The 72,089-nt window shown below is 44.1% G+C and overlaps 2 protein-coding genes across 2 annotated transcripts; both read right to left on the reverse strand.

Annotated features, from left to right (window-relative positions):
- Positions 1-14,470: 14,470 nt before the first annotated feature.
- Positions 14,471-25,376, reverse strand: LOC132221057 (hornerin-like). Its single transcript, XM_059674981.1, has 3 exons — positions 25,239-25,376; positions 19,057-24,433; positions 14,471-14,526 (listed from the first exon to the last, which is right to left on the reverse strand). Exons 1-3 carry the CDS (start codon positions 25,374-25,376, stop codon positions 14,471-14,473), a joined length of 5,571 nt encoding a protein of 1,856 aa, XP_059530964.1.
- A 22,291-nt stretch (positions 25,377-47,667) lies between these two features.
- On the reverse strand, positions 47,668-53,214 carry CRNN (cornulin). Its single transcript, XM_059673681.1, has 3 exons — positions 53,093-53,214; positions 50,781-50,931; positions 47,668-49,519 (listed from the first exon to the last, which is right to left on the reverse strand). Exons 2-3 carry the CDS (start codon positions 50,916-50,918, stop codon positions 48,023-48,025), a joined length of 1,635 nt encoding a protein of 544 aa, XP_059529664.1. The 5' UTR covers positions 50,919-50,931; positions 53,093-53,214; the 3' UTR covers positions 47,668-48,022.
- Positions 53,215-72,089: the final 18,875 nt, after the last annotated feature.

Raw genomic sequence — 72,089 nt, forward strand, 5'->3', positions numbered from 1 at the left:
CTAACATGAGACACCAAGGCACAAGGAACCAGGTAGAGACCCTGCTATCCCAACTGAGAGGGGTCAAAGCTAGATTAGCAGCACAGGCGACCTGAACCTGATTCCTGAGCTTTGGGGAACTTCCATCCTTAAATTCCTCCTGCTGGCCCTGACCGGTTTGGCTCAGTGGATAGAGCGTCGGACTGCGGACTGAAGGGTCCCAGGTTCGATTCCGGTCAAGGGCATGTACGTTGGTTGCGGGCATATCCCCAGTGGGGGGGTGTGCAGGAGGCAGCTGATCGATGTTTCTCTCTCATCGATGTTTCTAGCTCTCTATCCCTCTTCCTTCCTCTCTGTAAAAAATCAATAAAATATATTAAAAAAAATTCCTCCTGCTGAAGGTCAGTGTTTGTTCTGCCTGATGGAAATCTTGCAGAGAAGTACAAACTTCCAGAACCTGAGGACCCCTCTATCTGTTCTGAACCCACTTTTTATCAACTTTGACTTTAGTCTCCTTCTGCAAACCTCCTGGTTATTTGTCCATCATAACTCATCACCTCCACCCTGTAGATTAGGCAGATGTTTGATTGATAATCTCCATGATTATTGGTGTAGCCTCGGTTTAGACTTTGAGTACACCACACCCCAGTATAATCAGGGGAGGGCCCAAAGTAGCGCACCTGGCTTAGTTGTGTGGCCAGAAGGGTTGCACAGTCTAATGTCTGGGAACTGATGGGTTCATAAGGTGACTATCAGAACCAGGTTTTAAAAAGATATTTACTATTAATTATTTAATGTATTATTGTCAGAGACTGTAGGCTATATGATGTTGATTTTCCAGAATTTATTCCTTGATAGCCCGAATGATCTATTTTTCTGACTGCATAATGTATTCTAGAAGAATGCAATGTTTGTAATAGCTTGAGCTGGATAATCTGTTTTTTAGTTTTTAAAAACAGCTTTATTGAGGTATAATTGATATACTAAGAATGGTACATATTTAATGTGTATACTGTAATTTGATGAGTTTGGACATGTGAAAACACCTGTAATATCATCACCACAATCAAAATAATAGACATATACAAAATCTCCCAGTTTCCTCTGTCCTTTGGTGTGATGGTGGTGGTGGTGGTGGTGGTGGTGGTGGTGGTGGTGGTGTGTGTGTGTGTGGTATGAAACTCACTTTCTCTTTTTTCTTTTTTTCACACCTACCCTCTTAACAAATATTGAAGTGCACAATATACTGTATGGTTAACTAAAGGTGCTTTGTCGTACAGCAGATCTCTAGAACTTAAGCATCTAGCATAATAAACTTTATATAATTTATTAAGCAACTCCCCCTTTCCTGCTTCCACTGCCCCTGGCAACTGTGATTCTGTTCTCTGCTTATGTAAATTTGGCCAATGACCATTTTATTTATTTATTATTTTTTAAGTTCTTACCCGAGGATATGCGAACATGCTTAGAGAGAGAGGAAGGGAGAGAGAGAGAAACATTAGTGTGAGAAAGAAACATCAATCACTTGCCTTCTATTTGTATCCCGACCAGGGATCAAACCTGAACGTACGTGCTCTGACTGGGAATCAAACCGGTAACCTTTTGGTGCACGGGATGACACTAACCCCACTGAGCCACTCCCACTGGGCTAAGTTTAACTATTTTAGGTACCTCATATAAGTGAAATAATATGGTATTTGTCCTTCTGTGACTTGGTTATTTCATTTAGCATAATGTCCTCTGGTTTCATCTATGTTGTTGCAAATGACAGACTTCATTCTTTGTTTAAAAAAATATATTTTTATTGATCTCAGAGAGGAAGGGAGAGGGGGAGAGAGAGAGATAAAAACATCAAAGATGAGAGAGAATAATTGATTGGCTGCCTACTGCATGCCCCACACTGGGGATCAAGCCAGCAACCCGGGTATGTGTCCTGACTGGGAATTGAACTGTGACCTCCTGGTTCCTAAGTTGATGCTCAGCCACTGAGCCACACCGGCTGGACCCTTTGCTGTAGGTTTTTATTTCCATGATAAAATGAATGATTAACCTTTTCTATTAATAGATAGAAACTCAGATTGGACAAATAAATAACCCATATTTAATTATATATTATTTATTAGAGTCATAACTAAAGCAAAATTACAAAGAAAAGATGGAAAGAGAGAGATGGAAAATATATGTCAGTAAACACTAATAAAATTAACATCAGATAAAACAGAGTTGCTTAAATGGTCTGGAACAAGAATAACAACAAAAAAAAGGTTTGATCTAGATGACCTTCAGTGTCCTTCTCAGCTGTGAAATTCTGTTAAAAGTATGCCGAAACCGGTTTGGCTCAGTGGATAGAGCGCCGGCCTGCGGACTGAAGGGTCCTGGGTTCGATTCCGGTCAGGGGCATGTACCTGGGTTGCGGGCATATCCCCAGTGGGAGATGTGCAGGAGGCAGCTGATCGATGTTTCTCTCTCATCGATGTTTCTAACTCTCTATCTCTCTCCCTTCCTCTCTGTAAAAAATCAATAAAATATATTTAAAAAAAAAAAAGTAATCATTGAGACGCTTTTATACTGTTCTTTCTTCTCTGTCCACTCATCAAACTCCCAAAACAAACACAAAGACAAAATAATTAAAAAGTTTCATCAACAATTAAATGAAGACCATAATATCTAATTTTCAAAGTTAATACGATTATTAAATGGAATAATCCATGTAAAGCCCTTTACCACAGTCTACACATAGTAAGCCAAAAACAGATATTTAAAGAAGAGAGATGTAATGGAATTTATTAGTGTTACTACAACAACTTTGAATCCCTAAGCCAATAAATAAGTCTGATTTGTGTTTTTTTGTTTTTTTGTTTGTTTGTTTGTTTTTTTAGCTCCTTGGGAAACTGTGACTAGCTTTGAAATAGTTAATGATGAGGGCTGAAAAGGCTCTAAAAGTTGACCTCTGAGATTAGGAAAACCAGTTGAAACCCAGTGAAATGAGAGTTTAGTTCTGTTCAGAACCTGGAAAATGACAGGCACTCAATCAATGTTAGTTTTCCCCAAAATTTGGCCCCATATTCCACATATTTCCTCCTTTGTCTCATCTAGAACATCCAAGGCCTAAAGAAAAGGAAAAAAGATCCAAGGCCTAGAAGCTTATTAAATCTAACAACAAAGAATCAAGTTACACGTTTAAAAGTGATCACTAAAATGTTCTATGGCAGTGCATCCCAAAATGTGGTCTTAGGGTACATGTGAAGTAAAAATATATTATTATTTTCAGAATAATACTAAGACATTATTGGGTTGTGTTTTTTTTTTTCAGTCTCATTCTCTCTCAAGTGTATAGTAGAGGTTTTCAGATGCATGATATTACAACAGATTGAATGCAGATACAAGAATCCAGGTATTGTCTACATTAGTGAGATTTGCAAAAATGAAATAGTGATACTCTTTATATTAAGTTTTTTTTTTATAGAAAAATAGTTATTTTATTATCATTTTTAAATCCTCACCCGAGGATATGTTTTTATTGATTTTAGAGAGAGAGGAAGGGAGAGAGAAACATGGATTGGTTGCCTCCCATACCCACCCCAACTGAGGATCGAACCTGCAACCTAGGGATGTGCCCTGACTGGGAATCAAACCGCAACCTTTTGGTGTCTGGATGATGCTCCAACCAACTGAACCACCCAGCCAGGGCAGATAAACTGTTATTTTAAAAAATGTGTTAACATGTATTGGATTTATTATTAAACTAGAGGTCTGGTGCAAGAATTCGTGCATGGGTGGGGTCCCTCAGCCTGGCTGGTGATTGGGGCCAATCAGGGCTGTCTCACCCAGTCCCAATCAGGGCTGATATGAGCCAGCCAGCCAGGAAGGGACCACTGGAGGGCTCCAGGGTGTGTCCAGCCCGTCTCACCCAGTCCTGATTGGCCACAAACTAACCTACTGGTCAGAGCATCTGCCCCCTAGTGGTCAGTGTGCATCATAGCGACTGGTTGAGCCGGTTGATGATGGGTCAGACACTTAGCATATTGGGCTTATATATATATAGATAAGTAAATATTTTTTAACTTTTCTCTTTTAATTTCTTACATGGAAAATAGTGATAGATATAATCCATATAAACAAAAGCTCTTTGGGGTCCTCAGTAATTTTTAAGAGCAAAAAAATACCTGAGACAGAAAAGTCTGAGAATCACTTCTTTATGGAAATAATTTTTCATTAAAGAATTAAAAATCATATATAAAGTAGATATGGAGAAAGCTATGGTTCACTTTCATCCTGACCACAGTCATTGTGCTCAATTTCTAGGTTCTAAGTACTGTAAAGAATTAAAAAAATGTTTTTTCACTCAGTAAGTGAAGTAGATTTTCTTGCAATCATATTCTCTAAATAGAAGGCTGACAAGAGCCAAATCTGTACTAGAGACAAGAAATGTTGACTAAAGCTTGGAGACCTGTTGTACAAAATAGGTCCATTTTAGGATCATTCATAAATGCTTGGATCTCCTCTCAAGTTAGATCTTTTCCTGTATTCCCTGATTGGGTAGGGCTAGAACATTGCCCTTTTCACCTGTAGGTATTCTATTCAAACCATTGTTCTCAAAATTATCTTGACTTAACCATAATTTGTCCCATGGTTCCTGATTCCCAATCCTCAAGACGACCCGAGAATTTTCTTTCCTATATTCTCTGAAAACTCATAGCCAGATAATGCTTTTCACCTCTAAATCCTCAAGGGGATTAAGGAGTTAACACTTTGCCTCCCTCCAGCAAAATTACCTAAGCTTGAGTTAAGTCTCTCTCTCTTTGTCTGGTGTATAAGCTTGACTCCACAGAGCCTTCTTGATGTGACCTTTCTTTGTTCTCTAGAAAGATCTTGATTTCTCAGGCCCTTGAAGCAGGACTTATTCTGTTCTGTTTCTTTGTCCAGGTAGATTATTATTTTCTGTACTGCCTCTCAAATGAATGTGATCTTCTACCTGTTTCTTTTACTTCACTTTTTTGGGGGCATCATTTAAGATGACTAATTTGTTTTGATCATGAATCTTGGCAGTATTCTTTTTAATCAATTTGTTAAAGTTTGTGTTATCTCTTTAAAATTGACCAAGATCATGGTTCTGAATCTCTCAAGGTCATCCATTGCCATGTCTCACTTGGTCTATTTTCTGTATGGAGTCATTTAAAGAAGCAGAGTATAACAAAAATTATTTAAAAGTATTTCTTATCTCTGTGTGGGTCTCTCAAAGTTCTTAAAAAGGGTTAAATTATGACTCTACCATAATACCTCTTAAAAATTCCTTTTCTTCTGCTTTCTAATGATCTCATATTCTGTAGCTGTCCCAAAGTCTCTTTCTGTCTATACTTTGTTTTTTGTGAGTGTAAACATGAGTTATTTTATTTCTTTGCCATACTAATAATGTCTATAAGATTCTTTAAGGATAAGAGGAAAAGAGGAAATTTGGATTATAATAAATGAGTTATTTTATTTTATTTTATTGATTTTTTTACAAAGAGGAAGGGAAAGGGATAGAGAGTTAGAAACATTGATGAGAGAGAAACATCAACCAGCTGCCTCCTGCACATCCCCAAATGGGGGTGTGCAAGAGGCAGCTGATCGATGTTTCTCTCTCATCGATGTTTCTGACTCTATCCCTCTCCCTTCCTCTCTGTAAAAAATCAATAAAATATATTTTAAAAAAATAAAAAAAATGTTTATTTTATTTTCTATACTGAAAAAAAAAATCAGAGTGTCTCAATAGAGGCCTAAAATATCCTATTTTAATGTCTTGTTTTATCCTTAAAAGAAATGGGTATGAAACAGGGAAATAAATACCTTGATCAATCATGAAAGGAGGCATCTGTAAAACTAATATTTAAGTGCTCCTTTTAGTATTAGAGAGGATTTTATGGCCTCAGGCAATGTACGATGAACCCATTTGGGGTGGGTAATTGGTATGTTTTTCTTTTTTTTTTTTTCTTTTTTTTAATTTAATTTTATTTTTTTTATTACAAAGAATATTATTATTTTTTTATTTTTTTATTGCTTAAAGTATTACAAAGGGTATTACATATGTGTCCATTTTATCCCCCCGCCCTAGACAGTCCCCTAGCCTCCCCTATTCCCCAGTGTCTTATGTCCATTGGTTATGCTTATATGCATGCATACAAGTCCTTTAGTTGATCTCTTACCCCCCTACCTCCTGCCCCCCAACCCTCCCCGGCCTTCCCACTGCAGTTTGACAATCTGTTTGAGGCAGCTCTGCCTCTGTATCTATTATTGTTCAAAAGTTTATAATGGTCTCTATTGTCCATGAATGAGTGAGATCATGTGGTATTTTTCCTTTATTGACTGGCTTATTTCACTTAGCATAATGCTCTCCAGTTCCATCCATGACGTTGCAAATGGTAAGAGTTCCTTCCTTTTTACAGCAGCATAGTATTCCATCGTGTAGATGTACCACAGTTTTCTAATCCATTCATCTACTGATGGGCACTTAGGCTGTTTCCAGATCTTAGCTATGGTGAATTGTGCTGCTATGAACATAGGGGTGCATATATCCTTTCTGATTGGTGTTTCCGGTTTCTTGGGATATATTCCTAGAAGTGGGATCACAGGGTCAAATGGGAGTTCCATTTTCAGTTTTTTAAGGAAACTCCATACTGTCTTCCATAGTGGCTGCACCAGTCTGCATTCCCACCAGCAGTGCACAAGTGTTCCTTTTTCTCCACATCCTCTCCAGCACTTGTCGTTTGTTGATTTGTTGATGATAGCCAGTCTGACAGGTGTGAGATGGTACCTCATTGTTGTTTTGATTTGCATCTCTCGGATGATTAGTGACTTTGAGCATGTTTTCATATGTCTCTTGGCTTTCTGAATGTCCTCTTTTGAAAGGTGTCTATTTAGGTCCTTTGCCCATTTTTTGATTGGATTGTTTATCTTCCTTTTGTTAAGTTGTATGAGTTCCCTATAAATTTTGGAGATTAGGCCCTTATCAGATATGACATTGGCAAATATGTTTTCCCACATAGTGGGTTTTCTCGTTGTTTTGTTGATGGTTTCTTTTGCTGTGCAGAAGCTTTTTATTTTGATGTAGTCCCATTTGTTCATTTTTTCTTTAGTTTGAAGTGCCCTAGGAGCTGTATCAGTGAAGAAATTGCTTCGGCATATGTCTGAGATTTTGTTGCCTTTGGATTCTTCTAGAATTTTTATGGTTTCTTGTCGTACATTTAAGTCCTTTATCCATTTTGAGTTTATTTTTGTGTATGGTGTAAGTTGGTGGTCTAGTTTCATTTTCTTGCATATATCTGTCCAATTTTCCCAACACCATTTGTTGAAGAGACTATCTTGGCTCCATTGTATGTTCTTGCCTCCTTTGTCAAATATTAATTGAGCATATTAGTTCGGGCCGATTTCTGGGCTCTCTATTCTATTCCATTGATCTATATGCCTATTCTTGTGCCAGTACCAGGCAGCTTTGAGAACAGTGGCTTTGTAATACAACTTGATATCTGGTATTGAGATCCCACCTACTTTGTTCTTTTTCAGGATTGCTGCAGCTATTCGGGGTCTTTTTTTATTCCAGATGAATTTTTGGAAAGTTCGTTCTAGATCTCTGAAGTATGCTGTTGGTATTTTAATGGGAAGTGCGTTGAATTTATAGATTGCTTTGGGTAGTATGGACATTTTAATGATGTTGATTCTACCAATCCATGAACACGGTATGTTCTTCCATCTGTTTATGTCTTCCTCTATATCTTTTTTCAACGTCCTGTAGTTTTCTGAGTAGAGGTCTTTTACCTCTTTAGTTAAGTTTATTCCTAGGTAGCTTAATTTTTTTGGTGCAATGGTAAATGGGATTGTTTTTATAATTTCTCTTTCTGAAAGTCCATTATTGGTGTATAGAAATGCCTGAGATTTCTTGGGGTTAATTTTGTTTAAGTGAAAGAAGAGCTTACTGTAAGTATAGCACATGCTCTTAGAAAAATTTTAGGAAAGATTACATACAGAAGTTGAGGATTTGGGGAAGTGATTTTGTTAAGACTATCCATGTCTGTCCACAGATCTAAGTGAATGAAGCCAGCTTCAGTGTGGGGGAGGCATTAAAAAATGATGGAAACTCTGATGTGCTTACTCACACATGTCCAGTCCAAAGTGAGATTACAGCTACTCAGATCCAGCTGCTTGTTCAGAGGGGATGTGACCAGGATTGCTGGATATTTGGCTTAAGAGAAAATGGAAATCCAGGGATTTTTTTTTGTGTGTGTGTGTCATCTCCTAATTTCTAAACATTTTAACTAATTCATATTTTAAACAACATAAACCAGTAGTATGCTCGCCAAATGAAACACATCAGTAGCCTAGCTATGCCCTGCTAGTCACTTTTGCATATAGATTTCTGTATATGAACAATGGCCTGACCCAATTTTTTTTCTTTTTTAAAATATATTTTTGTTGATTTCAGAGAGGAAAGAAGAAGGAGAGATAGAAACATCAATGATGAGAATCATTGATCGGCTGCCTCCTGCATGGCCCCTATGGGGAATCGAGCCCACAATCCGGGCATGTGCCCTGACCAGGAATTGAACTCTGTGACTTCCTGGTTCACAGGTTGATGCTCGACCGCTGAGCCACACTGGCCGGGCCTGACCCAAATTTTATACCATATAAAGAGAATACCAACAAAGTTCACTATCCTCAAAGTCTCTTTCCACCTCCCCTACAAACTTGCTCTGTTTATTTGATGACTCAAACCATAAACCTAGCAGGTCATTTTAGACACCTTCATCTCACTCAGACATTATATACCATGCAACAACAAACTTTTCAGAAATATGTTTTGTTTTGTATTTAGCCCATCTTCTGTACTCTATGTAACCTCTGTCATCTTTTATCCAGATTATTATAGTAATCTCCAAATTAGTCTCCACACCTCTAGTATTTCCCTTTTTATACCGCCCCCCCCATACTTACACTTTCTTTTCGAAATGAATATATTATTATGTGATTTAAAAAAACCCTTTGCCGATTATTAATTGTTTACAGATAAAAACTAAAGTTCTTAGCAAGGCTTATAAGGTTCATTTTGACCCAACCTCTGCCTATTGTTCTGACATCATCATTTCTTGCCATGTTGCCACAGGGATGATTCTTAGCTATGCTAATTATTTCAAGTTCCCTGAGCTCATCATGGACTTTCTTACTTTAACACTTTACACATACTCTAAAAATATATAAACTTGGAGTAGTCTCCCCAGTTAGTCTGGATAACTCCTGGCCATTTCTGGAGACCTACTACAAAACTCTCTTCTTTCCTAAAGATTTTTTTTTTAAATATATTTCATTGATTTTTTACAGAGAGGAAGGGAGAGAGATAGAGAGTTAGAAACATCGATGAGAGAGAAACATCAATCAGCTGCCTCCTGCACATCTCCCACTGGGGATGTGCCCGCAACCCAAGTACATGCCCTTGACCGGAATCGGACCTGGGACCCTTCAGTCCGCAGGCCGACGCTGTATCCACTGAGCCAAACCGGTTTCGGCCCTAAAGATTTTTTTGAATCTTGTTTCTTTACTTTTAATCAGTTAGTTGATTACTTTGCTACAAACAGTCCCTGGATCATACCTATACAGCACTTGCCAGAGTGTTTATGTGTGTTGCTTTCTCATATGTTGATTTCCCAGATGAACATGTAAACTATTAAAGGACAGGGATGGTATCTTTCTCATATTTGTAACTTCAGTGCTAAGTACAGGGTCTGTCAACTTAGTTATTAAAACTTCTCTCTAATGAATGAATGAGTGAATGAGTGAATGAGTGGCCCTGATGTTCCATTGACAACACCCTCATTATCTGGATCATCTGGATTCTATAATCAAACTAATCAGAGAGGGATTGATCAGCCTAGCCCACATTGTCAGATTGCTTGATGAAGGACAGCTACAGAAATGTATTTTGTCACACATAGGTGGAGCTCAACCATCTATTCGTACAGGCTTGGATAGCTGAGCCTGACAAAAGGTACCAGGAAAGGCATTAGGAAGAGTGAGGATTTGGAAGAAAAGAGCAATAGGAACTAGATCAGTGGTTCTCAACCTTCCTAATGCCACGACCCTTTAATACAGTTCCTCATGTACTGGTGGCCCCCAATTTCATTGTTACAAATTGAACATAATTAAAGCATAGTGATTAATCACAAAAACAATATGTAATTATATATGTGTTTTCCGATGGTCTTAGGCGACCCCTGTGAAAGGGTTGTTCGACCCCCAGGTTGAGAACCGCTGAACTAGATAGTAATGTTCCTGGAAAATAAAGACTATCAGGTATTCCCTTACTCCCTCAAATATTCAAATCTAGAGTGTATGTGTGTGCTTTGGGAGGCAACATAACCCTTGTCCAGACCTGAAATTGCACCAATTAATAACAGTTGCTGACTTAATGCATTTTTTAATGCCACTTGGAATAAATTAGTTTGAGTGAGATGTTATTTAGTTTGTTTATTGGTTGATTGGTTTTTAAGACACCCAGCCATCTGAGCAATTCAATAACATCAGAGCTGATAAACAGTATTCAGCTTGAGAATTTGAGGAAGAAGAAGGGTTGAATTATTGTCTTTTAAAACCCCTCTTGACAAAAGGGAAGGAAAGATACTGCTGAGTGAAGTATGGAGAAGTTTTCTAACATTAAAAATTTAAGTTAAAAATTTAAAGTTAACATTTAAAAAATTTAAATCTATTCCCTCCCTCCCTACCTCCCTTCCTTCCTTTCTATCTTTCTATCTATCTACCTATCTATCTAAAAGAAGATACATGAACTGATTTTTAGAGGAAAGAAAGTAAGGGAAACCAACATTTGATGTATGCTCTCTAAGTGTTAGAGTTCTGTGTTGGGTAGCCTGGTGGAGTAGAAGACACCTGGGCTTTGAGGTGTTGGGGTTTGACTTGAATTTTGGCACTTTGCTGGTTAACAACTATGTGTATTTCAGGAAGTTTTTAAAACTTCTCTAACCCCCAATTTTGCAAGGTTGTTGTAAGGAAAGTGTCTGAAACATAGTAAGTAAGCGTTCAATACATTTTAGTTTTCTTCCTTTAATCCACTGTGAAATAAATAACACAAATATTTAATATTTTGTATTAAGTAAAAGAAGTAGGACTGGAACTGTTTTTTGATTCCCAGCCCTAGAGGAATCTAGAAGTAATAATGACTTTAAACTGGGGTTAATTTGCCTACATTCGTATCTGAGAGATATTATTATTATTATTACTATTATTATTATTATTATTTTTTGCCCAAGCAGATCATCCCATTTGTATATTCTCTGTATTTCCTCTTCTCTAGTAGCATCCCTGTGGGAAACTGCTTCTCCTACCTTTCATGTATATATGTTCTAATGAAGGACTGATAACCAGTCAACCCTTAAAGCCTTAATTCTAGAGAAACTAGGGAAAGCCTGAAACGCATTTAAGTGATTGGCAATCAGAGGGTGATTCTCCATTTTGTCCTTTTCCTAATTGTTGTATTTCACTTATAGGCAGTAGGAGGACACAATATTTTTGTCAGTGTACATCATGGAGAAATGAAAAAAATCAGCAATATAAGAGCAATTTAATATCTATCCTATCTAATAATAGACAAACATGGTAATTAACCATACCTCTGCTACGCTTCCCATTGGCTAATCAGCAGGATATGCAAATTGACTGCCAACCAAGATGGCGGCCGGCAGCCAGGCAGCTGAAGTGAACATGAAGCTTGCTTGCTCCAGTGATGGAGGAAGCCAAGGTTCCTCGCCTGTTGCGGCCCAGCTCTGAGCTCCAGATGCAACAATGTTGCAATTATAGAAGCTAAACAAACCCCAGGTACCTGCTTTCATCCGCCAGCGGGCTCAGAGCTTAGAGCAGCCAGTGATGGCAACAGAGTTTCAATTATAGAAGCTAAATAAACCCAGATACCTGCTTTCAGCCAGTCACGGTCTCAGAGCTGGAGCCGGCTCTCAGCTCCAGTGACAGCTATAGAAGGTAAATAAATCCCAGAATAAAAAAAAAAGAAAAAAAGAGAGGCTGGGAGCTTCAGTTGCCTGCCAGTCTGAAAATGGCCCTCAGCCCCTCACCCAGACTGGCCAGGAACCCCAGTGGGGACCCCTACCCTGAAGGGGGTGTGACCAGCTGCAAACAGGCATCAGCCCATCATCCAGGATGGCCAGGCACCCAAGCGGGACCCCCTGCCTGATTTGGATCACCCTTCAGGGCAAACCAGCTGGCCCCCACCCGTGCAGTAGGCCTCTATCCTATATAGTAAAAGGGTAATATGCAAACTGACCCTAACAGCAGAAGGACTGGGAATGACTGGTCACTATGACACACACTGACCACCAGGGGGCAGATGCTCAATGCAGGAGCTGCCCCCTGGTGGTCAGTGCGCTCTCACAGTGGGGAGCTCTGCTCAACCACAAGCCAGGCTGATGGCTGCCAGTACAGCGGTGGTGGTGGGAGCCTCTCCTGCCTCCTCAGCAGCACTAAGGATGTTTGACTGCAGCTTAGGTCTGCTCCCCGCTGGCAAATGGACATCCCCCGAGGGCTGCCGGGCTGCCAGAGGGATGTCTGATTGCCAGCTTAGGCCCAATCCCCTGGGGAGCAGGCCTAAGCCAGCAAGTGGTCACCCCCGAGGGGTCCCAGACTGCGAGAGGGCACAGGCCGGGCTGAGGGACCCCCCCCCCCAAGTGCACTAATTTTTGTGCACCGGGCCTCTAGTATATATATAAAAGCTTAAGCGACCATCACAACCGAATGGACAACCGAACAGGGTGCATGGGGCGACCAGGCCAGCAGGGGGGTTAGTGAGGGATGACCAAATAACTGAGCAGCAGGATGCATGGGGTGACCAGGCTGGCAGGGGGGTTAGTGAGGGATGACCAAATGACTGAGCAGCAGGCTGCAAAGATGGCGGTGCCCACAGCCAATAAGGAGGGAATATGCTAATTGACTGCCATGCCCTCAAAGATGGTGGTGCCCACAGTCACAAGATGGCCGGCAGGTGAGGGCAGTGGAGGGCGACTGGGCTGGCAGGGGAGGGCAGTTGGGGGCGATCAGGCTGGCAGGGGAGTGGTTAGGGGGTGATCAGGTTGGCAGGCAGAAGCGGTTAGGGGCAATCAGGCAGGCAGGCAGGCAGGCAAGTGGTTGGGAGCCAGCAGTCCTGGTTTGTGAGAGGGATGTCTGAACTACCGGCAGTTGGACATCCCTGAGGGGTTCCAGATTGGAGAGGGTGCAGGCTGGGCTGAGGGACCAATGCCCCCCCCCGCCCCCCCCCCACATGAATTTCATGCACTGGGCCTCTAGTATTTAAATAATCTTTAGGAAATGGACATGTTTCCCTTGCAAATTCCATACTTTCTTGTGCTAGGTAGCTTCATAATACTAAGGGAAAACTTGTAAACTTCTATTGGTAACTCTGTGTACTTGTAAGCAGAGCTTTAAGCACTTTCACTTACTATGCTTTCCAAAGATTCTATATAATAAAAGCCTAATATGCAAACTGACCAAACAGTGGAACGTCCAGTGGAACGACTGGTCGCTATGACATGCACTGACCACCAGGGGGCAGACGCTCAACACAGGAGCTGCCCCCAGCCCACAGGGCCAGGCAGGCCAAGGCGGGTGCCAGCAGGGCCCCCTCTTCCCTTCTGCCCCCTCCCCCTGCCTTGATCTCCCTGCTGGTTGCCCCACAGATTGGCCCTGATTGCCGGCCAAGCCTAGGGACCCTACCCATGCATGCTTTTGTGCACCGGGCCTCTAGTTAGATAAGATGTAGCTTAAAATAGGTTTCAGACTCCTACTTGTGTGCACGAGTTTTAGTTTTATATCCTACATAAGAGTAAAATCATATAGTTCTTAGTTTTTTTTCCTGACTTATTTGACTGAGCATAATATTCTCAAGGTCCATCCATGTTGTTGCAAATGGGAGTTTTTCATTTTGTCTTATGGTTGAGTAACATTCTGTTGTGTATATGTACCATATCTTCTTTTTTTTTTTTAGAACAAATATTTAAAAAAATATTTTTATTGATTTCAGAGAGGAAGGGGGAGAGAGAGAGAGAGAGAGAGAGAGAAACATCAATGATGAGAGATAATCATTGATTAGCTGCCTCCTAATGCCCTACACTGGGGATCTAGCCCGCAACACAGGCATGCACCCTGACCAAGAATCGAACCGTGACCTCCTGATTCATAGATTGACACTCAACCACTGAGCCATGCCTGCTGGGCTGTGTCTCATCTTCTTTATCCAATCCTCTGTCGAAGGATACCTTCGATTGTTGGTTGTCTCCATGTCTTGGCCACCGTGAAAAATGCTGCAATGAGCATAAGGGTGCATATATCTTAGCGAATACATGTTTTCAAGTATATACCCAGAAGAGGGATTGCTGGGTCATATGGTAGATCTGTTCTTAATTTTTTGAGGAATCATCAGACTGTTTTTCATAGTGGCTGTACCAGTCTACAGTCCCAGCAGCGGTAATTGAGGGTTCCCTTTCCTCCACAACCTCTCCAACACTGAGGGAAGGGGGTAGAGAGCTGGGGGCTAACGAGGGCCTAATATATGATGATAGACAATTATTTGACTTTGGGTGGTGGGCACACAGTGCAATATACAGATTTTATAATGTAGAAATCCACACCTGTAACCTATATGATCCTATTAATCAATGACTCCCCAATAAATTTAATTTTAAAAAAAAGGTTTCAGAGTCTGTGTGAATGGCCCTTCAGTAGTGCCAAAGTTTATTATTAGTGAGGCAGATGCCCTCTGCTGGCTTGATTCATTTTCAATCAAATCTAATTTTGCCTGAATCTTCTTCTTTTACTGTTTTTTCACTTTCTCTTGCCCATTGCCCATAAGCTTATATGTAGACTCACCACTGATTGCATTAGAGTGGTCAACACAGGTTTCACTCAGCATGTATTATTATTATTGCTTTTAAAAAATATTTTTATTGATTTCAGAGAGGAAGGCAGGAGAGAGAGATAGAAACCGGGAATCGATCCATAACCTCCTGGTTCATAGGTTGACAGCTCAACCACTGAGCCACGCTGGCTGGGGGAGCATGCAGTATTTTTTTTTAATTGAATTTTATTGTTTAAAGTATTATAGATAGTAATACATATGTCTCCTTTTTTTTCCCATTGACCTTTCCCCAGCCTCCCGTACCCCCCGGCATATGCCCTCATGCCGCCCGCCTCTCCCCCGCCCAGTGTCTTGTGTCCATTGGTTATGTAGTATTATTTTAGATCTTTTCTGGTTATAAAAGACTCCTGGAACATTTACATTTCAATAAGCAACCAATGCATGCCAGGTGTCTAGTACACACTGACCTTCAAGTTCCCACATTCAAAGGTCATTTTTATCTAGAAAGTTTGAAGAAAGAAGAATTTTATCTTTGTTTCTCCTAATTTGGCCACTGAAATCCAGGCATGTGTCCCCACCAGGAATTGAACCTGCAACCTTTGGGTGCACAGGATGATGCCCATCCAACTGAGCCACACTAGCCAGGGCAAGGACTATATTTTTAATCATTTTTCTTCGACTGGAAAATTCAGGACACGATTAGCTTCCACTGCCATTAGCCTCCATTGGCAGTGATATTTCAATTAATATCTTTGACAGAGAGAGTTTGTGGTGCATGACTCATTTCCAGAGCTTGGGTTGTCTCAGGGTATAGCACTGAGGATTATGTTTGATGATTGCTGTGATGATCATTATTAATAAAGCATCTGAGGTCAACCCATCAGTATAAAGAATTTCTTTCTGTAAATGCTTTGGACAGTAATTACATTGAGAAAAAGATGAGATCAGATGTAATTAAGTTTATTGAGTTTTGCCTTCTTTGAATTCCCTATTGTTGGTATCTGATGCTTTACTGCCATCTAGGTGTTCAGAGGTAGAAGGAAATGTGCATCTGACCTCATGACAGGGATCTTTGTGTTTGTGAGGATGAAAGAGAAGCAAAACTGTAACTTGATGAAAAGTTTATTGTCAATCATTTGCAGTACAATTTTCTGGATCCTATATCCAGGAGGTCATGAGAATAAATTCAAAAGTAGTAGTACAGAGTTCCAGAGGTGGCACAAAAGAAGCAATTCTTCTGAATCTTCAATACCATAACATTCTTTGCTCAGTACATGGAATATGTTACAATGCTATTAGAGAAAATTTGGCTCCTGAACCATTTCTCTTAGCTTTCTGCATAGGTTTTTCAATGAATACTTGAAATAAAACTGGAAAATCTAAAATTTGAATTTCAGAAAGAAAATTTTAAATGCCCATTTTATCCCAAAGCACGCAAATCACTTTTGTTATATAGTATTAAATATAGTCCCAAATGCCATTTAGTTCTTCCATTCACTGTTTTTCAGCCAAAGAGCTCAATAGTTAAGGAGCCTTACAAAAAACCCACTTTGCACCGAACAAAAGAGTAGCACAGTTAAAATATGTATACCTCCACTACCAAAAGAAGGGATCACGTTAAATATCTTAATTGCATATGTATGGAATTTCTTCTTTGAGTTAGTTCTTATTTTAAGTTAGTTTTCTATTAATTTCAAATGATTATTCAAAGTAATAGTACTTTTGCTCTTGGATATATTGATAGAGTGGGGTGTTGCTATCTAAATGAGAAGGACCTACGTCTGTTCTTCCCCTTCTATGGTAACCCCTGGTTTCAGAGTCTCTTGCTTGCTTATCATCCATATGCTGACTGTGTCTTCTGATGCTCCCTAACATCCTTGATCCTGACTCTTGCTTTTGCTTACCCCCGCTCCATCCAGTTGTACTGCTTGATGAATACCTATATCTATACTCCTCAATTCCTGTATGATCTTGGTTCTGAAGAGAGTGACTGGAAATGGATCTTTCACTTCTGCTTCTGCTGTCACTTGCCTGTCCATAGCTATCACTTGAGGGGCCATGGCTATATACTTGCCTTTTGTTGGTATTGAATCCAGATTGATCCTGGACATCTCTGGATTGTCCATGACTTGATCCCTGTCTTGCTAAACTTATGCTGGATTCTACCTGATCTTGAGAAGATGTATCTCCGAAATGCTGTTGACTGGATCCATGTATATCAATTGTATTGAAGTCTGACTGTCTGTGCCTAGATCCTGATTGTTTATTAATCTGTTTCCCCCAATCTTCTGAACGCACTTTACTATTATTATGGGATCCCTGCCTAAAAGTTGAACTAGATTCTGAATGGCTGTGAACTGACACTTGCTTGTTTTCAGTTCTGTTCCTTGGCCTAACAGGGCTAGAATTGTGACTGCTTGTTCGACTACCCCCTGAAGGTCCATACCCACATTGCCCATAGTCATATCCTGCACTTCCATAGCTACCGTGTCTCCATCTTTGACTTGATCGACGATTTTGTCTTCCTGCTGCCTGCCCATGTTTGTTGGTGTGTCCTGACTGTCCATAAGCCTGGCCATGACTGGACCCTGACTGTCCCTGTGAGCCTCCAGAATGCCATTCACTGCTACTGGACTCACTGTGACTAGATCTCCTTCTTCCACTTTTGCCAGATCCTGACTGTGAGGAATGTCCTTGACCTGCCTGCCCATGTTTGTAGGTGTCTCCTGACTGTCCATAAGCCTGGCCATGACTGGACCCTGACTGTCCCTGTGAGCCTCCGTAATGCCTTTCACTGCCACTGGACTCACTGTGACTAGATCTCCTTCTTCCACTTCTGCCAGATCCTGACTGTGAGGAATGTCCTTGACCTGCCTGCCCATGTTTGTAGGTGTCTCCTGACTGTCCATAAGCCTGGCCATGACTGGACCCTGAGTGTCCCTGTGAGCCTCCGGAATGCCTTTCACTGCTACTGGACTCACTGTGACTAGATCTCCTTCTTCCACTTCTGCCAGATCCTGACTGTGAGGAATGTCCTTGACCTGCCTGCCCATGTTTGTAGGTGTCTCCTGACTGTCCATAAGCCTGGCCATGACTGGACCCTGAGTGTTTCTGAGAGCCTCCGTAATGCCTTTCACTGCCACTGGACTCACTGTGACTAGATCTCCTTCTTCCACTTTTGCCAGATCCTGACTGTGAGGAATGTCCTTGACCTGCCTGCCCATGTTTGTAGGTGTCTCCTGACTGTCCATAAGCCTGGCCATGACTGGACCCTGACTGTCCCTGTGAGCCTCCGTAATGCCTTTCACTGCCACTGGACTCACTGTGACTAGATCTCCTTCTTCCACTTCTGCCAGATCCTGACTGTGAGGAATGTCCTTGACCTGCCTGCCCATGTTTGTAGGTGTCTCCTGACTGTCCATAAGCCTGGCCATGACTGGACCCTGACTGTCCCTGTGAGCCTCCGTAATGCCTTTCACTGCCACTGGACTCACTGTGACTAGATCTCCTTCTTCCACTTCTGCCAGATCCTGACTGTGAGGAATGTCCTTGACCTGCCTGCCCATGTTTGTAGGTGTCTCCTGACTGTCCATAAGCCTGGCCATGACTGGACCCTGACTGTCCCTGTGAGCCTCCGTAATGCCTTTCACTGCCACTGGACTCACTGTGACTAGATCTCCTTCTTCCACTTTTGCCAGATCCTGACTGTGAGGAATGTCCTTGACCTGCCTGCCCATGTTTGTAGGTGTCTCCTGACTGTCCATAAGCCTGGCCATGACTGGACCCTGAGTGTCCCTGTGAGCCTCCGGAATGCCTTTCACTGCTACTGGACTCACTGTGACTAGATCTCCTTCTTCCACTTCTGCCAGATCCTGACTGTGAGGAATGTCCTTGACCTGCCTGCCCATGTTTGTAGGTGTCTCCTGACTGTCCATAAGCCTGGCCATGACTGGACCCTGACTGTCCCTGTGAGCCTCTGTAATGCCTTTCACTGCCACTGGACTCACTGTGACTAGATCTCCTTCTTCCACTTCTGCCAGATCCTGACTGTGCGGAATGCCCATGACCTGCCTGCCCATGTTTGTAGGTGTCTCCTGACTGTCCGTAAGCCTGGCCATGACTGGACCCTGACTGTCCCTGTGAGCCTCCAGAATGCCTTTTACTGCCACTAGACTCACTGTGACTAGATTTCCCTCTTCCACTTTTGCCAGATCCTGACTGTGAGGAATGTCCTTGACCTGCCTGCCCATGTTTGTAGGTGTCTCCTGACTGTCCATAAGCCTGGCCATGACTGGACCCTGACCGTCCCTGTGAGCCTCCGTAATGCCTTTCACTGCCACTGGACTCACTGTGACTAGATCTCCTTCTTCCACTTCTGCCAGATCCTGACTGTGAGGAATGTCCTTGACCTGCCTGCCCATGTTTGTAGGTGTCTCCTGACTGTCCATAAGCCTGGCCATGACTGGACCCTGAGTGTTTCTGAGAGCCTCCGTAATGCCTTTCACTGCCACTGGACTCACTGTGACTAGATCCCCTTCTTCCACTATGATATTCTGAGCTGGATTGGCCTGTTTTAGACCCATGCTGGTCAAAGCCAGAAGATTGACCTGAACCAGATCTACGTTTTCCAGAGCTAGAGGAGTGTCCTGAACCTGATTGTTGATGGTCAAAGCCAGAAGACTGAGTTGAACCTGACCCATATTGGCCATAGCCAGAAGACTGACCTGAACCAGATCCCTTTTGTCCAAAGCCTGAGGACTGACCTGAGCTAGATCCGTGTTGACCATGGCCAGACAACTGACCTGAGCCAGACCCATGTTTTCCAAAACCAGATGACTGTCCTGAGCTAGACCCATGTTGTTTGAAGCCAGATGACTGACCTGAGCTAGACCCGTGTTGTTTGAAGCCAGATGACTGACCTGAGCTAGACCCGTGTTGTTTGAAGCCTGAGGACTGGCCTGATCCAGACTTGTGTTGTCCAAAGCCTGAGGACTGACCTGAGCCAGATCCGTGTTGGCCATGGCTGGATGACTGACCTGAGCCAGATCCATGTTGGCCATAACCAGAGGACTGACCTGAGCCAGATCCATGTTGGCCATAACCAGAGGACTGACCTGAGCCAGATCCATGTTGATCATAACCAGAAGACTGACCTGAACTGGACCCATGTTGTCCAAAACCTGAGGACTGCCTTGAGCCAGAACCATGTTTTCCAAAACCAGATGACTGACCTGAGCTAGACCCGTGTTGTCTAGAGCCTGAGGACTGACCTGAGCCAGATCCATATTGACCATGGCCAGATGACTGACCTGAGCTAGACCTGTGTTTTCCAGAGCCTGAGGACTGACCTGAGCTAGACCTGTGTTTTCCAGAGCCTGAGGACTGACCTGAGCCAGACCCGTGTTGTTTGAAGCCTGAGGACTGGCCTGATCCAGACTTGTGTTGTCCAAAGCCTGAAGACTGACCTGAGCCAGATCCGTGTTGGCCATGGCTGGATGACTGACCTGAGCCAGATCCATATTGACCATGGCCAGATGACTGACCTGAGCTAGACCTGTGTTTTCCAAAGCCAGATGACTGACCTGAGCTAGACCTGTGTTTTCCAGAGCCTGAGGACTGACCTGAGCCAGACCCATGTTTTCCAAAACCAGATGACTGTCCTGAGCTAGACCCATGTTGTTTGAAGCCTGAGGACTGACCTGAGCCAGATCCATATTGACCATGGCCAGATGACTGACCTGAGCTAGACCCGTGTTGTTTGAAGCCTGAGGACTGGCCTGATCCAGACTTGTGTTGTCCAAAGCCTGAAGACTGACCTGAGCCAGATCCGTGTTGGCCATGGCTGGATGACTGACCTGAGCCAGATCCATATTGTTCAAAACCAGATGACTGACCAGAGCTAGACCCGTGTTGTCTAGAGCCTGAGGACTGACCTGAGCCAGATCCATATTGACCATGGCCAGATGACTGACCTGAGCTAGACCTGTGTTTTCCAAAGCCAGATGACTGACCTGAGCTAGACCTGTGTTTTCCAGAGCCTGAGGACTGACCTGAGCTAGACCTGTGTTTTCCAGAGCCTGAGGACTGACCTGAGCCAGACCCATGTTTTCCAAAACCAGATGACTGTCCTGAGCTAGACCCATGTTGTTTGAAGCCTGAGGACTGACCTGAGCCAGATCCATATTGACCATGGCCAGATGACTGACCTGAGATAGACCCGTGTTGTCCAAAGCCAGATGAGTGACCTGAGCTAGACCTGTGTTTTCCAGAGCCTGAGGACTGACCTGAGCTAGACCTGTGTTTTCCAGAGCCTGAGGACTGACCTGAGCTAGACCCATGTTGTTTGAAGCCTGAGGACTGGCCTGATCCAGACTTGTGTTGTCCAAAGCCTGAAGACTGACCTGAGCCAGATCCATGTTGGCCATGGCTGGATGACTGACCTGAGCCAGATCCATATTGTTCAAAACCAGATGACTGACCAGAGCTAGACCCGTGTTGTCTAGAGCCTGAGGACTGACCTGAGCCAGATCCATATTGACCATGGCCAGATGACTGACCTGAGCTAGACCTGTGTTTTCCAGAGCCTGAGGACTGACCTGAGCTAGACCCATGTTGTTTGAAGCCTGAGGACTGGCCTGATCCAGACTTGTGTTGTCCAAAGCCTGAAGACTGACCTGAGCCAGATCCATGTTGGCCATGGCTGGATGACTGACCTGAGCCAGATCCATATTGTTCAAAACCAGATGACTGACCAGAGCTAGACCCGTGTTGTCTAGAGCCTGAGGACTGACCTGAGCCAGATCCATATTGACCATGGCCAGATGACTGACCTGAGCTAGACCTGTGTTTTCCAGAGCCTGAGGACTGACCTGAGCTAGACCTGTGTTTTCCAGAGCCTGAGGACTGACCTGAGCTAGACCCATGTTGTTTGAAGCCTGAGGACTGGCCTGATCCAGACTTGTGTTGTCCAAAGCCTGAAGACTGACCTGAGCCAGATCCATGTTGGCCATGGCTGGATGACTGACCTGAGCCAGATCCATATTGTTCAAAACCAGATGACTGACCAGAGCTAGACCCGTGTTGTCTAGAGCCTGAGGACTGACCTGAGCCAGATCCATATTGACCATGGCCAGATGACTGACCTGAGCTAGACCTGTGTTTTCCAGAGCCTGAGGACTGACCTGAGCTAGACCTGTGTTTTCCAGAGCCTGAGGACTGACCTGAGCTAGACCCGTGTTGTTTGAAGCCTGAGGACTGGCCTGATCCAGACTTGTGTTGTCCAAAGCCTGAAGACTGACCTGAGCCAGATCCGTGTTGGCCATGGCTGGATGACTGACCTGAGCCAGATCCATATTGTTCAAAACCAGATGACTGACCAGAGCTAGACCCGTGTTGTCTAGAGCCTGAGGACTGACCTGAGCCAGATCCATATTGACCATGGCCAGATGACTGACCTGAGCTAGACCTGTGTTTTCCAGAGCCTGAGGACTGACCTGAGCTAGACCTGTGTTTTCTAGAGCCTGAGGACTGACCTGAGCTAGACCCATGTTGTTTGAAGCCTGAGGACTGGCCTGATCCAGACTTGTGTTGTCCAAAGCCTGAAGACTGACCTGAGCCAGATCCATGTTGGCCATGGCTGGATGACTGACCTGAGCCAGATCCATATTGTTCAAAACCAGATGACTGACCAGAGCTAGACCCGTGTTGTCTAGAGCCTGAGGACTGACCTGAGCCAGATCCATATTGACCATGGCCAGATGACTGACCTGAGCTAGACCTGTGTTTTCCAGAGCCTGAGGACTGACCTGAGCTAGACCTGTGTTTTCTAGAGCCTGAGGACTGACCTGAGCTAGACCCGTGTTGTTTGAAGCCTGAGGACTGGCCTGATCCAGACTTGTGTTGTCCAAAGCCTGAGGACTGACCTGAGCCAGATCCGTGTTGGCCATGGCTGGATGACTGACCTGAGCCAGATCCATGTTGGCCATAACCAGAGGACTGACCTGAGCCAGATCCATGTTGGCCATAACCAGAGGACTGACCTGAGCCAGATCCATGTTGGCCATAACCAGAGGACTGACCTGAGCCAGATCCATGTTGGCCATAACCAGAGGACTGACCTGAGCCAGATCCATGTTGGCCATAACCAGAGGACTGACCTGAGCCAGATCCATGTTGGCCATAACCAGAGGACTGACCTGAGCCAGATCCATGTTGGCCATAACCAGAGGACTGACCTGAGCCAGATCCATGTTGGCCATAACCAGAGGACTGACCTGAGCCAGATCCATGTTGGCCATAACCAGAGGACTGACCTGAGCCAGAGCCATGTTGGCCATAACCAGAGGACTGACCTGAGCCAGACCCGTGTTGACCACAATTAGAAGACTGACTTGCTCCAGACCCATATTGGCTACCACAAGAGGACTGTCTTGATCTTCTTCCCTGTTGACCACAATTAGAAGACTGACTTGCTCCAGACCCATATTGGCTACCACAAGAGGACTGTCTTGATCTTCTTCCCTGTTGACCACAATTAGAAGACTGACTTGCTCCAGACCCATATTGGCTACCACAAGAGGACTGTCTTGATCTTCTTCCCTGTTGACCACAATTAGAAGAATGACTTGCTCCAGACCCATATTGGCTACCACAAGAGGACTGTCTTGATCTTCTTCCCTGTTGTCTTCCACAGTTCTGTGGTTGACAACAGTTCTGTGGTTGACAACAGTTCTGTGGTTGACAACATGATGGGGATCTATGTCTTCTTCTATGACAAGAAGATGGGCTACAGGAGCGAGGCCTACATTGGCCATATCCAGAGGACTGACCTCTTGAGATGCATCTCTGGCTTTGTCCTCCACTATTTCGTGATTGACAGCCTGACTGAATACAGCTAGATTTATTTCCTTGCCCTCCATATCTGCCTGCCTGACAGGAGCTGGAAACATTTTGTCTTCCTCCACACCCACTTGAGTTGATGGAATCACATGCATAGCTTTGTCTCCCACTATCTCCTGAACCTTTAGAGCTAAAAGCAATAGCCTCTAATCCATATGACAGACCATCATGACCTTTTCTTTCCCCACTCTTAAATCCAGATTCAGATTCATATTCCTCCCCAGATTCCCTAGAGGGGCTAACTGCGTGGCCAGAGCTAGACCCATGGCGCCTTTTCTCAAATCCCTCTTGTTTCTCTGAGCTAGATAAACTACCTTCCCTTCCCAGCCTTCTGGAGTGGGACCTATGTCTATGTTTCGCAGTTCCCCTCAAGCCCTCAGAACCATGCTCCTCTCCCTCACTCCAACCTGATTTCTGTTCAGATGTATTCTCATCTTCTTCTTCTGTTTCACCTTCTTTCTTTTGGTGTTGGTGACCATGACTACGCTTCTGCTTCTTTGACCCTGAAGTTTTGCAGTATTCTTTGCTAAGAACGTTGTTGCAGGCCATAGCCAGCTTGAATACCATCAGAAGAAACTCAGTAAAGTCCAGTCTTCGGTCATGATCTCGATCCAGCATATGCATAATGACCTCCACCGTGTCTGGATTATCTGGGTTCTGTATATGAGCAACACACCAAAGGAATCTTGATCAGCCTAACCCACATACTCAGCTAAAATATTCAGATAGGACTATGAAATTGTAGATATTTGACATGAAGTATTTTAATCCAATCAAGGATTGCTTTAGGCTAAGGCAGACTAATAGGGCCCAGCAGGTGTGAAGAAGTAATAAAAAAAATAAAGCTATTGGAATCCTCAGAAGAATACAATTCAAGGACCTAAGTTAGAGAACTAGGTACTCAAATATGGCATACAGGAAGGAGTTGAATAAACAAAGTTCAGTACTGGTGTATTTTAGTTTTCCATACATTTAAAACATCATATGCTAATATATTCTATGTTGGGATCTATAATTTCAAAGTTAATAGCTGCATCCTTTCCAAGTAGATGGAAAAAAAACTCATGTATTTTGTTTTCTGTTTTTAGTTATCCTGGCTATTTGGTCAACTGCCCCTGTATATGACTTCTCTTTCTATAGTTTTTCTTCCCCATTTGATAGGGTAACTTATTAATTCATGTCTTAGTACAAATTTCATTTTCTGCTCTTTCAGAATGGGAAGCTTGGGAGGCATGAAGAAGTCTGAGAGTCCACATGGTGGAAATATACAAGAAAATGAGGAAACAACAAGTCACTTTTCTAAAAATACACACTGCCTCAACAGACTTTCTGATGTCCCAAAAAAGTACTGCTTATAGAGTTTTCTCAAAGACTACTGCAACTAATATTAGCTAATATTTGGTTATATAACAGAGAATGTACAAGACCGTAGAAACCTTTAGTCCTAGCACATGGTCCTCACCTTCAGAATTGGCCGAAACTCTTTTTCTAGAAGTTCCTTTAGCTCATCCTTGCTTAGTGTGCCACATTCCCCATCTTTGTTGGTGTATTTGTAGAAAATATCAATGACGGTGACAACACTTCTTAAGAGGTCGGTCATCTTTTTGCACGTTTAAGTGAACCTAAAGAGAAAAACAAAAGAGTCTATCATTAATTTTCTTTCCTGTTCTGATTTTAATAATTGTCATCATGAGTTTTCAAATCTCTTTGTCTCTTTAAAACCTAAAATACCTCAAAGAATAAAGATGGGTCAGGATGATACAAAACCTTTAAACACAGTGAAAAATAACTTTGTTAACATTAGTCATGGACATGTTACTGGCTGAACTGGGACTAAATCTCAGGTCTTCATGTCCTGGATGAATATCTTTTCTTAATGTCTCTACACTTCGTGTACTTTGGTGTCCCGGGTGTTGTCCGTGGGTTTCCAAATTTTCTAGAACCGCCCAGACATTTCCCCCTGTTTCTCTTGCTAGTTTCACTGATTTTCTAGAGGCAAAAGCAACAGACCTTCTACCAAAAGCTAAACTGGACCCTTAAGACCTTCAGAAAATAAAATAAAAATGGGCAAAGGGAGCCAATGCTTTCTTGGTTTTCCAGAGGACTGAGATAGCCCTCCTGAGAGCTCAGGAACTATCTTGACCTAATTCATTCACCAGGGAGAAAGGCTCAGAAATGCAGGCAGCAATTTGACTAGTAGATAATTTGATCTGGGAGCTCTGGGAAATGACACTGAACAAGGAAGGGACTCTACCACAGTGCCAGCCTCCCCCCATTTGAACTTGGCAGTCCAGAAAAGATGGCACGTGAAAAGACTAGGAAGAAAGTGTGGAATGGCCTGTAAGAAGACAAATTTCCACTGAATTACTCTTCTCCACAATGACAAATTTATTCTAAAAAGGTCCCAGAATAAATTAAACTAGACAAACAAATAAGCAAATAAAAAGAAAAGAAAAAAATAATATAAATGACAGTGATTAGAAAAAAGATACATTGGTAGAAAAGGAAAAAAGAAAGAAAGAAAGAAAGAAAGAAAGAAAGAAAGAAAGAAAGAAAGGCCAAATATATATTAACTCTGCCTTAGCGCAAATTCTTGGATTTCTGCTGTGGATAATGACCAACCAAATATCCATCAATATAGATGGATAAATTTTCTCTCACCTGGTTCACCAAAGGAACAAGTAGGAAAAAAGCCTGATGAAGCTTGCAGGGTGACAATGATTGAGATAGTGGCCCTTATATAGCTAACCATGTGGGTGCTGCCCTCTGTGGGATGGACTGATTAATTTCCAATCAAACCTAACTCCACCTCTGTCCATGTTTACCTTCCTACTTCTTTGCATTCTCATCTATGAGATGATTGCAGAAAGGCTGGTACTGAAGCTCCTTCTAACATGAGGACATGCTGCAGGGCACTTTTTTCAGGCCCACACACTTGTGAAAAGCAGATTCTGTGTTTTAGAGGACTCGTGTAGTTCATCCCCTTTATGTAGTACCATGAGAAAGGTAGCAAACTGTATGGTACTTGGCAGGTATGCAATAAATGCTTATTTAATTAAAATGAACGTAGGTGCTCTGGCCAGGTGACTCAGTTGGTTGGAGAGTCATCCAGTGCACCAAAAAGTTTTCAGGCTTGATTCCCAGTCAGGGCACATACCTAGGTTTCCGGTTTGATCCCCTGTTGGGGCATGTACAGGAGGCAACCAATCAATGTTTCTCTCTTCTATCAATGTTTCTCTCTCTCTCTCTTTCTTTCTCTCTCTCCCTCCCCCCCCCTTCCCCTTCTCTCTGTAAAAATCAATAAAAGCATACCCTTGGGTGAGGATTAAAAAAAAGGAAGAAAATGAACGTAGGCCAGTAGGCTCACCTAACATGTCTTTTTGCAATAATAATTTACATTTATTGAGACTTCGCTATGTGCAAGATATTATGCTGAAGACTTTTCACATATCATCTCATTTAATCTTCACCACATTTCTATGAGATATTTATTTTTTCCCATTTTACAAATGAAGAAATAGGTTCAGAGAGTATACGAGTCATCTCCAAGTTCATACAATGAATAGGTGGAGGAACCAGGGTTTGAACCTATATCTACCTTATGACAATGCCCTTGCTCTTAACCTTTATATTAGCTTATCTCTGTGTTTTGATTACATTTGGCCATTATGCAAAAATCATGCTTTGTTTTAGGAGTGTTAGATCCATCTAAACACACACACAAAAATGAAAAAATAATAAAAAGAATGCTGTCAGCCAGGAAGAGAAGAAACATATTCTCTGGCCCTTTGAAGGCTCTTTTCTAGACTATAAAAGTAGAAGTTAATGGGCTAAATACAGAAGTAATGTTTTCAGACATGTTCAGAGTAAATTTAGAGTGAACTTTCTTCTGGGGCTTTCTTTTATCCATTGGTAGTCTGGCAGCTTTGGACCTGAATGCTTGGGAAAATGCCACTTATATACATAAAGTATATCAAATATAATGCCTGCGGGAAGCAAACATAGTCAGAAGGCCATAGTAGGCAGGAAGAACCAGCTTTTCTGTACCTTGCCACCAGGTGTGATGATGAAGATGATGACTGATGAAGATAGCAGTTATCATTACTGTCTTCTAGACTAGAAGGTTTTACATGCTTATCTATTTATCCCTCGCAATAACTCCGTAAAGTCAGTATTTTCATTCTCATTTTACAAATAAAGAAATGAAAGCATAGAGAAATTTAATAATTCATCCCAAATTACAGCTTGTAAGTGGCCACTCTAGGATAGAAACCCATGCGGTCTGATGTGAAGGCCCTGCACTTAGCCAGATATATACCACATATGTGGGGTTGATCCGTTCCTATCAGGGCACTCCTTTAGGGGAGCCATCATATCATATTCACCCCAAAGCTGGACAGTGCCTGGGACTTAGCAAACACTTAGAGTGTGTGTTCACAAAATGTTAATGGTCACACCACTGAGCCACACCCATTGCTCTTATAGCCAGCGAGTCCTAGATCAAAGCGACCACACAAAAAGTTTTGTGGTTCCTTGGATGTTATGGTCTTTTTCAGGCATACTCATTTTTTGGAATTATGCTTGTGTTTGTTGCAATGACTGCCTTTCAGACCCCCGGTCTCCACACTGAGATTTTAAAGCCATCTTTGCCCTGCAACTCCAGGGTTCTAGGTCAGAACTTGGAAACCTGTTCCATGGTTCAACTGCTCACAGAACTCTAGCATTCACTCTTTTGTATTCTTTGTGTCTAGATTTCTCTTCTTCTTCTAACCTGCTTAGCATAATAGACAAAAGTATAAACTTAGGAGTTAGAAAGATTTGAGCTAAAATTCCAGCTGTTTTTTCTGGCCGTATTTCTTGGTCAATTATCTAATCCTCCGAACATGTTTCCCAACTTTTATAATGGGAATAGTAATACTTACATTACTTACATCACTGGTGGAGATTACTTAAGATAATTTATAAAATTGTTTAGGATCAACTTAGCATAAATGCTTAGTAAACTGTATAATTATTATAAGTCCCTTTAAAAAATTATAAGTTCCTTTGGCATCTAACAGTGTTTTACACATAGGTGCTCAATCATGTTTGATAAAAATAAATTAGGATCCAACAAGAGGCCTTTAAAGGCAAAATACTACTTCTCTGTCAAAATGGTTGCTTCAGAAGGTAAATCATGATTCGGGTTTTTAAAAATAACACTTTTTCTGAGATATAATTCACATACCATAAAATTCAATCTATTTTATTATTATTGATTTTAGAGGGAGGAAGTGAAAGCAATTGAGAGAGAGAGAGAGAGAGAGAGAGAGAGAGAGAGAGAGAGAAACATTGATGTGATAGAGAAACATCAATAGGTTGCTTCTCCTATGCACCCTGACCAGGATTGAACTCACAACCTTCCGGTGCATGGGATGATCCAAACACTGTTCAGGGGAAATTGTACCTTTTAAAGTGTGCAGTTTAGAGGTTTTCAGTATAATCACAGAGCTATGCAATTAAGTTATTGTTATGATGGTGTCTGTGTCCTTAAGTAAGTTTCCTCACTTCTCAATGTTCCATTTTCCCCCTATAATAGCTATAAGGTATTACTAGTGGCAGGGCACAAGTGGACACATGTCAGATCATTTCTGCTGCAATTCTGGAGAACAGTGTGGCTCTACCAGGGCCTGCACACCATTTGGAAAGGAACCAAAGTGATGGTTTCTAAGGATCACCTTGATGACACCCGCAGCGGTTTTCACCTGCCTGAGTTCTGAGAGGTCATTTGGCCCAAGGAAGCAGAGGCCTGGAGCCCAGAGCTAGTCTCAGCTACACCATTTCTCTGGATGTGGGCCTCGTTCTACTCTTCTCATGATCCTCTGCTCATTCCACATCCACACTGCTCTGGGTTCTCAGGGGTGATCCCACTTGGATTTTAGGCCCAGTTGAGGAAGCTAGTGCGCTATTGGCTACTGGATTGTCTTTAGAGGGAAGCTGTATGTTAGAATGTTAAAAATCGCTATAATTATACCTGTGAAAGTCCCAGATTTTGGATTTTCCACTGGATGTCAGCTGAATTTTATTTTCATGTCACATCCTATTCAAGAGAGACCTTCTTCAGCTTAAGGTCTGTGCCTGTCATAAGAACCAAACATTCTCTCTGTGCTGGAACCACTATATTGAGGTTTCTCAATGAACTCAACTTAGAGCAGATATGTGAGAGTTGATCCAGGAACACTGGTACATATTAAATCTCTCTTTTCTCTAAAAGCAGTTTAGGAAGCTTCTCTTAGCTCACAGTTTGATGAAGTGGGGACAATGTTGACTTTGCAGGAAGACAGATAGTCTTTGTATCACAGCTCCAACATAACCACCTGTAACACCTGGGGCGAGTTTCTAAATGGGAGTCTCTGTTTCCACACCTGTGCAATGAGGATAATGTTAGATATGTGAGCATTAGATGAGGCAATATTAGAATAATGCTCAGCACATGATAAGGGTTCAGTATATTTTATTTTATTTCCTTCCTATTCTCAAATTTAATCTGATTAAGATAATGTTATCAATAAGTTCTAGGGGTGATGATTCCTAGAGATGATTCTTTTAAAATATATATATTTTTAAATTATTTCAGAGAGAGGAAGGGAAAGGGAGACAGAGAGAGAGAAACATCTGTGATGAGAGAGAATTATTGATCGGCTGCCTCCTGCATGCCCCCTACCAGGGAATGAGCCCGCAACTCAGGCATGTGCCCTTGACCGGAATTGAACCAAGGACCTTTTAGTCTGCAGGCCAACCCTCTATCCACCAAGCCAAAACGGCTAGGGCTGGAGATGATTCTTAACACTGTTCCTTTCTGGTAGTTTCTCTTCCTAAGTGAAATCAGAGACCAATGGGTTGAACTGATGTAACCCAGCCCTCAAAGGAGCTTAAAATTTCTGTTATGAAAAGTCCATGAGGAAGATGGAACCACTAGCAATATCAGCTAAGAATGTGCCCACCCCAAGATTCCTTTTTAATTTTGTCACATCATTATTGATATCCAAGTAATGGAGTCTCATAAAGAGACGACTGCTGACATACCCAGGCTTTCAGATTGTATGTAATATGAGGTGTCAGAGACTTGGTCTGTCCATATCTAACTGAGCAGAACCGTGGGACCCTCAGTCACTTGCTGAAATCTACTTAGGGCAACTGAAGACTGGGTCTCAGAAGCTCAAATGGTCCTTGTAGCCACAATATCAATAACCTGTGATGACACTATGAGGAGAGATTGCTCTCTGATGGATTTAGAAACTCACTGACTTGATAAACCTGACTGAAGGGAGAGGAAGTTGGATTAGTACTGGAACTCTAGGATTCTTGAAGATGATCTAGAACTTGATCTAGACAGTTTGCAACCTGTGATTATTAAGGCATCTGATTACAAAAAATCTAGAACCTATACAAAGTAATTTCCCTAAAAGGCTATGAAAATATGTTCAAAATGTTAGGGGGAACTCTCTTTTCACAGCATTTCATATATATGTACTATTGATTTCAGAGAGGAAGGGAGAGAGAGATAGAAACATCAATGATGAGAGAGAATCATCGATTGGCTGCCTCCTGCACTCCCCACACCCAGGCATGTGCCCTGACTGGGAATGGAACTGTAACCTCCTGGTTCATAGGTTTATGCTCAACCACTAAGCCACGGCCGGGCACATTTCATGCTTTTGAGTATCATTATGAGATGAAAATATTGGCATTTAAGCATGAGTTTGAGTTTTGGAATCATTCATAAGCATTTGGAACCAAGTTTGATAAATGAAGAGAATAACTCAGGAGGCTAAAAAAAAGGGGGGGGGTCCATTGTTAAGCATTAAAGTAACCAGACTGTTTCTACTCCAGTGGCTCTCAGTAATTTCTAAGCAGATTTTACATGAACACTTTCTTTGATCCCATGATCCTTCTCATTGTGGGAATGTGCTTTCAGTGGTAAGGCAGTCCAACATTGTGTGGAACAGTACGCTGATGCTAGATCAGGAGTTTGGGCATTAGAGAAACTGTTGAAGATGTATGTATATCACACACACACACACACACACACACCCCTCTACACATACTTCCATATACAGTTAATATACATTATTGAAGATCTAACTTGTAAGGGCTTGTGGTAAGCGCAGTGTCTTCAATGAAATCACATTGGTTTGGGATTATTTACAAGCCTGGAGTTTTCCTTCACTCCTTTTCAATGACCTTGGCACTCTCCTGTTTGAAAGGGTATGGAGGGTCTGTCATTTGGGATTGCCCAGGATGTATTATGCATGCGTGTGCATACACATACACAAATATACATATGAATATACATCTATCCATTCCTAAATCATCATAGTATTTTCACAAGGGACACACTTGCTCTACAATACCCAATCAGGTTGATTTTTCTTGCCAGCTGGATGAAGAGAGAATTGTTAAAAAGTATATCTTGGGCTGCTTAGGATGACATCTTTGAATAGGACTAGAGAGAAACAAATCCTCTATGATTTATAGATATCAGTCTGGGATTTAACTTTAGATTAATTAATTGTATTGATTATTGCCATTATCTATGATAATTTTAATTGTTTTCCCTTTAAAAGTTAATTATGTTTACTTTACTTATGAGTAAAGCCGCTCCACCCATGTGCTAATTCCTTGCCTCTGGCACTAATTTATGGTTCAGAGCTTGGGTCTCCTGGGACTATTTGTTTAAATCACTTCTGAGCATTTGGACTCTCAGAGGAAGGATAGTGAAGTGGGATCTGTGGAAAACCACATTGGCAGTGTCTCAGTTTTGCTTACATGGCAGGTTTTCTTCCTTGAGAACTAATTCTTGAAATAGGGACACTAGATTACCAGCTTAGCAAGATAATTGCAAAAGACAGAGTAATTATTTTATGTCACTGTTATAGGATGACTAAAGTCTCAGAGATTGATGGTGTTCGCTAATCCAGTTGCCCCAGTTTGTACAGGTCAAAGGCACAAGGGCAGAATCTGATGATCCCTGAGGCTCAGGACCCCTGGCCTAGGGAGACTAATAAAGCCCTTTAAGATGTTCAAAGATGACATCCACTCATTTCTGAGATGTATAAGGCTTGAGTGACAGGTGTACTCATGGAGAGTGGGGCTTCTGGGGCCTCTGCTCAAGAGGAGAGGCTATTCTCCAGGGCTTTTCTCACACCTGTCTCCTAAGTCTGGTTCACATAGAAGAATTCAGGGCACACAGAGGATAAAACTCATAAAGGAATATGTTTCTTGACTTCTCCCCCAAAACTAAAACAAAATCTATAGGGAATTTGTTTAGACCAATGATTAAGAACATAAACCTTGGACTCTGACAGATCTGGGTTGGAATTCTGTCTTTGCCACCCACTAGTTATGTGAATTAATATCTGTAAATATGGGGAATTTTCTTCATAGAGTTGTTACAAAGCTTAAAAGGGGTAAGTCAAGTGCCTGGAATAAAACTGCCATTCAATAAGAGATAGGAATTGCTGGTTTTTACTTGAATAAAAAATACCATTTTTTTGCATTTGATTGACATACTATATTTTCTGTGGATAATATCATTGTAAACATTACTCCTACCAGTTTTATTTAGAGAGCTGAAATATGCCAGATGTTGTGCTTTGGTTTAAACAGCATCTCTGAGTGCCTACTAGTATTACTGTACAAAGTAGCCTGTGATTGGTCTGCTTGGAAGAGGGCCTTGGTTCTGGCTCAGTTGGCTGGTGGGTCACATTGGTTAAAGGTGATTAGGGATGCCAATAATCTTGGTGCTATTTATAGTGATGGTAATGATGACACAAACTCTGTTCATAATGGAGGTAGAATTCTCAAGTCAAATGCATTTAATTTGCAGCAGCAGGGCACAGCATAGGCCCTAGATCTGCTTGCAGGATACACAGATGGTCTTATTCTTTTTCTTCCATTCACTCTATGACTGATCTACAGGAGAGAGGAATTTTGGTGTATACTTGTCTTGTTTTTTTAATCTATAACCTTTCTTCTCTGGTTATACTAGCTCCTGGAAGCTCCTTTCTGGTTGTCTGGTTGTTCTTAGCCATCTCATCCTCACCAGGAAGGTTACTCTTCCCATACCTTGAGATCATGGATTCTTTGGGGGGTTTTATAGATAGAAAAATCTTCCTGTCCCTTCTCTTTCATGAAGCCAGAGATTCCTAGCAATCTCTAATGGATTATAGATTTATGAATTTTTCCACTTCCTGCCTCCTGCCTTCCTATCCAATTGAAGTTTGATGGACAAGTAGTACTGAGAAGTTCAGATGGGTCTAAGTCAGCGGTTATCAACCTGTGGGTCGCGACCCCTTTGGCGGTTGAACGACCCTTTCACAGGGGTCGCCTAAGACCATCCTGCATATCAGATATTTACATTACGATTCATAACAGTAGCAACATTACAGTGATGAAGTAGCAACGAAAATAATTTTATGGTCGGGTCACAACATGAGAACTGTATTTAAAGGGCCAGAAGGTTGAGAACCACTGGTCTAAGTGATGACATTTGATGACTGAGGTATGTTCTGCAGCTTTAGAACCTTCCTCTAAGTTCATGTAAAGTTGACCTATCAAGTTTAACTGCTTCTTTCTTCTACAGGCTGAGCAAAGCCAAATTCAATTTAGGTCTTTATACAGAGCCAGAGGCAAGTTGAGTCAAGTGCATATCAAATTCAGATCCTACCTGCTGCAGGACTGGTTCCCTTATTATTAGTTCTACAACCCAGCAATGTGGGGACTAGGCTGAGCTATTTGTCAGACAGCATTGTGATGATAAGGCAGACTGGATCTCTATTTTGAGAATTGTCATGAAGGGAGGGCCCTTTGATATTAATTTAAATATAGATTCGGTGGCCCTCACCCTAGGAAACCCAGAGGTTGGCTACTCTGATCCACATCTGCACCAAACCTATGGCAGAGGACCCCACTTCAACCTTTAGCCAATTGGAAAAGGGAGTGTTACATGTTTTAATTCTTATACCTAGGAAATATTCACAGGAGCTGATGGATATTCTTCTGGACCATTGGAAAAGGAGTAGGAGGAAAAGTGTCAAATATACATCCAGTGATCATTCTCTAGATACAGTGTCAGTAATAGGAGAGCTAACCTCCAAACCCTTTCTATGAAAATATAAAAAATAAATATGATAAGGCAAAGAACACTAGATTATTCCTGAATCATTTCTCTCATACCTCAAAGGCAAATTGTTGGCAAGTCCTATTGATTCTACCTTCAGATAATAACCAGAAACTACGCACTTCTCACCATGTCCATTGCTATCATCCTGGTCCATTTCTTGCCAGTACTATTAGCCTCCTAACTGACATGTCTGCTTCTACTCTTAACCATCTACAATCTGCCAACATAGTTGACAGAGTGAGCATTTTAAAACAGAGGTTTGAGCATGTCATTACTCTGCTTAACATCCTCATGGATAAACTTTCTTTACTCAGCTACCTCATCTATAAAATGGGGTGATAATATGTGCCTTATTTATCTCAAAGAGCTATTCTGAGGATAACATGGAAAAATGATATCCTTACTTACATACATAAAGAAACAAAGCAAGAAAAATCTCTTGTCAAATCATGTGTTGACATGCTTAGAACATATGGTCATTTCCCCTGTTACCTAACTAACATGGTGAACATAAGTGCTGAAGAGTTAGTTGGTTTGAATTCTTGTATTAAGAGGGCTGAAAATTGCGCAGTCCTCTTGAAGAGTCTAAGTTCATCTCATTTTTCTCTTTGGGTCTCTGGGTAGAGGCGCATTGGGACCTTTTCCAGCTGGATGTTTTAGTTGTGTGATGGCCAACTTGTGTGACATAACGCCTAGGGCTGCTGTACTACAAATGCCCAAATGCCATGTTCTAGTGTTCTGTGCTTGGTTACTAATGTCTGTCATGAGCACTTGGCCCAGTACACGGAGACTTCTGCTGATGCACCAGTGCTTGTCTGGCTCTCAGCACAGGCCAGGCCCCTGACCAGCACTCCCACTATTGATTTATTTTCAGTATCTGGAAAATTTTATTTACCAAGGAAATTCAGGCTTCCAGGGCCTCACCAAGGGCCTCACCACTGGTTGAGTTTTCTTCAGTTAAGAGCACAAGGTCTGAGGTCTGAAGTGGGCTAGATTTGGATTTGAGTCTCCTTTCTGCTACTTGGCTATGTCACCCAGGAAAGTGATAGAACCTCCCTGACCTCAAGTTTCCTCAAATGTAAAATTGAAGTTCTTTTATTCAAGTGGCCACTCACACAAAATGTATCTATTAAGTAAGCATACGCTGGGCATTGTGCTAGTTGCTGGGAAAAAATGGTGAATGAATACATGGTCTTTGCCTTCAGGGCATTGAAAGTATAAGAGATAGTAATAATAAATACCTCATCATGTTTTTCTGTTATTCTAAAGTATATGTGTAGTGGATACCTTGGGTCATCTCCTCTGCTGCTACCTTTTCTGAGGACTTCCCATCTTCTTCCAACCCCTATCCAAAGTTATTTGGTTCAGGATATCTGCCTGATTGAAGCTAGGCCAATGAATGCCTTCACTTGAAATTCAGTATTAGCACTTTCCATTCTTAGTTTCTGCTTTAAATGGAGGCAATATAAGCTCCAGAAGTATGAAGAGTTAGGTAGCTTGGGAATTAGGAAAAACAATGTCCAGCAAGGGAGAATAATGAACCTGGGACCAGAGGCATCAAGAATGCTAAAGACAAGTGAAGACAAGAGTCCTGATGGCTGAGACCAATTGCACCCTAGCCCTTGAATCTTTTGACACATACCTAAATCCTTTATTTCTGTAGTAATTGTGCTTAAAATAGCTCTAGCTAGTTTCTATTACTCCCAATCAGTTCCAACACGCTGAAGGCACTCAAAAAGTGGAAGCTTTTATAATTACTGTTCAGAAACATGTAACTTCCCATATTTCTCCTAACTTCCCCCAACCCTCTTGTGCAGAATGTCACTATCTCCCTGATTCTGGTATGTCCCCAAGTTCTGACAGTGTCCTGGAGAGCTTCATCTACATCTCTTATGGAAACATCAAACCTAAACCAAGCATGTCCCAAACAGAACTTCCCTATTCTAGTCTACGCACTTAGCTTCCTGATCTTCTGCCAGAAATAAAATTACTCATTCAGTTGCTCAAAATCCTGTTATTTTGGATTTCTCCTGCTTCCTAATTTTCCACATCCAGTCATTTAACAAGTTGTGTGGATTTTGATTCTAAACACCTTGTGACAAGGTTTGTTTGTCATTTCTCTACCAGAGAGATTAACTCAGTATGGCATGATCTACAGTAGAGAGATGGACTCAGTGGGAGTGGAAAATATCACTAAAACAGCGTTCTAAAGACCCAACAATGAAGTCTTTCTTCAGCCCAATCTAGTATATTACCACTTTCAATTTGGACATAACTGAATTTGTGCAACATCTCAACTCTAGATATCTGCTTATCAATATTCCTTATTCCCATGATTTAAAACACACATTCAAATAGTATTCATTTCCCATAGTATTTACCACTTCTTTTCACTGTATCCTTTTAGCCTCCTATTGAACTATTGGCAAAAGATAAGAGAGTGACTGTACTAGACAATATGATTTTCCTCTCCTGGGAACACTGAACTACTCTATCACTTTTTTAAAGATATATTTGATTTGAAAAAGGAGAAATGAGGGGAATCTGAAGAACTTTGGCCAGACTTATCCTAATATGCTATTCCTGCGTGGAATAAAATATCTTTCTCCCCAGTGATATGTGTAGTCTAACTCCATTAGGAATGGAAATGAAGAGAAATAGACAAGAAATGAATAACTGTATGATATGACAGGTGGTGATAAGAACTGTGGAGGAAAATAAAGCAGAATAAGGAGGATTGGGAGCTACAGTGGGGTGTATTTTATGTAAGGTGTTCAGGGAAGGACTAACTGAGATGACATTTGGGCAAAGGCAAGTAGGTAGTGAGGACTCAAGTCATGCGCCCAGGGGAAGAGTTTTCTAGGCAGAAAAACAAGGGTAAAAATCTCCCCGTGGAGCAAGAAACCAGTATGGCTGGAGTAGAATGAGCAAGAAAGGGGGATGGAAGATGAGGTTAGAAAGGCGGGGAATCTTGTATTATAAAACAGCAATTGGATAGGAAAGTTTTGAGGTGTAAACTAGACCACTTGGCCAGGCACAAATAAAGAAGTTATTTCATGATACAGATTATATATCAGGTGGAGGGGAAGACAGAGAGTGTGCCTAGCAATCTGAGGCTAACACATACTTATTTGCCCCAAATTTGGAATGAAGTAAATGGAATGACAATAAGAATACAACTAGAAGGGAAAGCAGATTTTAGTAAAGAGACAATAAAGTAATTATAGCCATGTGTTCATTATGTGCCAGGAATATATTGAATAATTTAAATGCAATATTTCTTTACTTCTTACTATTATTATCTCTTTTTACAAGTGAGTTATAGAGAAGTTAAGCAGCTTTTCCCAAATCAAACCAGGATTTCACTGCAGAGTCTACACAACAGTAGGCAGCCTCTCTATTCAAAATAAGAGAAAGATGGAGCTGGCCTCCAAAGAAGATTCAGAAACCCAGGTTCTGTACAACTCAAGTAAATTAGGCACCCAGGTGTACCCAGAACGAAGGAGAACTTAATCTGTTATGCTAGACAAGTTGGCCCTTTAAACTCTGACACATCCTACGAATTCGCCAAACTGTGTATACAGGTGGCTTTGGAGTCCATACTACCTGTGGAATGAATGTAAAGAATGGAGCAGTAAAGAACCTTCTTGTTCTCTAAACAACTGGCTACGTATGCCCATGGTGAATCACTACTTAGGAAGGTGTTAAAAAGGATCCATGGTCATCCCCTTGATGTGTTCAAATCCCATACCCCTTGACTGGCCTCATATTAATGAGCGCTGACATAGATGCAGGGTCTTCGTGTGAGATGACAGCATCCAGTGATGCAGGACCCTTGTGGGAATGATGGCACCCAAGGAGAAGCCTGCTATTAAGAATGCAGGAAGCTTTTTAGGGTGATAGGATTCAAGAATCTAAGGAACAGTGTCCGAGATGTCCCCAGCTGTTTTACTGAACAACATTGCCAAGGAAAATAAGGTTGCACGAAGGTCAGAATAATTAGATCTCGTTTTTGTTTTCCCGTTTAAAAAAGGTGGGACAGCTATGTCAACCCTAGGCCTACTGTATATTATCTATCTGGTGTTGATGAGAAAAAGAGAGCCACTATGTGTATCATGGAAATAAGAAATTTAATGTGTGTGTGGGAGGAGCTGAGAGAGTGAAGGTCTCCAGAGGACTAGAGAAAAATTCAGCATGGGAAAGCCCTAGAAGCTATCATGTCTGTCTGCATTGATCTGCTAGGAATGATGGCTTTCTCTTTGCTCCCACCTTCCAAATGTCACATAAGTCTCTTTCACTGGCAGGTTGTAACCTGGAACTATATAGGAAGGGGTTCTGTGTAGTTGTCAGGCTTAGAAAGACAGGGTGGTGGTGATGATGCCAAATTTGTAGCAGATAATGTGGCAGACCTAGTGTAAGATCTCCAAGAATGCAAGGATCGAGTGATCAAGAGAGAAACCCAACTCTTCACTGATGCTGTCCACTTTTTGACCTGCATTCTTTTACCACACTGGTATGAGAATCCCGACTCCTGCTTAGCATCCCTATTTTAAATCAGTGTTACCACCTACACCTTCCTACTATCTATGCACAGAGGAATTATTCAACTTTAGCTTCACTCCAACATGTTTTTCCACCCCCAATAGCTGTTCTAAACTATTACCACTTTATTGAGCTATAAGTCAAACATCAACCTCACTCTCTACTTTTAGAGAAACTAATGATCATTTCTTACTGTCGTGTGACACCTTTAGAAACCTACCTTCTTCTGCACTCCTCCTGATCTCCTTATATTCTCTTTCAGTGGAAAAAGAGTCCCAACTCTGGTTCAAGGCTAATCTTTGGTATCCTGGATCATCTCATCATCTCCCATATTCTCTTGAAACAACTTCCCCTTCTTCTTCTTCTCCTCCTCCTCCTCTTCCTCCTCCTCCTCCTCCTCCTCCTCCTCCTCCTCCTCCTCCTTCTTCTCGTCCTCCTCCTCCTCCTCCTCCTCCTCCTTTTTCTTCTTCTTCTCCTTCTCCTTCTTCTTCTTCTTCTTCTTCTTCTTCTTCTTCTTGTTCTTCCTCTTCCTCCTCCTCCTCCTCCTCCTCCTCCTCCTCCTCCTCCTCCTCCTCCTCCTCCTCCTCCTCCTCCTCCTCCTCCTCCTCCTCCTCCTCCTCCTTCTTCTTCTTCTTCTTCTTCTTCTTCTTCTTCTTCTTCTTCTTCTTCTTCTTCTTCTTTTCTCTCTCTCTCTCTCTCTCTCTCTCTCTCTCTCTCTCTCTCTCTCTCTCTCTCTCTCTCTCTCTCTCCATCCTTCCTCCTCTCTATACATTTTCTTTTTATCCTTAGCATAATGGCATGCTCAGGTCTCTGCCATCTTAAAAATAATTTTTTCCTTGATATCACTCCATTTATTTATTTTCCTGCAGAATTAAGCTTCTTGAAAGAGTAGCCTCCCCTTGACTCTTTCCTCTCCTTCTCATTTTACTATATTCAATTCAGTATGATTTTAACTTCTTTTCCACCACACTTCACAGTATTATTAAAATCAAAGTCACCCTAATTTCTAAATTCAATGGCCATTTTCAGTCCTAACATTTTCTTGGTTCTTTTGTAGCATTTGAACACTTGTCATCTCCATCCTTGATATCATCTTCTCTCTTGGCTGCTGTAATATATCACTACCTCTAATTATCTTATTTTCCCACTCATGTTTGTGTGTGGTTTTGTCTTCTGTCCTTCATGCACATTTTAAATACTGCATTCCCCTGTGTTCTAGCTGAAGCTGTCTTCTTTTCTTTATCTTTTCCCTTTTTATGACTTACTCATATCCATGACTTTGACTGTAACCAGTTTGTTTATCTTCCTTTGTGATTTGATGATTTTTTAATAGTGATATATTTTATTTTCTCTTTATGTTTTTTATATCTGCTATAGGTCTTTTTCCCTTCTGGTTACCATGAGGCTTGTGTAACACTTCTTATTATAATAGTCTCTTTTAAGCTGATAACAACCTAACTTCAATTGCATACAAATATTTTATGCTTTTACTGCCTCCCCTCATACACTTAATATTGATGTCAGAATTTTCTTTTGTATTGTATATGTTCGTTAACCAATTTTTGTTAGTTTTTCTTAATAGTCCTGACTTTGAACTTTTATAGTAGAGTATACATTTATACAACTTAATAATAACAACAAAAAACCCCACAGTCCATACAGTGGTTCTCAACCTTCCTAATGTCGTGACCCTTTAATACAGTTCCTCATGTTGTGGTGACCCCCAACCATAAAATTATTTTCGTTGCTACTTCGTAACTGTAATATTGCTAGTGTTACAAATCGTAATATAGATATCTGATATGCAGGATGTATTTTCATTGTTCGTGACCCACAGGTTGAGAACCGCTGGGGCAGAGGATCTAAAGACATTTTTCCAAAGAAGACATACAGAGGGGCTTATTGGTACATGAAAAGATACATCATCAATCATCAGGGAAATGCAAGTCAAAACCACGAGATACCACCTCACACCTATTGGATTGGTTATTAATGCATAACCCATGGACACAGACAATAGGGGGGTGAAGGCCTGGGGTGGGGGTAGGGGCGGGCTGAGAGAGGTCATTGAGGGAAAAATGGGGCATATGTAATATGAGTTTATTTATTTAATCATCTATTGAAGGACACTTTGGTTGTCTTCATGTCTTGGCCCCCGTGAATAATGCTGCAATGAACATAGGGATCCATGTATCTTTGTAAATAAATGTTAATTTTTGGGGGGTAGATATGCAGATGAGGGGTTGCTGAGTCATATGGTAACTCTATTATTAATTTTTTAAGGAACTCCGGACTGCTTTCCATAGTGACTGTACCAGTTTACATTTCTACCAGCAGTGAATGAGGGTTCCTTTTTTCTCACAACCTCTCCAACACTTTACATTGCTTGTCTTATTGGTAATAGCGATCCAAACAGGCATATGGTAGTATCTCATTGTAGCTTTGATTTGCATTTCCCTAATAGCTAGTGAGTTGAGCATCTTTTCATATATCTGTTGTAATTTGTGTGTCTTCTTGGGAGAAGTGTCTGTTCAAGTCCTCTGCCCATTTTTAAATTGGATTATTTTTGTTGTTATTATATATATATATTTTTTAGATATCAACTCCTTATCAGAGCTATTATTTGCAAATATCTTCAACCATTTGGTTGTTTGCCTTTTTGTTTTGCTGATGCTGTGCAGAAGCTTTTTAGTTTGATGTAGTCTCATTCATTTATTTTTGCTTTTACTTTGCTTGCCTTTAAAGTCAAATTCATAAAGTTTTCTCTAAAACCACAGTCCATAAGGTCAGTACCTGTATTTTTTTACGTAATTTATTGTTTCAGGTCTTATATTTAAGTCTTTATCCATTTGAGTTAATTTTTGTACATGGGGACAAACAGCAGTCTAGTTTCATTCTTTGGCATATGGATTTCCAATTTTCTCAGCACTATTTATTGATGAGGCTTTCCATAAGAAAAGATGAAATACTGCCATTTCGATAACATGGATGGATCTTGAGACTATCATGCTAAGTGAAATGAGTCTGACAGAAAAAGTCAAGAACCATATACTCATATGTGGGATATAAAACTGAAAGCAACACGTGAACAAGAAGACAAACAAAAACTCATAGACGCAGACAACAGTATGTGGTTACCAGAGGGAAAGGGGGTCAAATACATCCTGTCAGAAGGAGACTTGACTTTGGGTTCTAAACACACAAAGCAACATACAACTGATGTACTATAGAATTGTACACTTGAAACCTATATAATTTTATTAACCAGTATCACCCCAATAAATTTAATAAAAATAGAACTTTAAAAAAACCTGGAAAAGTTTAGCATAGACAAATTTTATTGTCAGCTCTTGGATCTAGGGAGAGGTGAGGGTTGCCATTCTGTGTTAGGGGGATGAAAGGTGCCTCCATTTGTTGGAAGGTCAGATTCCTTTTTGAAGGTGTGTGGGTTTGGTGCTTGTGGCATGCCACTGAACTGGATAATTTGATTGATTTCAATAGACATCACAAATCACAACAGAGCCACTACAAGCCCCACATCCACCCAGGAGAGGTGCTTATATAAGGATGGGGGCAGGGGAGCAGAGATTAAGTCAGCAGCTTAATCTGATGGCAAAACTCTAGAGAGGAAGCAGAAGACCAGACCTCTTAAGTGAGAGAAAACAGGTCATGGGTGGAAAACCATAAACCTGTGGTTTACCTCAGATTGTGGCATTGCTGCTTAATTTGGGATAAATAAGGCCCTGTGTTATGTTAAGGTGTGACTTAATCTCTCATTGATTGTAGGTAAGGCAGTATAATTAAATTTTACAACATCCACTCATAGAACAAACAAACACTTCAACAATAGGCATGGCTACTGATATTATCACAAAATAGATGGTAATTAGAGCAATGAGTTCCCGGCTGGTGTATCATGGAAAATGGAATGGATTTTAGCCCTCCCCATTATAAGGGCAGCTACGTGTTTGTTGTAAGTGACAGGCAGTGGAAATAATCCCAGATGAAAGGGCAGAGGGTGCTTTGGGAGGGAGAGGTTGCAGCTATGGTGAGTAGTTGCATTACAAACACATCTCTCTCTGCATCAGAGAATGAGGCCCCAATAGCCATTTTCAGGCTTGATGGTGGCTGTGGTGGAGCCACCTGGAATCATGCCACGACTATGGTAGTTTAGGGGGGCCCACTGCAGCGGCGTGGGCTTTTGCACACTGAGCTAGGATTCTTTGGCCATTTCAATATTCCATTATATCTATTAATTTTGTGTGAGCTCCTTGATGAAGAGATTAGGTCTGGTTCATTTTATAATACACCCATCACAAAATTAGTGCTCAGTAAAGTCATAGTAATATACAAATAACCATGTAACATACCAGTAATTTTTATTAGTAGCAATTGTTTATATTTGGGACAAGGATTAAAGATAAAGTAGCTTTCAGCCTGAGTATGGGAATTTGCCTCTGTGGATGGTGACTTTCCCTTGGAAGAAAAAAGAACCCAAATGAAGAGTATGTCACGATGTATGATGACCATATCATAAAATAAAAAATCCCCTGATTTTTCTGCTGGTGGCCCAGATTGTTGTAGTTTGTTAAAGGCTCCTCTCTAAGTCGGCTGCAATAGTTGAGGCACTACGTGATGACTGGGTCCTCCCCAGCCACACACCACCCTCCATTCCTCTGCATGAGTCTTATGGAAAATAAGCCAATTAGAGATATACTCCCTTCCCTCTTCTTAGGTAACAGCCTAATACTAGAGGGAGAGAGATGGACCAGTAAGACACTGATTTTTCCCTGATACACAGGATGGGGGCTTGAGAGAGAAGGGGGGCGGTGTTATGTGGGTACATTTAAAACAATACTGTGACAGTCCTAATCCGTACGTTTTCTTTGAGATGGAAATCCCCATGGTTGAGCCATGGCCCAGAGCAGCTGCTAAAAGCTACAATTATCCTCATAGAAAGGAAGTCCAGCCCGTAAGAATCTTCTATACTGGGTCAAGGTTGGGCTGACTGATTAGTACCATGTGTCTCTCCTCCTAATTCAAACATCCTTTGCTTATAAATGGCTGACCTTCAAGAATGCTTCATTCTGTTCTTAACATATTTTTAATGTTTATCATGCCATGTGCCAGACATACATATACTTTTATATATATGATTTCTCTATCCTCATAAGTACTGTGAGGAAATACCATTATTTTCTCCACTTTTCAGGTGTGATAACTAATACAGGTACCTTGATCAAGAGCACACCTCATGTAAAGTGCACAGCTAAGGTTTGAACCTTGGCAACCTCACTCCCTAAACACTGGGTCTCAGCCATCAAATGCTACTGACATGGGATGCTCTTAATCACTGAGAACATCCCATGGAAACATGTTTGCATAATCATACATGTTTGCATAACCATGCATGTTTGCATAATCATACATGTTTGTGTAATGTTTATATATATGTATACATAAATATAATTTGCATAGAAGTATTATTTATATGTTTGCAAATATATAACTTATAGATATAATTTGCATATACAAGATGGGGCAAAAGTAGTTTTACAGTTGTGAGTACTCGAAACAGTTTATCCCGGTATTATTACTAATGTATTATTTTCCATAAAAACAACTGTAACCCTACTTTTGCCACACCCTGTAATTTTCACATATAATCATAGACATACATTGTCATATATATATTTACATGGTAATTTACATATAGAAGCGGTCTGGAATTAAATAACTGGTTATTTGGGGGTCAAGAGTATTGGTGTTTATTGTATTCATCTGTTTGCTTTATAATAAACATGTAATGACTTGAAACTAAATTTTCTTAAGAAAAAAGATTTATTTTTCTTTATTTAAAATATATTTTTTATTGTTGATAGTATTACAGATATCTCCCATTCCCCTCCTCCCCCCCCTTTACACTCCTCCACCCAGCCCCTACCCACGCCCCAGGTCTTCACTACCCTATTGAAGATTTATGTTTCTTTATTTAGGACATTTAAAAATATGCATTGACTGAGTTCCTGCCCACTTAGTACAGGATTATGCAAAGCCCTCACAGAACCTGGGTCCAGAGCGGCGCCTGGCTGTCTGGTTGCAGTACTGGTTTATTTATTTTTTTCTAGAAAGGAGAGTGGAGGTTTCCAAAGGCGTGCATTTCTGTATGGGCCCAAGGACACCTCTCCACCGAGCATTCCTCTTACAGTTGGCTCCATTTTATCTCTGTGATGTCAGCTGTTTTTCAGAGAATCCCCAGATAAACTAGAACAAATGAACTCTCCACATTTTGCCAAGAGCTGTGGGCCTCAAAACTGCCCCAGCTCCTGCGAATGAGGAGCCTCTTCTGCAGGAGAGCTATCTGTTCAGCACTTTACAGTCAGATTCGGGGGCCCCTTTCAGCCTTGTCTGTTTCAATAGGCCCCACTCTCTAATCCTCAACCCCTCCATAGTTACTGGGCCTGTGGCTCTGCAAGCTCCTCACCACTCAGGCAGACAATGGAATCAAAGCCATTTGGCTGCTTTTTTCTTAGTTTTTCCCCTGTTAAATGGAAATATGTAAAAATAGGGTGTATCCCACTCCAAACTTAGTGCAATTCCAAGCAATGCGGAGAAGAGAGCCACCATTTGCTAGTTGTAGCTCATGTACAAATGGGGAGCACTGAGAACGCTCACACAGAGCCGAGTGACCTGCATCAGTCCTGGGAGATGACTCCACAGTGTTCTTGTAAGTGGCCAGGACAAAGGTGGACCACAGCCTGGTCTCAGGACCCCCAGGAGAGGTGTACAGATTGCTGTTTTCTGTCTTGAGAAGGGAGAGCCAAGGGGTGTTTACCTCCCTGCTTCTCCACGAGGACTGCTCCAGAAAGGAACTTTGCCACGCGAGACCAGCAGGCACCCATAGGGCCATCTCTGCCCAGTAGAGCCAAAGCCTGGCAAGAGGTCTAGCTCTATTGGGGCATCAAGGCAGGGCCTGTCCCAAACCAGATGCTGAGAGACCATTTGTTAGCAGGAGTGGCTCTGTGAAGGGCATCTCTAAAACAAACATACACATAGCAACCCCTCCTCCCCCCACTATCAGCCCTGTGGCTCAGAGCAGCCTGTGGTGGGTCGATACTGAGATTTCAGGGCCCCTTCCTGCAGGTGCTGCTTGCCCAATGCCACACTGGCCTTCCCTGGGCTGATACCACTTCCCATTCCAGCAGAAAGATTCACTGCAGTAACTCCACCACCACCAGGGGCAGCAGTGCAGTATGCAGGCACACCTCAGACATTGTGGATTCAGTTCCAGTCCACTGCAACAAAGTGAATATCGCAATAAATTATATTTTTAAGTGGTCTGTAGACACATTTTAATATGTTGGGTATGATGCAGAAGGATTATACTTCTGTCCTTCAAAAATAAATCTGAATTTTGAAAACTACTCCAGAGGTGATTCTTACAGTAAACCAGAGTTGAAAGGTTCTGCGCCATAACTTCATATCCAGAGAGTGAGGCATCATGACCGGTCAGGGCTGGCATGGAAGAGAAGGTGGTGGAGGGAAGCTCAGGGCTTCTGGCTAAGCTCCTGATAACATACACCTTTCCTGTCCCCTACTCGGTCCCTGCAGTTTTATTCCACTTATTGGCAACCTGAAGTCAGCCTTCCTCTCTGCCCTTACAGGTTAACACTCCAGAACTAGAGGTCATGAAAGACTGAGAATAGCTTTACCTACTTCATTCCTACTTGTCCTTTAAGGGCATTACAAAAACAACCTCTTCTAGCTGAAACCTTTCCTGATCCATCCCTGCTAAGTATAAAAGTATGATATCTCCTCTCTTCGACTCTTTTTAAAAATGTATGTATATTTTTATTGATTTCAGAGAGGAAGGGAGAGGGAGAGAGAGAAAGAAACATCAATGATGAGAGAGAATCATTGATCAGCTGCCTCCTGCATGCCCCTCACTGGCATGCCCTTGACTGGAATTGAACCTGGGACCCTTCAGTCCGTAGTCTGACGCTCCATCCACTGAGCCAAGCCATCTAGGGCCTCTCTTCGACTCTTTATAACTCTTGGAATCTCGTGGAATATTTTCTCAAGTGGATGCTCTTCAAGGGTAGGGACCATGTGTAGTTCATCATCACAGCCCCGTGGCCCTTTGCCTATCGCGTCAATAGTGATTGAAGGGGACACAGAGCCCAGCTCCTTAGATGGGTTTTATTGATGCACCAGGATAGGTGGGGTGGTGGACAGAGGGCAGAGAGAAAAGCAATTCTGAAAACTCCATAAGCTGAAGAACATTCGGTAAAAGGGATGACTTGTTCTGTGTCTTCCTGCTGCTGAGATGGTCTGCACAGCAGAGCAGGTGAGAGAGAAGAGTGTAGGAGAGAAAGCACCTTGCAGAAATGGCCTCACTGAGAAAGACCTAAGAGAGAGGCACCATGATTAAGATCTGATGTTCAGGGACATGCCAGCCGGACTGGCCAGGGAAGCATAAGCCAATGCCTCTCCAGCTGTCTTCTTCTGGCACTGGGCACTGGGATCCAGGGCTGGGACGCTCATGGCTTGTTGCTTGTGAAGTATGAATACAGCCCCCTGGCTGTGAGCTCTCGCTTCCCTTCTGGCTGGGCGCTGTGCAGGCTGCCCTGGTCCTGCCTTCCAATCACTGTGTCCCTTGTCTGGTCATCAACCCACTCCTCCTTGACCAGGGGCTCTCTTTCATCCTGCCCTCCTGTCCCACTGCTCCCTGAGTGAGTGTTGCTGCCGTCCTGTGTGCCTGTTGGGGTGCTGATCCCAGCCTGGGCTTGACCTCCTGGCACGATCTCTTCTGCCTCACAGCTGCCTGACTGTGTCTGGGTCTGTCCCTGTCCTCTAGCCCCTGTCTGGCTCCTGTCCTGCTGGGTGGTCTGGGTGTGTGACCCTGTCTGTGTCTGAATGTGCCCTCCCGTGGCTACCTGGCTCATCTGGTTCCTGTCTTGACTGTGGGTCTCAGTCCCTGTGGTCTGGCCATAGGTGGACTCTTGAGACTGGGTGCTGGTGCTTCCTGTCTGATGGCCCCTGCCCTGCTGGGTGTGTGACCCTGTCTGTGTCTGAACGTGTCCTCCAGTGGCTACCTGGCTCATCTGGCTCCTGTCTTGAGTGTGGGTCTCAGTTCCTCTGGTCTGGCCATGGATGGACTCCCGTGACTGCGTGCTAGTGCTTCCTGTCTGGTGGCTCCTGCCCTGCTGGGTGTGTGACCCTGTCTGTGTCTGAACGTGCCCTCCTGTGGCTACCTGGCTCATCTGGCTCCTGTCTTGAGTGTGGGTCTCAGTTCCTCTGGTCTGGCCATGGGTGGACTCCCGTGTCTGGGTGCTAGTGCTTCCTGCCTGGTGGCTCCTGTCCTGCTGTACGGTCTGGGTGTGTGACCCTGTAGGTATCTGATCGTGTCCTCTAGTGGCTACCTGGCTCATCTGGTTCCTGTCCCACTCCATGGTTTGGGTGGCACCTGTCTGGGTCTGAGTTATGGTGCCAGTAACAGTCCCACGTGTCTGGTGGGCTCTGTTCTGTTCTCTAGTCTGTGACTGTCTCTCCGACACCCACTCACTGGTCTGATGACTCTGGTCTTCTCCCACTCTCTGGTTTGGCTCCACGTGCCCCCTCGCTTGTGTCTGCTGGCTCTCTCTCTTCTGTCTCTGGGATGCGTGCTGCCCCTCCCGGTGACTGACCTGAGAAGAGCTGATGTCCGGCCCCTGGGTGTGTGCCCCAGCCCCGTCTTGCCCTCTGGAAGCCTGCCTGCCCTGGCCACCACTGCTCCCCTCATGACGCTGTCCTTCCCCACCGCCTCCCACTTCTGTGACACTTCTCTGTCCTTCTCCCAGCTCTGCTGAGGCCCCGCGGGGGAAGCTTCCAGACTCTTGAGGTCCACAAGCTCCCTCAGGACCCTCACTCAACGTCTTAAAACAGGCCTGTGCGACTTTAAACACCAAGACCAGGAATTCCTTGAATTCTACGGTCCCTGTGTGGTCTTCATCCAGCAGGCGCAGGACCTGATCCACGGTGGCTGGGTCGTGGGGTTTCTGGGGAGAAGATCAGGCAAAGTCAGCAGCCCTCCCAGCTCAGCTGCCAGGACCCCACCCCCGAACCTAGAGCCCACCTGCTCTGCCCCGAGCCCCCTTCCCATAGGGTTATAGCAGCATGAACACAAAATCACTTTCCTTTTTCAGTCCTGTCTCGCTCCCTCGTGGGTAGGAAACACCTTTTATTTTGTATCCTCTGTGTCTGGCATGATTTCTGGCCCACAGGGGAAGTGAATGACGATTTCATGAAGAATGAATAAATGAATGCATGCGGAGTGATTCTCAGGGCTGTCTTCGGGCCCTGGGCCCCGGCACTGAGGCCACATTCTCACCAAGAGAAATAGGGTGGGAACCTGGCTCCGGGGGAATTCTGTGAGATCCTTATTGAGGCTCAGGTGTTTCCCCAACTTAGGGGGTTGCGTGTCCCCAGGCACCACAGATTGCCCTGAGCAGGTGGATGCAGCACCCTGATACACCCACACATCCCTGTCCCCAAGACCTTGACCATCCCAGTGCTTTAGCTGTGAACCGAAGGCAGGAAAGGCAGGGAGGTGCACCTGGGTTTGGTTTGCTCTCCCAAACTTCCTTGCTGATGTGAGCACTCAGCTAATGTTTTTGAGCAAATGCTGTGTACAAGGCACGGAGCTGAGCTTCTCATGGATGCTTATTAATGGATGACTAAATCTCTGCCAGACAGAGTAGATGATCACCATAGCAGATTTAAGAAGTAGCAGAAGTAGCAATTCTTTTTATTTCTAGAATATTCCAAGGCTGTGTTTCTCCCTGAGCTGTCCCATTAGAGTCCTTTCACCTTGTCTTCCAATTTGAATCAATCGAAGTCAAGGTATTTTCTCTAAGGATCTGGTCTGTCAACTCCAGTGGCTGTCCCTTGTTCCCTCCTGTTTCTCTGCCTGCACAGCCTCCGGTAGGACCTGTGGCTTGGATCTAGAGCAGCCGTGGGCAAACTATGGCCCTGACCCGTTTGAAATGAATAAAACTAAAAGAAAAAAAAAGACCGTACCCTTTTATGTAATGATGTTTACTTTGAATTTATATTAGTTCACACAAACACTCCATCCATGCTTTTGTTCCGGCCCTCCGGTCCAGTTTAAGAACCCATTGTGGCCCTCGAGTCAAAAAGTTTGCCCACCCCTGATCTAGAGGCTGCCTCCTTGGGTTCCTGGGGCCAAGGGTCTGGTCTGCAGACAAGCCATCTTCACTCTCCCCTGAGCCCCTCCCCATCTGGCTGGGCCCATCATACCACGATGACGTCAGCAAACTCCTGCTCCAGGAGCCTTTTCAGTTCCCCCCGACTGAGCACCATGCAGTTGCCCTCTGTCCTGGCGTAGCGTTGGAAGGTGTAGATGATCCCATTGATGTTTTGCAGTAATTGAGGCATCTTGGTAGTCAAGCTGGAGAAAGAAGAAAAGCCCCGGGGGCTCCGGAATCAACCCCCGTGGTTTCCCTGGGAGCACTCCTGCTTCAAGTCCTTTCCCTGTGTGTGGGCTCTGCTTCTGGTCTTGGTTGTCTTCCTTTCCTTCATAACGTATTTATGGAGGGGACGCAGGGGCACATGGTGGTTAGAGGCAGGCTCCTGGGTCAACTGCCACCTACCCAGCAGGGGAGCTAGGGCAGGTTGCTTTGCCTCTAGTGCCTTAGTTTACTCACCATGAAATGAAGGCAATACTAGTATTTACTTTAGAGGATTAGTTTGCAGATTAAGAGAGATGATTCATTTAAAGCACTTGATAGATGCTGGTTTGTTCAAAATGTTACCTATTAAATATCATTATACACATATGTTTGCATACGTCTCTATATAGTCTACTGCTCACTAAGTACTTTCATATGCATTCTCTCTCTCTCTCTCTCTTTCTCTCTCTCTCTCTCTCTCTCTCTCTCTCTCTCTCTGTCTCTCTCTCTCCCCCTCTCTCCCTCTCTCCTCACTCTTTACATCATCCTTATTATCTCTACCTTTTATAGGTGAGGGAGCAGGCAGTGAAGTTGATTTGCCCAAGGCCACACCGCTTGTAAGAAATCCTAGAACCCATGTCTCCTGAACTCAAATGCAATGACCTTCGAGACTCTGCCCTCTGGACAGCCTATCTAGCCTGTCTCTGCCTGTCACAGGCTGAAAGAGTCCTGCTGGGAACACCAACCGGCAGTACTAGTAAGTACGTATGTGAGTCAATTCCTGCCTCAGGTAGGGGCCAGGCAGGAACCTGAGGGCCCCACTCTACCCTTCTTTACTGCCCTTCAGGAAGGTGTCCGGCAAGAGGCTAGCCACCACCTGTGGGGACAGCGGAGGAGGGGTGCTCTGCCTGGTTGGAAGTCTGCCTGTTCTGAGAGTCCTGGTTTCTCTGGATGTGAGCTCTGTCCTCCGCGATGGGACCTGTCAGCCTGCTCAGAGGTATGTGGCTCCTTCAAGCCCGTAACCTTGGTGGCCTGTGAGGAAAGGTTCCCAACTGAAGGGAGATATTTTATTCTCATCCGCCAGGGGGGTGGGCTCAGGCGGAAGTGGGTTCTGGGTGTGGCTGGATGGGCAAGAGGCAAAGAGACCGGGAGGTGCAGAAGCAGAAGCCTCAGGGAGGCCCCAGGGAGGAGATGGTGCTGAGAGGCAGGGTTCAGGTGCAGGGGGAGATGGACTGGTGGGGGAGGGGCGCTGTGGAGATGGAAAGGACAGGGCGCAGGAAGAGGAGGGCCTGACAAAAGAGGGGAGGGAAAAAGGAAGGAGTCACGGTGGCTCTTCAGGAAGTGTCCTTTCTACCATCTGGCAGCCAAAAATTCAGACTGTTTTCTCGTGTACATCACAGCACAAAACTCAGAACATTGCACCTCTACAGAGACAAGAACAGATCCTACTTTTTGTTTTTTATTTTGTTTTTAACCCTATGGCCGACCTCAACCACTGACTATAAGCAGGAAAAATATTGAGATGGCCTTTTAGTTACACTTCAGATCTCTTAGAATAAATCCACAAATTCATCTTGCCTAGGTATTGCCCTGGAGTCAGAGCCCCTTGTTCCCTGAGAAGGTTCAACCCCATTGTCTGGGTTGGCAGAAGTACCATAACCTGATTCTGGTCTCACACACCCTGAGCATCGCCAAGAAGCTTCCACAACTTTAAGAACTAGAGACCTCCCTGGTTGGTGTGGCTCAGTGGTTGAGCATTGATCTATGAACCAGGAGGTCATGGCTCTCACGCTCGATCTTCAGTAGGGGGCGTGCAGAAGGCAGCCAATCAATGATTGTCTCTCATCATTGACGTTTCTGTCTCTCCCTTTCCCTTCCTCTCTGAAATCAGTAAAAATATATATTGAAAAAATAAAAGAATAAGAGACCTGGGCTGATCCAGGAAGGCATGTGGGTGGTCTTGTTGCTGCTGCCAACACAGTGTCCCAGTGAGAGGCACTGCTGCCCGGCCAGTGCGGGGAGGAAAGTGCCCTTTCCCCCGTGCACTGGTTTGCCGGAGGCCCAGTCAGAGCGGACACTTCCCGCCCACAGCCCTGGTTTTATGAGGTCAGATCATCAAGAACTGAGAGTGAGAAAGAGGTTCCTGAGGAGGGCACTTACCTAATGCACAGGCAGGGTGAGGCAAGTGGCTGCTGAGCGGTGTGTGCAGTGCCAGGTCAGCGGCAGGAGCCTTTTATTGGGGATTTAATTGAGTTAGCGCGAGGGTTTGGACAAGATGCCCCACCCCATTGAAAGGCTTGATTCACCCAAGGCTCAGCCAAGCCCCACCTTTCTCCCGTTTTACCTGCTGACACGTGGCTGTGTTGGCCTAAGGATCTGACCCCTTCTACCACGTGTGGAGCCCTCTCTCAGCCCTCATCTCTCCCGGGTCTTCTCATGACAGGGAGGCTCCTGTCCCATGTGATGGGCTCAGCACTGCTCAGCACGGGTGGGTCCTGGGGAACATTCTTGGTCTCTGTGTCACTGCAGAGTCATGGGGATTTTATTTTTTATACAAACATTCAAGAACATTGATCTGTTGAGGATTATCCTTTTCAAAGTGGTGGCTTTGGGAAGCTATACATGTTTTTTTCTGGGGATGTCATTATTTAGAGCATTCTTGGAATTCTTGTTTTGGAATTGCTTTTTATACCCAGTTTATGAGACATGCAAGGAGTCCAATCTCATTTCTCTATAGTTGGGTCTCATGTTTGATTAAAACAAAGAAGGTTAATACCTTCCACCTATCATCCTGTAGGTAGATAGCTTTTTATAGGATGGAGAAGAAGCTGAAGATGATTCTGTGCTTTTCTTCATTGCAAAGACAGGAAATGGAACTGGCCGACTAACTAGTATATATTTGTGGAGATCCTGCTTCATTTCAGACATAGGGCTAAGACCAGAGTTGAACAAGAGGAGAAATTTCCCTTTTTTCCTTTCTTTCCTTCCTTCCTTCTTCCCTCCCTCCCTCCCTCCCTCCCTCCCTCCCTCCCTCCCTCCCTCCCTCATTCTCTCCTCCACTCTCTCCCTTTCTTCTTCTCCTCTTCCTCTTTCTCATTCTCTCTCTCTCAGATTTCTGGGGCTAGGAGAAAACTCTTTTAAAAATATTTTTATTGATTTTTTTTTTTTTTTTTTTTTTGCGAGAGAGGAAGGGAGAGGGATACACAGAGAGAAGCATCGATGTGAGAGCAGAACGTTGATTGGCTGCCTCTTGCACGCGCCCCCCCCCCTCCTGCCCCACTATAGATCAAGCCTGAAACCCGGGCATGTGCCCTGATCAGGAATCGAACCGGCAACCTTTTGTTGCACAGGATGACACCCAACCAACTAAGCCACACCAGCCAGGGCTCAAAGGAGTAATTTCAAATCTGACAGAGAAAGTCCCCGAGAGGGTAACAGTAATAGTAAGTATCATCTGACTGGATTTGACTTTCAGTACCATCTCAGTTTGTTAGATGCTTAATGACAGTCCTGAGAGGGGGGTGGTATGGCTGAGCCCCGTAAGTGAGGACACTGAGAAATCCTCAGAGAAGTGGCCACTCAGTGGAGAAGGGATGGAGCTGGACCATCCAGCTGTGAGTGATATGCTTAGAACACCCAGAAAGGTTCAGAAACTAAGGGAAAGTAAGTTAGGGAATTAACAAGCCAGATGCTTTGACTGTGAGGTAGGTATCATTACATCCAATTTACAGTTGAAGAAACTGAGGTACAGAGATGTTAAGTAAACCACCCGAGGCCACATAATGAGAAAAGTGAAAGACCTGGATTTGAACTTAGGTCTGCCTGCCTCCGAAGCCTGTGTGTTTCCATGTGCCCAGGGCAGATCTGCGCCTGGGGTTGGGGCTGTGAGTAGCTGCGGGTCCACAGAAGCAGAGAGAGGTAAATGAGGTGTCTGTGTGTGTAGGGTAGAGGGAGGTTCACCAGAGAGGGTAGTTCGGGCTAAGGGAGATGAGGAGGTGGGAGATTGGGACTGGCAGTCTAGCTGAGTGTACATTTGTGTGTTTGTAAAGTTCATAATGAGTTGTTACAAACGAGTGACTTTACTCTGGACGGAGGCCAGGGACTGTATCAGAGCTCTTATCCCTTGCTCACTCTGCTTTGGAGAAAACAGAAATATCTCAAAGCAACAAACTCATTTTTGCCTTTGATTTCTTCTTACACACTTGCTGAGAAATTCATCGCTGACCTCTACTTGGTTCATTTCTGCCTATGTCCAAGAGCCGGTATGTGCTACCCGTGGTGAGCTAAAGAGTATGATTCTGCTTTTAGGAACTCTGTCTCATCTGGAGAACAAGACATGCGCACCAAATAATTTTCTAACAATGGAAGACAGTTTTTGTAAAATGTTAATTAAAATTGGCTGCTCACCAGACACCTTCACCTCCACCCAGGAACAGAGAATAGTGACGCGCGACAGGGGACAGGCATGGCTCTTAGCGAGACAAAGAGTAGCGGACAGTTCCAGGCCTCCTAATGTTCTCTGTGCCCAACTGGAGCTTCTTCTCTCAGACCTACCCTACCTGGACCCTGGTCAGAGCATCCCGGGAGCCCAGATGCCCAAGTTCAGCCCTGGAAATGCCAGGAAGGATTAGGCAGATACCAGAGCCATCCCTGTTGACAGTCTCCAGTGACTTAGTGAGTTTCTATTAGCCATTCTGGGCCTAATCCCCAACTGGACAGGTTGCGTTGGCCCTGCTGTTTCTCTGAGTCCCCATCCACGCAGGGAGCATGTGACTAGCATGATTAGCTTCCTTGGTTTGGCCAGGAAAGCTGCCATTTGAAAGGGAGTGCGAATTTCCCAGAACTAAGTGTCCAGCTCCTAGAGCAAGCAAACTGGAAGAATCTTCTCATAGGGAGGAAAAAGGAACATCATGGCAAGAACAGTGGGAGGAGGGGTTCTCCCTTTCCCTGCTTCACCAGTGTTCCTGCTCAGAACTCCACAGAGTTTTGGTGGTAGCAAAGTTTTGTTGGCTTACATGTAAGGGGAATGTACATTTCCCGCCATGCCCTAATACTACCATCATCTCTGGTCAAGAGTATAGACCTGTCATCCCCACAGAACTGTAGCTTACGCTGCCTTCCGCCTCCTGCGGGCCCTTGTTCCAGCATGAATGCTTTCCTCTCCTCCTCCTCCATCCAATCAGGACAACTCCAACACCACCAGTTCCATAATATATTTTCAGATGATCCCAACAGATGAGATCTCTCTTTAGCATCTTAGCTTGCCCTCAATAGTCTTTTGATGGTGCATCTTTTACAGCATTTATTTTACTCTGTCATCCTTATCATTGCTTGTCTATCTGCATAATCCTCCTTTCTGGATTTGCCCCTCTTTGAGACAAGGCTGGTTTGTAGTAACTGTGTGATGAGTTGATGTGGAAGCTCTGCCCATTTTTCTGGAGGACACAGCTTCCCTCTAGAATCATGAGGGCTGGCCCCCTATTCCATCCACTAGAGCTACTGGGCTTTATCCTTGTGCTCCTGGGGCTAGAGTGGGATAGCTCAGCATCCGAGGCTAAGGGGGTTCCCAGGACCCAATGGGGAAAAGCTGCATTGCAGCACTAGTCAGGACAAACTGGATTTGTGCTGGTTTCCCTACAAACCCTACAAACCTGTCTGTTCTGGTCTCTACTAGGGTTGGTCTGCTTTGAACTATTTCCTCCTTCATTGATCAAAGCACTTATCCCTCCCAGAGAGAAGCCAGGATTAAGAGAGGATGACAGGGTGTTCTGAGCACACTGAAAGAAAATGGAACACTGAGGACGTGCCAAGGGGAAAGCCAGTGAGTAGGGAGTTACTAGTGGGCTTGGAATTCAGTCCTCATTTAAAGGGCAGAGCGTGAGGTGCAGGTGCAGTGTGCTGTGCGCACCAAGGTCATCCAGGGGCCACGGGCTGTTGGTAAATGTGCGCACTCACTGTCTTCAGACACCTTGACGTTAGGAAGACAAGAAGGCACCCACACAAGTTTCTTATCTTCAGCGGTGGAGAGAGACCAACCCATCTCACCACCTCACTGGCTACAAGGCTTTGAGTAAGGTCCTTAACCACTCTGACCCTCTGCTCCCTTACCTGTAAAACAGTGATAAGCTCTGCTCAGGACACGTGGTTGTTGTGAGGTTAAAAATACACACTGGGTGTGAAAGTGTGTCTTAAACTGATGAACACTGAAACATATGGGAGGGGGTGTTGTTATTTAAGTAGTAGCAGTGAGCTGTTCGTTTGAATACAGAGAAGAGGAATGTATACAAAATGAATGTTCAAATGGATCACTCATTCTATCTATTAAAAAACACCAAACTATAAATAATAAATACAAGACACACCTTGAAAAATCTAAAAACAGAAGTTAGAGAAAAACAACAACAGTGGAATTATTCACTAACAAAGGTATGCTTATTTTTCCACAAAAGGGTTTACCACAGACTTCCTTCAATTACCCGTGTGTTAGTTCATACACCATTAACTCTTTCAGAACAAATGAGTATAAAGTTTAATGTTAGGAGCGGTGGTTTGCAGATCAATCCAAAGTAATACTATAATTATCTATGAGGCAGAAGGAAATAATTTCAATTTATGCAGACTTTGTGGTACAGAAAGCTGGACCGTCTCACAGTGAGCCTGTCTCTAGTTATCCACATGGAGCTGCTGAGGGACTGGGGACAGGACTCCTCCCACCAGAGTAAGACCCTGCTTTCACTCCCTGACTCCTGAACTGGGAGTGACCAAGGCTTGGTGGCCTTTGCAGTTATTGCAAGGATTATATGAATCCATGGACCTGCCAACCGTTGCTGCATAAGGAGTTATAAGGAATACAGATCAGGCACATGTGTGTGTTACTCCGCCCCCCGCCCCGTCCCATATCTGCTGGTGAAGTGGCAGCCATGGACAAGAGAGAAGTCACCTTTCTCCATGCACACCGGTGTGGGCCTGACTACTGCGTCTGTATCTCTGACCGTCGAGGGAAGCTGGTCATGGGCAAGGGCTGGAGGGCTGGATGGTGGCAGTGGGGCTCCAGGAAACAGTCACAGAGGCCAAAGTCTACCAGCTAAACCTTCACTCAGGGCCTGGGAGTAAGTTTCAGGTGAAATGAATGCCCTGACCTCAGACACTAGAAGACACTGCTGAGGAAGTGGCGAGGAGCCCATCAGGCCTGAAAGGGACCTGTTAGTGCAATGCAGTCAGTTCACTTACTGATGAAGGCACTGAGGGTCCACTTCGTCTCAGCCACTACTGGCTGTGCACACATTAACTTAGTCACCACACAGCCTGGGTGCTCTTTTTAGTCTCCCTAGCCCGGCTTTTCATGGTCTAGGGTACCCCCCCACATACACCTCCAATTTTCTAGTAAATCATCAGTCTCTTGTATCTGGGTCTGGACTTTTAGCCCTGGTCTCTTTTCCAAAGCAATATGTATTTTTTCTTATTAAAAGTACTATAGGTACATGAAAGAAAATTTAGAAAATTATGATATCAGAAGGAAGAATAAACATTCCCACCCACAGAAACAATCATTTGATTGTCTATCCTTCTATTAGTACGTGTATACAGAAGTAATGATCTTAATGGCTAACACATAGGACTTTATACAACTTACTTTATTGCAGTTATTGACTCATCCAGTCCTCCTAGCATCAGCGAGGTAGGTAACATTATTTTGTCTATATTCAGATGAGAAAAACAAGGGCCAGAGAAGTTAAGTGCCTTGCCCAATGTCACAGAACGTGTGAAGGACAGTTTCAGGCACAGAGTCTAGTATGTATTTCGAGGATCAGACTGGGGAGTTCTAGGCACCTGTAACACCCAGTCTTTCCCTAATTTTGTGTCTCTTATTCCACTCCTTCCCTAACCCCCTGCAGATACAATCCATGTCTCAAGTGGGGAAAAAAGTGTGTGGGAGGAAGCTCTTTGGCTCTGTAGCCTGGGCTTTTAATCACTTCAGTATAGTGTTCCCGTAGACAGACATTTTTCTATAATATTGGCATTATTTTATATACAGTATACTGTTTATTCTTCTGATTTTCACAATTACCCTTTTAAGGCTATTAAATAGCGAAGAATTCCACTGAATGAAGGTGCTGTTACTTACTTAATTATCCCCCTCTTCCCTATTTAGGTTGCCTTTCATTATAAAACACACAACACGAATATTCTTAAACATTTTTGTGCCTATTTATAAATTTTTCCGTAGATATCTAGAAATGAAATTGTGGATTCAAAGAACATGAATAACGTTCATGCCCTCACATGCCAGAGACCGAATGACTCTCTCAGAAGGTGGTCTCAAGGCCCCGCTTTATTTGATGGTACCCGAGTGCCGAACTCCCTACGTTGTGAAGAGAACATTGGTTTTTCCTCCAAGTGTTTATTGGCCGTTTTATTTTACATATAATTTTTGGTTCATTTCCTTTGTCCATATTTTTTTTATAGAGATGGAAAATTGCCATCTTCCAAACTAAACAACTTGATTTCGCAAATTACTTTTGAACACTTTTTCTTTATCTCTGGTTATTGTGTCCTTTTTCTTTTCTGTCATCTCTAGACCCTGGAGTCTTGAACGTTTTATTATAAACTCCCCAACCTTCTTGATGCTATGAGTGAGGCTCCTGAAGCCAAAGACTGGTGTGGGTTCATCTGGGGAACAAACTGCTGAGCCCCTGGAGGGGGCGTGAGGAAGAGGAGGGTGTGGGCTGCTGCCCAGGGCCCGATGCCCTGTGGCCCAGATCTGGGCTGGAGGCTGCTCTGATGGAGTCCTGAGGCACAAATTTCACCCCCTCTCTGGGCCTCAGGGCTCATCTGAAAAGCCAGGGTACAACCCTTTTTGGACCTCAGGGCTCATCTGAAAAGGAGGGGTGCTGACGGTTCTTTCCAAGATGTAGTGAGAATCCAGTGTGAAAGGGTGTAGCAGGTGGTTACAAATGATAACAAAGCGAAGGTTAATTATTTTGAGCTATGATTGTGGTTCTGCTTCTTCAGGGAATGAGTTGGGTGGTTTGGGGTGGGCAGGTTCACATTGGTCATGTTTGGAGAATGTTTGACATTTGGGGTAGAAACGTGAGTGATCTCCCCACACCGTGCTCTCTGAGGCTCAGTTTCTTCACCTGAAAAGTAAGGATAATATTAGTACCAACCTTACTGGGCTGTGTGAGGATTAAATGAGTTAACTGAGATGAGCTGTTGGCACCTAGTAAGAGTTTTACATAGATTAACTCTTTTCGTTCTCACACAATCTAGCGAGGTACGGACTATTATTGTCCTATTTTACAGGGGAGGAAACTGAGACCGGATGGGTGAAGTGGTCAGCCAAAGACTGCAGAGCTAGTAAGTGACTAAGCTGGGCTATGCAGCCAGGCAGTCTGCCTGAGAGTCCGCATTTCTGGCCACTCTACATCCTGCCACTGTCTATACTGGGTGGGGAGGAAAGGGTGGCAAGGAAGGAGGGAACCCTGGCCTTTCCCTCCCTGAAGTCGAAGTCAGGCTTCCTTCAGCCCCTCCTTGCGTAGCTTCCTCCAGCCACACCTCCTCCAGGAAGTCTTCCCAATGAGCCCCACCCATGTGATCACTCCTATTTTCTTCATCGACTTTGAACTTATGAACCGTGTTTTCTGTATAATGCTTTGAAATGCTCTGAAATTTTTATTCAATTCAGTGGGCATCTATCAGATGCCTGTTATGCAAGGTTAGAACCATAGGTATGCAAACATGGATTAAACTTAGTTCTTCTCTGCCAGGCATTTATAACTATGTCAGGGAGGTAGAAAAAGACAGCTATACAAATGAAAGAGAAATGGAGATCAGTGTTGTAAAAGAAATATGTGCAACGTACTACAGAAGTATGGGGAAGATAATGGTTTATTCAGACTTGGGGTGGGTGCCTGTGGGGCAGCCTCACAGAGGGCGCATCTGCACTTGGTCTTGAAGGATGGCTAAGGCTTTAAAAAGCAGTGTGTGGGGAGAGCATGGACAAAGACGCAGGCGGTAAAACAGGCTCCACCAAGTATGGCGGCACCGGCAGTGCTATTAAGCCACAGTGCATCCCTGTGAACTCTTTGTCCTGAAGACTTGTTCACGTGTTTGCATCTCATGTGCATCGTCAGTAGAGGCCCTGCTTTCTGTGCTCTTGTTCCGGATTCCCCCTAAGCTGACATGATACTCAGACCTCCCTTCTTCTGCCAGGTGCTCACCTGCATTGCTCCATCTCCCTGCTCTGGCAGGAGCATCCCTCTGGGCGGAAGTGAGAGCAGAGTTGGAGCCCTGCAGTGGCTGCATTCTACTCAGTGCCTGAACTTTTTAGTAGGAAACCTACGGAATCTGCCCCCCCCCCCCCTCTCCGTGCCAGGGAAAGCATTCAGCTGTGCTATTTTGTGTCATTCTGAAGGTGTGGCTTCAGGGAATGGGTGCCAGGGCTTGGGATTGAGATGAGAAATTTAAATACTAGACCACCTCTGAATGAGCAGGGAACTCTTCCCAGACTATCATTTTTCATTTTTCCATCCATTCATCTACCCACCCGACAAACATTTGTTTAACCTGTTCTCTGTGTCAGGCAATGAACTTGGTGCCAGGACTCAAAGACCAAAAACACACAGTTCTCTGCCTGTAGCTCAGAAGTTAGTGGACATGTGACTACACTTTGATGAAGGTAACACAGAGAAGGGGTACCCAATTGGAGGAGTAAATGATGGCTGTCAATAGTCTGTGCTGGCCACTGGATTGCTGGTGATTTTCTTCATGGAGACAGAAAACAGGAGGAGGTACAGACGTACGTTAGGCCTGGGGATGGAGATGAGTTGAGTTCAGAATTGGGGTTCGGAAGTTTACAGTTCTTGAACAGAGTCTCAATGGACAAAAAGGAGATGGAAGAGGTAGTGCAGACAGAAGGTATAGTAGAAGGTGAGGGCATCTATGCCCAGGGACACTTTCTGGGCCAGGGAGGCGGGTGGATGCTGCTATGCGGCTGGAGAAGGCAGGTGGAGCCAAGACCTGAAGGTTCTTCTGGGCCATGCAATAGCATTTGGATGCTACCCTCGGGGCCCCAAAGGGTTCTAAGCATAGAAATGACTTATTTTCTCTGCATTTTATAAAGGGAACTGACCAGTGGGCAGAATGCAGTGGTGGGGGCAGGAGTAAAAGCGGGGAGACCGAGTCCAGTGTTCAGGGGAGGGAAGATGAGGACCTGCTCTGGGGCTAAGAGTGGTCGTAGTGGTGGTGGTGGTGCTGGAGACAGGAGAAATTTCAGAGGCACTGAGGGGGTAGTTGTGGCAGGGCATGGCCAGCAAGTGGATGTGGGTGGGGAGGGACATGGAGGAGTAAATGATGGCTGTCAATAGTCTGCTTTGGCCACTGGATTGCTGGTGATTTTCTTCATGGAGACAGAAAACAGGAGGGACAGACGTACGTTAGGACTGGGGACGGAGATGAGTTGAGTTTGGTCGCGGGCATGTTGAGTCACGTGGTGATGGGGCACTGGAGCTGAGGGGGTGTCAGGCCCTAAGGTAGAGATTGGGAAATCTTCAGGATATATGTCCCAGGTAAAGAGTTAAGAGTGTTGGGTTTGAGGGGAGTGCATGAAACGGACCAAGATCATGTTAAAGAGGGATGGAGAAGAACAGGAAGTTGGACCAAGGAGAGGATGCAAGTGTGGCCTGTGTCAAAGAGATGCCGTGAGAGGAAGGCTGAAAGGTACCGGGGTTGGCCGTGGGAGCAGGGCAAGCCCCAGACACAGCAAATGCTGAAGGACAGGAGGAGAAGTCAGAACGCAGTGGGTTGAGGCGTGCATGGGAGGTGATGAGGGGAGAGAGTGAGGGGAACTTTTCCAGTAAGTTTGGAGAAGGGAAGGCCCGGAGAGGGATGGCGAAGGGAGAGACCAGAATCGTTTTCGGATGGGAAAGGTTTGATCGGGCTGTTATATTGAGGGGAAGGAGTCAGTAGAGAGAAAAGTTGAACGTAGAAAGTCTGTGTCACTAGGCTTGATGGGATCCTAGAGGGGCCTCAGGGCCACAGGGAACTCCAGGCCCTGTGGGCAGAGTAGCCTGTGGCCTGAAAGGCTGCCATGCCAAGCCGCTCGGCCGCCACCCAGGCCCCAGCTCCTCCCTCACTGCACCACGGGCTGTGTTGGACCTTTGTGTTGGAAAGGTAGCCTCGGCTGGCAGAAGCGCTGACTGGGGACCTAGCCCAAACCTCCTCTTGTCTCCATGGCTTCCGTCTGTATTTGGCAGCAGGAAGCTTTCCTTGGTCCCCAGCTGTGGGGAAGGGCGGATCATGAGACATGCCTGGCACTAGGTAACCCACTTGAAGCCCCAGGCCTTGGTTTTGAGCCAAGCAGAGGGCTGGGCTAATTTAGCAAGGGCCTGTGATTAGGCTGCCACCTAGTGTTGAGTTGGGTGTACAGCAGGGAGGCCCCTATAAGGGATAGGCAAGAAAGATGGAGAACCAGAAAGACTGCAAAGAAGCCAGACTTCAGAGAGGGTCTCCTCGCTTCCCCATTCTTGACTAATGACTAATTAGGTATATAGCAAATGGATCCTATTGGTAATTTATCAATAATATTAGTCTGTGATTACATGCCTAAATCTTTGCTACTCCTGCTCAGATTGCCCTAAAAAGTTGTTTTAGCCCTGGTTTGGCTCAGTGGATAGAGCGTCAGCCTGCGGACTGAAGGGTCCTGGGTTCGATTCTGGCCAAGGGCACCTACCTCAGTTGCAGGCTCTATTTGAGGCAAACAATCGATGTGTCTCTCTCACATCGATGTTTCTCTCTCTCAATCTCTCCCCTCCCTTCTACTCTTTCTAAAAATCAATGGAAAAAAATCCTCGGATGAGGATTAACAACAACAAAAAAGTTGTTTTAAATAAAAATCTAGCTACACAAGTAAGATGGGCCCACTATGGGGAAATTGGGGAAGTATAATGAGGACAATATAAATCAAATCATCTTTTCCATTAATTAAAAATAAACAACCTTATTTTTGATGGCTAGTGAGTTCCACCCACTTCTTTTCCTGCCACTGAAGGTTCCTGGTGCTATGGTGCCCTGTATATAGTGAGTGCACAATCAGTACTTGTGGAGTGGCTGATTGCTGCCTGGTGCCCACTGGGCTCCAAGTTTCCTGTAAACATCAGATAATGAGGTGCTGGAGGTGGAAGCTGGTCTGTGGCTTAGTGGTTAGGGAGCTGCCCGAATTCTCCAAGTCTCCTGCCGTGACAACAAGCTCAGCCCTGCAGGAAGTGGTTTTGGATGGTGCTTCTGGATCACCTGAGTGTGAGTCAGTCTTGGGAGGAGTTAGTCTCTTAACAATCAAATGTTGAATACCTACTGTGTGCCAGGCAATGTGCTGGCTCCTGCGGATAAAACACTGGGAGAGCTCTAGCTGGTTTAGCTCAGTGGATAGAGCATTGGCCTGCAGACCAAAGGGACCTGGTTTCGATTCTGAGTCAAGGGCACATACCTCAGTTGCAGGCTCCTCATCGGCCCAGGCCCTGGTGGGGCTCGTGCAGGAGGCAACCAATTGATGTGTTTCTCTCACATCGATGTTTCTCTCTCTGTCTTTCCCTCTCTCTTCCACTCTCCCTAAAAATCAATGGAAAAATATCCTCAGGTGAGGATTAACAAAAACACACAAAACAAACAAGAAAACACACACTGGAAGAGCAGAGGGGGATGTGGAAGTGACTCTGGGGATGAGTTACTCCAGAAAGGCTTCCCAGAAGAGGAAACCTGAGAGTTGAGCCTGGGAGATCCAGTGGTCCAGGCATTGCACTAGGTTGGGGGGCTTTGGGGTCAGGTGGAAAAAGAAAAGGTATTCTAGACAAAAGGAATAAGTGCAGTGACCTGGATGTGTGAAAGCTTAAAGTGTGTTCCAGGACCCCCCAGAAGGTCCTTCCATGGCTCACATTTCTAAATCTGAGCTGCACTGTTGAAGAGAGTGGCTGCTGCCTCAGAGCCTGTGTGAGCAGCAGCTGCCCTGGACTGCGGATGGCCCCCTCCCTCGCTCCCCTCGCTGCTTCTTGGGTTTACCTAGCAAAGAACAGCCATGTCTGCTTGTGCTGGCTGGCCCCATTCCAGTGCCCCTTCCCTGAGGCCCAGACAGATTGTCTAGACCAGCGGTTCTCAACCTGTGGGTCTCTACCCCTTTGGGGGTCGAATGACCCTTTCACAGAGGTCGTCTAAGACCATTGGAAAACACATATATAATTACATATTTTTTGTGTGATTAATCACTATGCTTTAATTATGTTCAATTTGTAACAATGAAATTGGGGGTCACCACAACATGAGGAACTGTATTAAAGGGTCGTGGCATTAGGAAGGTTGAGAACCACTGGTCTAGACAGATGTGGCTGCTGCTCCTCTCACTGCACCCTGTCCTTACTGCTGTCATGGCCCCTTCCGCACTGATTATCTCTCCTTTAGGGTCTGTTTTCTCCACTGAACTATGTGCTCCTCACAGGCAGGAAGTGTGCTTGGTTTGACCCTGCATTCCCAGGCTCTGGAACTGGACCTCACAAAAAACACATACTCAGAAAATTCTTAATTAGTCAGTCTGTTCTGTGAACACATCCGGTCACCCAGCTGGTGGTGTCTCAGTTGCCCCAGCTAACCTCATTAGGGCTTAGGGTAGGACTGTAAGTTGTCTGATGCAAGGGTGAGAAGGTCCAGGGTACACTGTCCTCATCAACCCCAATTAATGCTTGATTGAGAAGGTCATAATCAAGGCTTATGTAATAAGGGCCCATTATTTGATTGATTAAAACAGGTTTTCAGCTGGCAGCTTAGCAAGTACATGACTGCACAGCCTCTCCCACTCCACCTCCAGGGCCAGTATGTGATAGATTTAGGTGGAAAATGCCAGGAATGCCTTGAAGATCCTGCTCTAGCTAGTGAGCTTGGTGCTCCTGGGACAGGGAGGACACTGGTGACCAATGTGACCTAATTCCTGGGGCCCTTTGTTCCTAGGATAGGTCTTGGCAGCCTGCCCAGTTGTTGAACCAGCTATTGAACAGCCCACCAGGGACTGGGGCAAGATGAGAAGCACGTCTCCTGGGTCCTGTCCTATTGCATCATTGGCCCCATTTAGGAACCCTGGACCTTGACTTTTCATACTAAGTCAGCTAAAGAATTGGGGCATTTTAATAAAGTCCTAATTCCTAGAGGGAAGTTTTGTGCTGATGCCTGGGTGGATGGGTGGACAGAGAGTAAATCATCAGATGGATAGACAGGTGGGTGGTAGAATAAGAGGACAGATGATGCATGAGAAGTCAGCCTGTGCTTATGACAATCTAGGGACATCAAGTCCTCCAGTAGTTGTAGGTGCTAGTGGACGCTGCCATAGCAGTGCCTTGGTTTGTGAAGGCTTGCTATGAATAACCGAAAAGCTAAATGTAAACTCTTCCACTTATTTTTCAGGAAATAGCAATAAATTGAATGCAACGGATACCTCTTCTGATACTTGCTACTTATCAAAACTTTCAAGCATGAAAATATCTTTGTCTTCCCCTCTCGAAATGGACATGACCTGCAAATAGAGCACCTCGAGAAAAGTACACCCATAAAAACAATAAAACAATACCACGTGTACTGGTTAATAATGCAGATTTTGTAATCAAAGAAAACACGATAATTTAAGAGAAACATCAAAAGTGCTTTATTCAAAGTATTGTCCATCGCTAGCTACACATTTCCCCCATCTTTCAGGTAATTTGTGGATACTGTCCCCACAGAACTTTTTTGGAATAAGTGGTCATCTGAAGGAGCAATACAACAAAATAGCATAATATCAAATCACATATATATCAACATATGTGTAACTCCATCTATTGACAAACATCCGCATTATTAACCGGTACAACTGGTAAAACAATATTGCAAACAGTTTGGCAAATGTCTCCTTCATAAGCCCATCATTCTAGAGCAAGCCTGTTGTTCATGTGGCCGTGCTCCTGCCTGGGAACCGCACATAGCTGCAACCGTCATCTGCATTCCTACATTCTGTGACCTACTTTCCTCAAATACCATGATGTCATGCACATTTTGTGTATTGCTACATAGTCTTTATAATTACTTTAAATGACTCTAAAATATTCCATTCATTACGAGTATTTAGGTTGCTTATATTGTTTTGTTTTTCCTTTGATCATTTTCATGAATTAACAAGTCTTAGGTATTTCACCCAGTGCTTGGCAAAATGTATATACTTAGTAGGTGCTTTATTTTCTTCCTATCTCTTTCCATCATATATATCTTTATATTTGGGTTTTTCCTTAGGGTACATTTCTTAGCATAAATATTGAGGTCAAGAGTTGAAAAAATTGCATGGCTTTTCACATGTATTGCTGCCATGTTGCTTTATTAATAACAATGATGATAATATAAATAGTTCTACGATTACACATACTATCTCATAAAATCCTCCCACCTTCTCTGAGGGGTAGCCATTCCCCCATTTTTAATGAACAAGCAGAGGCCCACAAGTTTGAAGGAATGTGTCCGACATCCATGTCTGTTCTGTTTTCTTCTTTCTCCGCAGGGTCTGGTACAGTGCCCGGCACAGAGAATGACTTCAATAAATGCTTGTTGAATAAGGTCCACAAATGAGGGTGTCATGATTCAAATTCTGGTGCGTTTTCCCTTAAATCTTGCCAACTGGCTTTGGACATTCACTGGGGTGGGGGTAGGGGGTTAAAAATGTGGGTGTTGCTATACCTTTTAATTGAGGACTCAGACTTAGCTAAGCACCCATTCAGGCTCAGGGCGAACATGTGAGAGTTAATGTGCTGTGGGTGGGAGTTTAGTGGCCTGAGTATAGTTACCCTAGAACTGTAACTGTTGCTTTTTCCCGGCCATCCCCCATGCAGAGCTGTTGCACCGTTCTGAGAACAGTGCTGTAAGAGAATGGTCCTACGTGCTTGGTGGCTACATTACATTTATAGGCTTTGCTGTTGTCCTCCGGTTGTGTGACTTGATAATGCTTTCACAGAAACACTGTCCTCTTTGGAATCGCTCTCTAAAATCCAACTCCACAGGCTGAAGAGGCAGAGTGGCCCCTGGACTGAATTTCCTTCGGTTCCATCCTTCCTACTTTCAGACGATGCATCCCAAAGAGCACCAGCCCAAGAGTCCTAAGTGCTCACTTTCTGAGGTCATGTCCTGGCATAAGGCAGAAACCTGCCCCATTTCTGTTGCATTGGGTGTGTGTGTTGAGTGCCAGAAGGGTTCTTCAGAGGCCCTTTAAAGAGTTAGGTCTGTCCACGGATGCTGCCTGGCTGGGCAGAGGCTGATGAGGTCAATGGCAGGGCTGGCCTCAGGGTTATGGAAGAGACCCCATGTGGTAGGGCTTCCTGTGTGCTGGGAATTGAAGACCTACTTTAAACCCTGGCATCTCTATGGAAAAGAGTGTGGAGAACTAGCAGGAGAGGTTTAGAAGTGGAAACTTAGGAAGTTATTACATTTAGGAGGTAACAGGGGGAGTAGTGATTAAAGGGACCAGAGACAGTCATGGAGCTAAAAGATCAGGTAATAAAGGGCCAGACCTCCCAAGCAATCCCACTGACATGTGCTGAGCACCTGCTATGTGTATGTGCTGGTCAGCCTTAGGAATACAATAGCGAATAAGACAGATATCTGTGTTCAAGAAGATGCCACAGACTACCTGGGAGGCAGAAGCACAAAATAACAACAACAAAACACAGCATGGTCAATATTCCACTAGTGAGAAAATGCGTGGGCGCCCAGAGAAAGGGGTGAGATGCCAAGGATCTGCAAACACTTCAAAGACATAATGTTTGGTCCTGCACTGAAGAATGGCGAGGGTTCAACTGGTGTGGAACAGCTGGCAGAGCTATTGGTCAGAGGGGAAAGCAAAGGCCCAGAGGCTCACTAGGACACAGAGGAAGGAAAAGGTTTCCACTGGAGGGCAGGTCAAAAGTGGCAAAGGCATGTGTGAGGCTGAGCAGGATGGGAAGGTTGCCACCATTCAGTGCAACCTCGAGTGTGTGTGATGTGTGTGAATATGTGAGTGTGTTTGAAGAGAGATCTCAAGCCCCACTGCAGTGGGTAAAGATTGATAGAATTGAATGAGTAGAGGCTCCTCTATTTATTCCTTCAAGAGAATATTCATTAAGCACCAACCACATGCTAGGCATCCGGAGAGGGGAGGCGAATGACAGAGACAAAGATCCCTCATGGTGCTTATACAAGTTGGGGAGGCAGAAATACACCAATGAGCAAGTCATTGCAGAGAGTGGTAGGATTAGGAAGGAAATAAACTTGATGGTGTGATGCCGAACAACTGTATCTCAAGGGGCAGGCCCCACAGGTCTCCCCAAGAAGGGAACGTGTGAACAGAGGCCTTAAAGATGAGAAAGAGCAAGAGGAAAACTCCGAAACAAATGGGAAAACTTGGTGTACTTGGGGAGGAGATGGAAATGGGGATGGGATGGTGAAAGCCAAACCATGACCCAAAGGTGCTAAGTTCAAGTTGGGAAGGTTCTAGGCTTGGATGTGGGTTCACAGTCCTGAGTTCAGGTTTTGGAGAGTCTTCTGATTGGGGAGAAGGGAACTATGCTCATGTGAGAGGGGTTTGGAGAAACAATTTGGGTTGGAGGCCCTGAGGACTGGGTGAGCTGGGCGGGCCTCTCCCTTCTTGGTCTGGGCAGAGACGCAGGAGGGCAGGGTTTCAAGACAACGAAGTTTGAAAAGTCTGGCTTGTTCCTGATCCAGTGCTGAGTTTAGACGGGTGGGACCCTGGCCTCTGCACTGACCTTAATCCGTCCTCGGTAGCAAGTTTCAACAGGCGTCCTGATGGGAGCCTCAGCCAGGGAGGAGCGCCCTTAATCAGCAACCGAAACTCTGAGCGGGCGGTAATTAGGTCCCGGCAGCCGGGAGGTGATCCTATCTCTCCATCATTAACAATGAGGAGAATGTGAGGGGCCCCCTGCTATTCCCTGGCCCCTCTCCAACTTCCAGAGAAGGCTCAGGGGCTGGGGCAGGGCTGCCTCTGGGGAGGATGACTTCTAGGTACAGAGCAGAGCCCTGCCCTGCGTGGGGGGCGCAGAGGAAATGGCCCAACTGAGACCCTGAGAGGAGACAGGTAGGGAGGACCCTCTGAGAGCCCTGGACTCTGGGAGTTGGTCTCAGGAGGAGAGGAAGGGTCTTTCTTGTTGATGGTGCCACTTGTCACGACTCCATCCAGCTGGTCTTAGCATTTTGAACATTTTATTTTCTTGCCATTTTCCTCTTTCATAAACATCACACACACACACGCACACACGCACACTCGCACTCATATACACATGGCTTATCACAGGCTTTGGAGGTAGAAAGTGACTTAGAAGAAAAGAGGTGTGGTAGAAAGCTCACAGTTGGAATGGGGGGGATTAAGGTTTCAGTTCTTATGAGTTGACTCTCAGTTATGTGATTGTGGCCAAGTTACTTAAATGATGCTGAAATATCCAGGTCTATAAAACATGCATTTTTAAAAAATTCATCTTTATTTTGAACACTTGTCATGAAGAACTGAGATCATAGTTGGCAGTTATATGTAAACTCCGAGTTTTAGCCCAGTGTAACGTGTGGAATTATCATTCAGCCATATTCTGAGAGTGGGCTTGTATAAGAACAGACATGGTCAGGCGTAAGAGGTTGTAAACATTAAAAACCCTTTTGAGTTAACTTCTTCACATGCAAAATGACAGCTGGACCATAGGACTGAAGCACCCTTCTAGGTCAGTGTGATTCTGAGGAGCAAACACAGATGGAGGCCTTTCTCAGGGGGGTCAGGACACAGCTCCTGGTGGCCTCGAGGAACCTGGAAGCCCCTGAGCATGGCAGCCGGTGTCAGGGCGCAGCCTTTGGCTCAAATGCCAGCCCCACCTCTTAGTAGCTGTTTGACTGTAGGCAAATTTCTTAACATCGCTGGGTCTCGGTTTTCTTCATCTGTAGAATTGGCTTATAGTGGGGCCTTGACTTACGAGTGTCCCGACTAACGAGCTTTTTGAGATACCAGCTGTCTCTCGGCAGATTTTTTGCATTGAGTTGATAGAGTAATTTGAGTTAATGAGCTCCTTAACGAGCTTGGTCTCAGAACGAATTAAACTCCTAAGTCAAGGCCCCACTGTAATTTTTCTATCTCCCTTGCTCTGGGGGTGGGAATGGAGAATGAAATGCAAGAATTATATAAAGTGCTTTGCACGGTGGTTGCATATGGGATGTGGGGGTGATGACTGACAGACACGGGGACTACTTGAGCTTGATTTTCAGGTTCTGATTTCTCAAAGCCTTCTCGCTCTAACCTGTCCCCAGAGGGGAAGGCTCGGCCTCTCCTGGCCGCTGGAGGCTACACCAGAGCAGACACAGAGGGGCCCAGCTGGCTCAGGACAGGGTAGGACCAAGGAATTAGAGAGCGTGGGACATGGAGGGCCTTCAGACATCAGCTAGTTCCGCCCTCCATGTCACAGTGAGGGAGCTGAGGCCCAGAGACGTAGGTGCCCAAACAAAGTTTCACAGCCAATTAGTGGGAAAACCTGGGTAAGGACCAGGTGGCCTAATAGTCCACCAACTCAGGTTTTATAACTTATCCTTGAGGGAATCCAACCTGTCTCCCTGTTGGAGAGCCCTGTCCTGCCTGGCCTAGGGAGCTTGTCATCCCCGAGGGACAGGCCAGTGGCATGGCAGTGTCTTTCTCAAAGTCCACAGGCTCCCCCTGCTGGGCAGGAGCTGGGGGCGGCCACCTTGAACCTGCTCAGGGGCACTTCCCAGGAGGGCTGGGCCCTGCGCTGCTGGTGCCCTGACTAGCCATTGTGATATGGTTTTAGGTTTTCAGCATTCTGGGTCGCTGTACCATTTAAAAAGAGATTTAAATAATTTTAAAAAATGTTTTAATATCCATCCACATAATTACCACTTCAGGTGCAGCTTCAAATTCCCTCTAATGTCATTTTCTGCCCGCCTAAGGACTTCCTTTACCGTTTCTTTAAAAAATTGTTTTCGATTGATTTCAGAGAGGAAAGGAGAGGGAGAGAGAGATAGAAGGATCAATGATGAGAGAGAAGCATTGATTGGCTGCCTCCTGCACGCCCCCTACTGGGGATTGAGCAGGAAACCCAAGCATGTGCCCTGACCTCAA

The sequence above is a fragment of the Myotis daubentonii genome, chromosome 18, assembly GCF_963259705.1.
Source record: "Myotis daubentonii chromosome 18, mMyoDau2.1, whole genome shotgun sequence".
Classification (NCBI taxonomy): Eukaryota; Metazoa; Chordata; class Mammalia; order Chiroptera; family Vespertilionidae; genus Myotis; species Myotis daubentonii.

What these genes read in the sequence shown, in the direction of transcription:
- LOC132221057 (XM_059674981.1), bottom strand. Translation starts at nt 25,376, where the DNA reads ATGACCGACCTCTTAAGAAGTGTTGTCACCGTCATTGATATTTTCTAC. An exon ending in AGTTTCGGCCAATTCTGAAG is followed by an intron (nt 24,434 to 25,238) that starts GTGAGGACCATG and finishes GCTCATATACAG; the next exon opens with AACCCAGATAATCCAGACAC. An exon ending in AAGAGGGAAATCTAGTCACA is followed by an intron (nt 14,527 to 19,056) that starts GTGAGTCTAGTG and finishes CCCTTCCCTCAG; the next exon opens with TGTTGGAGAGGTTGTGGAGG.
- CRNN (XM_059673681.1), bottom strand. Translation starts at nt 50,918, where the DNA reads ATGCCTCAATTACTGCAAAACATCAATGGGATCATCTACACCTTCCAA. An exon ending in AGTTTGCTGACGTCATCGTG is followed by an intron (nt 49,520 to 50,780) that starts GTATGATGGGCC and finishes TCTTCTCCCCAG; the next exon opens with AAACCCCACGACCCAGCCAC.